Source organism: Paramisgurnus dabryanus, chromosome 2, assembly GCF_030506205.2.
Source record: "Paramisgurnus dabryanus chromosome 2, PD_genome_1.1, whole genome shotgun sequence".
NCBI classification, from domain to species: Eukaryota; Metazoa; Chordata; class Actinopteri; order Cypriniformes; family Cobitidae; genus Paramisgurnus; species Paramisgurnus dabryanus.
In genome coordinates, this window is record NC_133338.1 from 3,350,307 (window position 1) to 3,422,395 (window position 72,089).

General features: G+C 38.9%; 2 protein-coding genes across 2 annotated transcripts; both read right to left on the minus strand.

Annotated features, from left to right (window-relative positions):
* Positions 1–3,085: 3,085 nt before the first annotated feature.
* LOC135783395 (E3 ubiquitin-protein ligase TRIM39-like) lies at positions 3,086–25,336 on the minus strand. The gene is made up of 9 exons (XM_073811828.1): positions 25,197–25,336; positions 19,352–19,434; positions 18,725–19,275; positions 18,526–18,621; positions 18,209–18,430; positions 11,181–11,198; positions 9,180–9,300; positions 7,867–7,947; positions 3,086–4,986 (listed from the first exon to the last, which is right to left on the minus strand). The coding sequence occupies exons 2-9, from the start codon at positions 19,413–19,415 to the stop codon at positions 4,418–4,420; spliced, it is 1,722 nt and encodes a 573-aa protein (XP_073667929.1). The 5' UTR covers positions 19,416–19,434; positions 25,197–25,336; the 3' UTR covers positions 3,086–4,417.
* Positions 25,337–30,048: 4,712 nt separating this feature from the next.
* Positions 30,049–39,554, minus strand: LOC135783455 (E3 ubiquitin-protein ligase TRIM39-like). Its single transcript, XM_065294186.2, has 8 exons — positions 39,408–39,554; positions 38,980–39,069; positions 38,314–38,867; positions 38,115–38,210; positions 37,786–38,019; positions 31,875–32,016; positions 31,177–31,203; positions 30,049–31,043 (listed from the first exon to the last, which is right to left on the minus strand). The coding sequence occupies exons 2-8, from the start codon at positions 39,047–39,049 to the stop codon at positions 30,496–30,498; spliced, it is 1,671 nt and encodes a 556-aa protein (XP_065150258.1). The 5' UTR covers positions 39,050–39,069; positions 39,408–39,554; the 3' UTR covers positions 30,049–30,495.
* Between the last annotated feature and the right edge of the window lie 32,535 nt (positions 39,555–72,089).

Sequence of the window (72,089 nt, forward strand, 5' to 3'; positions counted from 1 at the left end):
AAAAATAAAAACGTGAAATTGTTCCTTATTTGTATGCATCTGGAAAAAATTTATCTGCATGCCAGCAACAAGTGTACCTTGTGAGAGAATTTCTTTCAAAAGCTGGAGAAATTTTATGTAAAAAATAAAATAAATTAATACAAATCTTAATATTCAGATATTTTTATTGATCCCTATTTAATTTATTAATCTCTTATAATAACCTATAATTCACAATGAGGAACCTAAACCAAGCTCACGTTGTCCAAAACAATGTACCAATGTCATATAGATGTGAAAAGAGATAAAAAACAATGTACCAATGTGTACAGGGATGCTTGACCCTGTTTTCGATCCTACGGCACCATCATGTTAATAGAGAACATTATTCACTCTGCCACCCGATCATTTGTGTCACACAACAAACAATGTGTGGGCTACATCTGAACCATTGACAAAGCTGTTTCACATCAACACATGCAAGTGGACACTAGGTGTGACTGTGGAGGCAGTTTCAGTTTGATGTTTCGAAGAAACAAAACAATACGGCACAATTGCTGTGTTTCTCAAAGCCTTGCTCTGCCTACCACTGCTGGATCTGCTAGATGGGCCATTCTACCGAATTCGTGCAAATTGCTGTCCCGGAACCAAAAAACTAATTTAAAAAGCATTAACGTAGGAAAAATTTTGATAATAAAAAAAAAGCAAATAGCAATCAAAACCCAAAGTAATATTTGAGGTAGCTGCAGGCTTTATATTTAAAATATCATCATTTATATGGTGCTTTCAATTGAGAGGTGGTTGTCCCAAACCCCAAGGTCTGAATTTCACCATAGAATAAAAAATATGAAATAATTTTTTAATAATTTTTTATAATTTTTTCAAGAAGTATCATTTTGAATACTTTTGTTAATTAAAACCAAAAAATATATTTATTGGATATTTTCAGTAAAAATCATGAATAATCATGTAAAAAAACACTGTCCCGCATTTTCACGTCACTACCGAAACATTGCATAGTTTGGTCAATAATATTATACTGCTTTAAGCCACTCCCCTCCATTTTGAACCAGAAACTTTGTCTGTGCCTCGCTCCCTCGTGGTGGCATGGTGATTAGATCAGTCCCATGGTTTTGAAGTAAATGTGATCAAAAGTTTGGAAATCAGTGTGTGACATTTATGAATGTCACTACCGATCACACATTTTCAATGATTAATTCATTTTTTTAAATTTTTTCTACTGGTCATTTAGGTTTTACTCATGTTTCAATGTCGAGAACTGTGCTGGCTGACTACGTACTAATTAGCCTCTTAGCAGTAGGATCAAAGTTAGCTTAAATTGTCACTACCGAAACAGTCACAACCGAAACATGTGTTGACTTTTCGGTTGTGACGTGATTGTTTCGGTAGTGACAAAATTGCACTTATTTCTTTATTTTAATAAATAAATAGAAACTTTCAAGTGCACATATATTCTTTTTCAGTACAAATAATTTGTCAGTCATATTTCTGTAATGTTGTACGTGATTTGACTAGGACTACAAACTAAGATAAAATGAACTAGGCCAGATTAATTTAATTCATAGTAGCTTGACTTATTATTGATATAAATGAAGGCTATATGATTCTACCTCTGGTCTCTAGGAAAACTTTCTGCGCTAATTTAGCGGGACTTTGACTGATTGCTTTATATAATTGACATAACAGATAGCACTTATCAGTATCATTGTAATTTGACATGTCATTGTTAAGTGTAGACAGGGCAGGCTCACACTAATAATGTAAATGTAAATATCTTTGGTTAATTTGTAGAGATAGCTACAGAGAGAGGAATTGCCAATATGCATAGACAGAAAGATGAAAGTAGAGCGGACAGACTGAGAAAATACAGACAAAGATTGAGGGAGGACCCAGAAAGGTACCAAGAATACTTAAAAAAGGAAAGATAACGAAATCAGAAACGCAGGGAAGAAGGGATGCTGAAAAGTATCAAAGAATTATCTGAGAGGGAGCAAAGAAATGTCAGAAAAGAATGGAGGAAAAGACAGGACAAACACAGGAAGATGGTTAAAAGACAGTTCTGTGTGTATAGTTCTTTTTAGGGATCGACCCATATGGATTTTTTTTGTGCCGATACCGATACAGGCTGCCGATTTTCTTGAGCCGATACTTGGAGCCGATACTGCTTTTGGTCACTCAGTTTACATTATAAATGTCTCAATTTAAAAAGTAACATTTATTGAACTTAAAAAAACTATATTTAACAAATAGTAAAAAAGGTGATGGTTCTATGGATCCATGAACTCCACTCTCCACAATGATGAGCAACTATCAGCAAATGATATTGATTTCTAGCACTTTACTACTACAAATATATATAAATAAAAAATTATATAGAAATAAAAACCCGCTTTGTCCAGTTATTATTAGCTGTTAGGCCGAGCTTTCAATGTTGTCACGGAAAGGTTGTTTGTTTTTAGTCACATGACCTGCAATCGCTTGTGGCTTCCAGCACTCTGTCTGTAAATAATGCCAGTGATAATGTCGGTGAACACAGCAGCCACATATTGGCCAATATACACATAAACACATAAAATATACACGATACACATAAAACTCGCAAAAATCGTCTATCTTGCATCCCTTTAAGGTCTGAACTATCCGCCATCTCTACAGCGTAATGTCCGTGCAAATTGCTTTTATGTGGTGCTGCTTTAGATATTTTTTGTGCTGTATGTTTTGACTTCATAATGCCAATAATTTTTGACTAACTTATTACTTTTTTTTACACAAAATATGGACAATCCAATATGGATGTCACTACCGAAACATTACTGTCACGACCGAAACAAATAATGTTCTAGAAAAATAAAATAGGTTTTGTTATCAGAAAAGATGACATAATTTTATTTAGTTAGATAAAATTTTAAACTAATGAATCCTTGAATTTCAAATCTGTATCAGTGCATGTATGGCAATTACAGAGAAATATTGCTTTAAAAATGCATTTCATTTGATAAACCACTCTTATAGTTTTGTTAAAATTGTATTTCCAATCAATATAACCATGAAACTGTCTTTAAAAAAAAAATAAAAAATATATTTAGAAGGTTAATGTACAGAAAATCAGAATAGGCTATTAAAAACCTATTTTTTATATCAAATGTTGTTGTGTTTCGGTAGTGACACATTTTGGAAGAGAGAAAACATTTCGAAACTGTATAAAAACATGCTTAGAAACTAAAGTGTCCAATCAGTAGATTAGTGTTCCTTAGATGTTCTACTATGTTTATGACTACAAAGCTTGCAGGAAAAACACACTTTTTTCAAGAAGTTTTGAAGTGTCAATTTGCACCAATTCGGTAGAATGGCCCAGATACATTTGTTGGGTTGGTTATTCTGTCACTTGTCGTAGGATCTAAGTGCATATAAAAATCTTTAATGAGTTCAAACAATCCAAAAAATGATTATAAAACCCATGACTATGAATAAGAACAGAAACAACACACATCAACTACAATAACCAACCAAAGACTGAGGCCACATGAGGGCATTATATAAGGACAGAGGACCAATAAGAACATGACACATAAAACACAAAAAACACTCTGCTGAAAAAAAAACAATAAAACCATTACAGAAAATTCTAATGGTTTCCATTAAAATATCAATACACTGTAAAAAAAATCAGTAGAAATTACAATGGTATTGCAGCTGGGTTGCCGGTAAATTACAGTAGATTAACATTTATGTTATTTACTGGCAAGAGTTTGTTCAAAGTTGAATAAATTTTAAATCTTTACAGAATAAAACTATACAATAACAGCCTCATGCAAAGCATTCTGGGAACCAGAAATCATCATCAAACTTTTTCTGTTTTTTGCTTCAGATTTTGTTTCCCAGAGCTTTTGCTAGATGCTGTTTTTTTAGTTTTATTCTGTAAAGACAAAGACTTGTAAATGTTAAATGTTCATTTAACTTTGAACAAAATGTTGCCAGTAATAAAATAAATTGAAATCTACGGTAAGTTACCGGCAACCAAGCTGCAAATTTCTACAGAATTTTTTTACAGTGTAGGAACCATTAGCTTTTACCATTAAAACCACAACACTGTAGTGTGTTTTGGGCCATATTCCATTAGAACCAATAGAACCAAAACATACTGTTAGAGACCAACAAAGACCAATACACTGTAGTGTGTTTCAAAATTAAAGAAATGACAGGACCAACATGACACAAAACCCTAACAAACACTGAGATACTATTTTGCAACCTTTATGTGTACAATAAATTTTGATAGGTCACTGCCCCAGTGACCGCTTTATTGAGACTGTCTCATAAGTTTACTGTAGTAGGCTACGTAGAATCATTACAAAAACAAGAAATTCATATTTATTTTCTTATTCATAGAGCTAAGTATTTCTTTTCATTTAGTATTTTATATTTCAGATGTAAATTCATTTGTTTTAAAAAGAATTGGTGAGATGATCAGAGGAGCTGAATTTTTACCTTCATCATTAAGACCTGGGCCAAAGTAAGGAAAGAGTTTCTCAGTGAAAGTTTGACCAAAGAAAGAGCAGATATGAGACCTGGACTCTACATCATAAAAACAAACCAAACCCTCCTCATAATCCACACACACACCAACCGTCTGTGGTTTCACTTTCACAGACAGAGAGACACAGGGTTCAGTACAGGCAAAATAATCTTTCTCCTTTCTCAGAGCCACAGTCCAGAATCCATCTTCAGGAGTCAGTGTGATCGATCCCTTTCTCTTAATAGATTCTCTGGCCACTCCTAAATCCCAGTTAGTTTTGTCCTTCACCTGAACCTCAAAATAAAATCTCCCTGAGGTGAATCCCTCTTTTCCCAGGACACAGATACCTCTATCAAATCTCTCTGGATTATCTGGGAGCTCATGTTGAATGTCTCCAGTTCTCACTTGTTTTCTATCTTCAGACAGGATGAGTTTTGGATAAGCTGTATCAGAATCCAGAGTTGCATCCACTGAGAGAGAGATGAGAGAAAATTAATCACATAATCATACTGCTGCATCTTCATCAACAGTGTCACGAACTAGTAAATGTATCAACAAGTGTCTCCTCTCATGCATTAATTTCAGGCAGAGGTTTTGCGCAATGTAGGGGGCAGTACACTTCAGCATCTAGAGGTCATTTGATTGGACTGGAAATTTGATGAGAAGCTGAAGTGTAGGATGACTAAAAATTCTAGACTTCAAGTTTTGAATGCTTATTTCTTCTAAATAATTTTTTTATATCAGTTTATATATAACATATTCATACTAAAAGGATAAAAGTTAATTTTGATTTCATGGGGAACTTAAAACCATTGACAGATTACAAGGAAATGTAACGTTTTGGTTACGACTGTAATCTATGTTCCCTGAGATATGGAACGAGACACTGCTTAATGAAATTACATTTTGTGGAATGCTGCCATTGTTCACGCATCTGAATAATATTTTTAACAAGTCCATCTTATAGGTGATGAGACATGACATCACAAGTGGAAGGGTATTGGAAGGCATCAAAAGGTAAGTGCAAACAGTACATGTCAGCTTCTAAACAAAAAAATTAAGCAAGTTCTACAGGCACAGGGAGTTATGGCAATTAGACGCAGCGCCTTGTTCCCTATCTAATTGAACAGAGCTTACAGTTGTAACACAGATATTCCCTTACGAGGGAACTCAACGCTGTGTCATGAAATTACTTTGAGGAATGAATGCCACTATGCCATACAAACCCCATTTCAGGGGCCAGACCCACAAGTTCCACATTTTCAGACATGGAAATTTCCTCCTCGGAGAAGTCTCCCATAGTTGACATGTTGGGAGAGTTAGGAGGCCTGAAAACCAAACTAGGGGATGGCCAAACAGGGCAATCCATAAGAAGTTGATACCCTTCTGTTTCAGTCTCTCTAGAACTCCTGGGAGCAGAGCAATTGAGGGAAAAGTGTACAGATGACCACATCTGCACCATAGCATCTAGTTCCAGTGAGGCTGGATGTATCAGAGAAAACCATAAAGGGCAATGAGTCATCTCTCCAGTGGCGGCTGGTCACTAGGGGGCACTGTGGTGCTGCCCCCCAAAGTTGGCCAGAGAAAAAAGCAAAATATATAATGCAAATTAAGACAAAATAAAATCGTTTAGTTATACTATTTCACTGTTAGTCATGTTATCATTTATTTAAAAATATTAAAAATCAAAATGTTTATTGTGTGTGTGTCATGTTTGTGTCTGGGGCACACCCCTAATGAGTGTCTACGTAGGTCAGTAAAAAGTGTAAAAACATGTGACCTGAGGCTGAGCTCTAATTGGCTGGTTTCAGATCCGTCCTGAGGCGGAGGACTGTGCACCCCAAACCCTCCCACTTATGTTGTAAGCGAATCAATATTGTTTTTTATGTCTTTGACCTCATGTGATTGTATCGTTTTTGTATCCAAGTCCCATAACTGCGTTGCAGATTGCCATGTAACTGCTAGATACAGTACTGATCAGTGAAAGTGAAATACCTTAAGTATAAAATATGATTTTTTGCTTACAAAACACCATTTACAAGGGGTTCAGTTGAAGAATAAATAAAGGATTTAGGAGCTTGGACCAGATTGAGCAGCAGGAAGTGATCATGGTTGAGTTTGCATGCTTTTTCAGGACTTATGACAAACGGAGTTGGCTAACGTTAGCTGGATGCTATGCAAGTCAAATGCCTTTTATTATTTCCCTGCTTGCTGTTTATAAGTCTGCGTGATATAACTTACTAGGGGAAATGTTGTGCTGCATTCGAACTGCCTTTGCGTGGACTGATGCTCAGATAATTTGGTATTTTCCGTGGCTTGGTCAACTTTGTTGCAACGTCTGTGATTAGGACACTTCACTGTGTGGGTGTGTGTGTGCATGTGCGTGTGTGTGTGTGTCAGATCGTATTAACCAAAAGTAAAACTGCGTCCTCTATCTGAGGTAAAACACAACATCTAATGCAAGAGTCTGCATTTATCTGCCTTCATGCGTTTATTACACAAGATGGTTTCAGGTACAGTGTTTAATTCAATTCAGATTTTTACACTGTTGCTGTTGCTATTTTAATCACAATAGTATTTTGTGATTTGATTTGTTCATATTTGCCTGTTCAGCACAAAGTGTTTTATCGCCTCACCTGTCTGTCACTGCGAGAAAAAATAATTCATTAATCTGCTTCATGTGATGTTAAACATGTAAAGTGATGCACTGTCTCTGTTCATCTGTTCTCTGACATTTTTTATGCAGATCAAGAGAAAAGAGGTAACCCTCGCCGTTAAGGCTGTACCCATTCCTTTAAAATCTTCAATCTTGTTTGCTTGTAGATTTAGATCCTAATTTCTTCATTGGCCATTCAATATAAAAAATCTCAACAGCCCGGGAGAAAACCCCCATTAATCCCTCAAATCTGTGTGTAAATGAATGTGTATCTTCATGCACATTAGAACTCCTTAGAGCTGAAGCATTGCATATGACTCAAGAAACCACAAGCTGCCCGGGAGCGAAACGACTTCAGGGAGAGAATCTTGCAATGCTTACAGGCATCTCCCTTGAAAAGTGCCCAAGCATGCTCCACCCCAAACACTGTACAAAAAGGTCATGTCTTCTCTCCCCATAATACTTCAATGGCAGGGAACAACACACCAGTTGAACTGCTCACTAGCCATTTAATTTATTTTATACTAGTTTAATATACAGAAGTTGACAGTAGTACAGCTTGACTGACAATTTTACACAGAGCACCTGCTGAATGACAGAAGCTGAATGATGTGCTGTTTGTGCTTCCCTTTTATGCCCTTCAGTTTTACATTACAATTCATGATTCATCAAATATTTCACATCTTCAACTTACTTTTCTGAGTTCTGCTGAGTGTTTGATGTCTTGAATCTTCTTGATTCTCTTCTGTATCATCTGCTGAATATCTGAGTGACACTTGGGAAAATAGCAAAACTATAAAATACAACAAATCTTTTGAAAGTAGGAAAAACAACAAAGCAAAACCAATTGAATTAACAACTGTGTTTATTGGCACATTCTCCTCCTTCTTAAAAAAACTATTATTAAGTCTAGATTAAAGCAATAAACCCCGAGAAGCAGTGGGTTACCAGTGCATTTTATAACAGCTAAGGGGCGTTGTTAGGCACGACGCGAAGCGGAGTTATAAAATGCACTGGTAACCCAACGCTTCGAGGGGTTTATTGCGTTTATAAAACGGTTACTTCATATGCATAACGTTAGTGGGATTTTATAAAATAAAACCCAAAAAGTTGTAATTATATTAGTACAAATATTACTCTTCTGCCAAACAAGGTAGTTCCTCAGAATCAAGTGTGACTGAAACAGAGCGCAGTTCCCAACCAACACAGACACAGCAAAGACACAATGAAAATATGATTTAAGACTGTGGTGTTTATTTTATAAATCACCATTCATCTAATTTATACATTAACATTTATATCGTGCAACTGTTGAAGTGATGATCAAATATGCTTGGAAGCATGCTGAACTCTTTCCCCGTCAGCGTTTTTTTTTTTTTAAGTTGCCACCCAGTTTTAGTTTAATGCCTTCCAGAAAATTATCTTCTTTATATAAACATAAAATATCAAATGAAAGAACAGACCATCCGCTTTGAAACAAAAACAAACAAAAAAAAACGTTTCATCCTACCTTCATTTGGTCTCTTATCACCTCTCAAATTTTTTTATTAAAAGCGGAGATAATTTCATATTTGTGAAGAACTTTAGTAAGAGATCAGATTCAGACGGAGCCATGAACAGTACTACACGGTGTTTTCAGTGAATGCGTCAGTGTTTAAGTTGGGTAAGATCGCCACCCAGTGGATAATAGCGGACGTATGAACTTGAGTTATAAAATCCTCAGACAACGTTTTCTCTTTATCGACGAGATGACTCAACAATATTTATTGACATTCATCTGGATATCGCCATTAATTGTGCAGTTTTAGACAAATTAAAAATATGATTTAAGACTGTGGTGTTTATTTTCATAAATCAATACGCAGTAACAGTGGCGCAGTGATACCTATGTAATGTGGTCTGAACCGTGAGGTTACCGGTGTATTTTATCACGGCTTAGAACGCGTTTCAACCAATCAGAATGAAGAACCAGAACTGCCCGTTTTATAATAAATAATAATCACCTACCATTTTCAGCAAGTTTCTCACTAAGAGTCTCTTGTAGTTGAGCCCGAGCTCTCTTTAGAGTCTTCACACCCACATGAGTCTTCGTACTGATGTCAGACTTGTTCATGATGTCTGAAGTTCTGTACAGGATTAATGGGTCAGGTTTCCGAGCTAAAAACTGAAAAATAAAAGGTAGCATGCCATGTACAATAAATGTGACAATAATTTGGAAAACAACTAATCCAATAGAATGTGCCATCTCTGACTAATATAAATGACTTTTTTACACTGCTCGCTCGGACTCGGACTTTGCGAGTGTGCATGCCTGTTTGTGAACTCTGCCTCTGGTTGGCTAACGATGGAAATTAAGCCAATTATCATCAGCTATGTGGTTCTCTCACCCCCTTTAACACACACACACACACACACACACACACACCAATCATCATCAGTTACGTTTCTCCCAACACACACACACACAGTCAAGCATACATGGTTTATGGGGACTTTCCATAGACGCAATGCATTTTATACTGTCCAAACTGTTATATTTTATTCCCCTAACCTACCCCAATCCCTAACCCCAATGTCACAAAAACCCGTTGCCATTCTTTAATCTATGAAAACTACCATTAAGTATGTTTTTTTAGCGTTTCAGTTTATGGGGACACTTCCTGTGTCCCCATAAACCATGGTAACAGCATAATAAACATGTCATTATACACTATTCATGTCCCCATAAACCACATTTGCAACCCCCCCCCCACACACACACACAAGAGAAAAAACAGTGTTTGGCTGAAAGAGCGAGCCTACATGGGTGAAAATCACTACAGTGAGATCAATTTTAGTAACGCGCAGCATTTTAATGTCAGTAACGATAACGGCGTTATAACGGGGAAAAACAGTCATTTATTTGATTACTCGTTACTGAAAAAATAACACAGTTACTAACGCCGATTCAAATCTTTTCTATTTCTTTCCAACTGCAGTTAACCTTTAAGTAAGTCTTCAGAATCACATTTCTCAGCATTATATAACATAGAATAAAAATCTACCACCAACTTCCTCATTTCAGTCGGATTTGTTGTTAAACTTCCATTTTGGCAACGAAGATGATGATTTATATTGAAAAGTTTTTTCTCCAGGTTAAAGAAATATGAAGTTGGAGCATCCATGGCTTTAATGGAATAAATCCTTGATCTCACAGGTGCCACTTTAACTTGTTCTTGTAACAAAGTTCCCAGTTCTTTCCTTTTCTTGTTTAAAAATGTACTATTGTTCTGTACTCTTTTGTTATTTGTCAAGTCCTCTTCCAAACACTCAATTTCTTTTTGCAAACTTTGTATAGTTTTTTCACATTTGTAGAATTACAAGCAGAAACATTTGACTAAGGTTTTCAAAATCACTTTTTCTTTCTTTCCATTTCTCCCCAAACAGCTTAAAACTATCACAAAAAGCATATATTTTAGCATTTTTTCATTAAAATGCCAATAATACCTAGGTTTTAAAGTTTGCTTTATATTAAAATAAAAAATGATCAATTGATGATCAGAAAAACCATTCTGCAATATTGATGCACTCATTGCCCTATTTTCCATCATCTTACTTAAATAGAACCTATCCAGTCTAGCCCCACTAATCAGATTTTCTACTACTTTCACCCATGTATATCGTCTTACTCCAATATTCCTTCTTTTCCACACATCTACTAAATCATATTTCCCTATTATGTTAGAAAGTTATTTACTAGAGTAACTATGTGGCTCTTCACCATTCCTATTAATTAAAAAATGAATAGTACAGTTCCAGTCCCCTCCTAACACTAACCAAGTATCATCATCAATTTTTGAAGCGCTTTATCTAATTGATTAAATACTCTTACTCTTTCTATCCCATTATTTGGGGCATACACATTTACCAGAACAAAAACATGTTCCCCACTGTATTTTTAGTAAAAGTACCCTTCCTTTTTCAATTTCTTCAGTATATGAAATATTAATATTCAACCCTTTTTTAAATAATATAACTACTCCATGACTTAATACCAAATTTCCATCCCACCATCTATTCCACTCAATTTTGTTATCATCATTGCTATGAGTCTCTTGCAGAAATACAACATTGAACCGATTTATATTTAAAGCTCTACTGTGTACTTTATTGAGTTAATTCTTAGCAAAAACCCATGTTTTCTTTCAAAAGTATGTGCTCATTCATGTGTAATTACTTCCACCCCACTAATGAAAGTATTCTCGTAAGTGTAGAATCTGCTATTTAAAATGCATACCGTCGAAGCGCTCTCTGGCTGAATCCATGTTGTGCCTCCATCTTTGAAATCCATTCGCCGACGAGGGACATTCCTTAAATTCAAGCTCCGCCTTTCGCGCTTTCTCTCTACACTCACGCTGGCCGCTAGCTGAAGCCTCCGGAGGTTGCATGTGTAGGCGGTATACGTCATCAAGACAGTCTTATTTCAGAATATTAACAATTATAAAGCTGACAATTATTCTAAGTTAATTGTAAATTGATGTAATATGCTTATGACTTGTGAATGTAATGCTCAGTTAATTTAAATAAACCAGGCTTGATGACCTATGCAGCCTGTGACCTGCGTAGCTGAATCCTTCGGATTTTACAACAGCCGCACACTGTGATGAACCTGCAATCTAATGCTTTGATTTGAAAGCCTGTTGAAGAACTATTCTCGAGGACATTAAAACAAGTCGCCAAGGAAGCGAAATGGGGATTTTAAACGACAACGCGACAGGAAAAACATCAAGACCAAAGTCAATATTGGAGTTAGTTTTCTAAGATGGGACTCAAGGGACACTGAAGTTGCACTTTATATCTTCTCCAAAGGTAATTCAGCATATTCGTTTACATCTATACAGTCTATGTTGTAAACTTGAAGTTTTATAGTTTCTTGGCTAACTTTAGCATGATTATGCATAACACTTGTTAGCAGAGGCGATTCTAGGGTTAGAGCTTTAGGGGTGCTGAGCACCCAATGAGCTCCGCTGCCACCACCCGCTCTTTTTTCCAACAGAAACCAATAATATGTCTATTGTTAAATAGCTATCATTTTAACATTGGTTCTACTAACTCCAAAATAAAGATTTTTTTGGAGACCTTTCAGGCATGAAAATGGGTCAGGGGTGAAAAAGATGAGTAGAACATTACCCCTCTAGGGTCCGGGAGCATGCTCCCCCTTAGAATTTTTTTTAAAATAACATATTTTAAAGCATCAATCTGATAAGTTTTCAGATGCATTTTTTTTGCCAAGCTTTTTATTTCTAAATAATGGTGAGCTAGCACATTTTTGCCATTAATGCCATATTAAAGTCTCAGGACAAAAGGTGGGCTACACCAGCAGTGTGGGTATGGTTTTATGTAAATATACAGTGTATCGTTTTAACTAACCTTTATCAAAATGTCAAATCTCCTAATTTATAACTTTTATGCCTACAACATATGGTAGGTTTATTAATAGTTTGTTAATTTGCATCTTTTCTTTTAACAGTCCTTTAATTGAACCATTACCTTTACTATATGTCTAAAACAAAACACTTGTGACTCCTGCACTAAGGGTTAAAAACGTTATCCCCTTCATATTAGTCTACATGTGACAAACTAAAAAATATTTATTGTCTAGTTGATTTCACACATAACTTACCGGTAGCCTACTGGTGGTATACAGTGATATGTAGTTTGTTTTCACTCTGTTCCAAACGCCATGTTTTCATGACGACTGACCAGAAAAGACGCACGTGATGTTTACATGACTCCCGATTGTTAAAATGAGTCTCAAATTAACGATAAATCATACAATAAACTTTAACAACGGAGACACACGTATGCAACTTTCCCACTGAGACGCACAAAACTGCATGCGTCTTGCGGAAGAACATTGTAACCGGCGCTACTTCTCTCCGTTTAAGTCTATGGACGAGTCACCCAGGTACTTTGCTACTCCGCAGCGCGCGGGTACCCGCCGGACTAAAATAATCCGAAAATAAACACTTATTATACGTGTACCATGGTGATTCATTATAAGACAAAAACACGGCTTGAAAGATTGATTCGTGATGTACTCACTCATTATAAACATAACGTAAACATTTTGTAATATTTGAACAAAAAAGTTGCATCACAACACTTTTAAGATTCTCACTCTGCGTGTGTTTCGCGCTGAATGACGGACGGGGCGATGCAGGTACAGAGAAGTAGAAGAGGATGACACCATTTGCTAAGGGGGGAGGTTTTCACTTTCTACCTTATTATACATTTTAAACCATAAACTACGGAGTATGTTTTGGACATTATTTAACCTGGTCAAAGACGAACGAACATTTTAGAATAATTAAATTTCTTGCCCCAAGTTTTAGGGGTGCTGAGCTCCTCCCCTAAAAAGGGGCTAGCCTCGCCCATGCTTGTTAGTGTAAACACGCATGTGGTTTAATGTGTTCGAACAGCCACATGCCGTCTCTTCGCCCATTTATGTAATCTGAGGTACTGAGAATTTTTTTTCGTCTTTTCTGACCTCTAGCACAAACACACGGTGACAGCCCTATTTTTAGCCTTTCATTGATAAAACGCCGCTGATCTGCGCGTCTTTCGTTTCATTTTACAAGCGTGTGAAAGTTGAGCGATCTTATTTCACCAATATCAGAGAAAGCTCTTACATATACACAGACATGTGACATGTTTACTTAAAACATAATCATTGGACTCTGACATAATATTCGCGTCCATTTAAACCCGTCATTACTCTCGCTCATGATTAAATGACAGGAGAGGGTCTCGTCCACAGACCATCTCCTCAGTATTCTGGAGAGAAGCGGTCGAAAATGGACAAAAAGAGACGGATTAAAACACCAAGTGTAAACGTAATGTGTCTCTCTTGTCCACTTGTGATCTTATCGACGAAAACACATATTTAATACCAAGTTTAACAGCCCCTGTGATATTTTTCCTCGCGTCGATGAAAAAGGAGTGTCTAAGCTACGTTTATGGTTGCTTTTTGTATGTGATTTTAAGCGGACATATCATGACAATCAGACTTTTTTCATGTTAAACATAAATCTGTGTGCTTTGATGTATCACAGGCAAAGGACATTGCAAATTGTTCATTTTTTTCATTGCTTTTGCTTTGTAGCTACTGGAAGCCATGTTAACCTTGGCATGACACGGCCGGGCCACCGTACGAGTTAAAACGCATTCCGAATGGGGGGGGGGTTGAAAGTAATATTCAGTTAGTTGTCATATAGACTTTCACCGCTAGATGGGAGTAGATCTTACACAGTGGAGCTTTAAAACCTCTGATATTACTGCCAATTTATTTATTCTCTTCCTTCATTTACATTAAAGAGCCCACTTTTCTCCATAAAAAAAGTTTAAATATAAAGTGGACAGAGACAGAAGGAAAGAAAGACAACACGTAAGAGTCACCCAGTGCGTTTTAGCCATTACTTATAAATAGGAGACGGCCCTTTATTTTTCCTATTTTTCAGTGCGACTTAAGTCAGACACACAGTGACTTCAGACTTGACTTAAAGGGAAATTTTATCGATAGAAACATTAATGTTTATTGAAAGTGGGTCATATTTGTAGTCAAAATGTAACATAAATTTAGAATTTTGTGCCTATTTGACAGAGAAAAGACAAAATATGACTTTAGGGTACATTTGTATGGAATACTACAACTCCCACAATGCACAGCTCTGCAAGCCGCTCCCATTAATCGGAACACCGCTCAGATATGCTTTTGTGTACATAAACGCCACGTTAGTATAACAAAGAAAATAGAAAAACTCACTTTATAGTCAGAAATCTGTTTATTCCTGCAGGCTTTGGCTGTCGCTTCCAGTTTAGATCATGCACACAAACGCGTCCACCGCACAATATGTATACTCCACAGATGGGCTGGCTCAGCGCTTGTGCTCGTAAGCCGAAACACGTCTGTGAAATAAACACGCGCGAAGCCCAGGCTCCAGCCTACTCCTCTGGCTTCTGTTCCTCCATCTGCTTCAGTTCTTTGCTGTATTGTGGCTCATAAAGGTGCCAGAAACAGTGAATAAGAGCATCACGCTTGCGAAATAACCCTCTTCCATATCATATTGATTAACTTCCGCTATTATTATAACATGAAGTCTGGCTCGCTCCACAACGTCTGTTAGCTTAGTTTAGCATAAAGATGGCAGCTGATTGTTTTTTCGTCTGTGTTTGTATATTTTCGTAAGTCCCACCCACTTATCTGTAATAGATCTTTAGCGTGAGTGGGTCCCACCCATAGCCCCCACCTTGGAAATATGAGGAATGAGTGTCTGTAGTCTTTCACCCTCGAGCAAGATATAGCACTTCCTTCTTTCAATGATGCAAAATGACGATTTTTACATCATTGAAAGAAGGAAGTGCAACACTGAAATCTGGTCCTGACAGGTCAGTAAACATGTTAAACATTAGCGTAGCATTGACCATCTAATGTTATGTTAGTTAAGATACGAGCTAACGTTACGGGAGGTTAACTCCGACTGTCTTCCTTATGAAATATAAATGAGCTTTTGTTTAACCCTTGTGTGGTGTTTTCAAAAAGTGGCGAAAAAAGTTTTAAAAATTTTGAAATTTTACGGCCTTTACTCTGTCCTCATCCTGTTGTTATTGTGTGTGTTCCTGAATATGGTTTATGGTGACACAAATGTGTATGACATGGGTATTACATCGAGACTTGACTTGGACTCTAGCTCAGAGACTTGTGAGCATCTCTGCCATATTAACCACTTAATTTATCTGAACATCCCCACTTTCCTTACAGTCTGAACCAAGACTTTCTCTTATTTCTATAATCTTGTCAAAAGTCTGTTTTACATGTCCTATTGCACTACCACTACTACATGATGCAATATCACTTCTATCAATTTCTTTTAATGCATTAGGAGTAATTTGCCTTCTGTTGGATTCGTTCTGGCCTCCGGGTCAACAGTAGGAATCACAGTACAAATCACACTAGGAGTCGTTTGATCTGCATTGCATTCGTTGAACTCTGAATCATGCGACAGGATTCCGTGAATTATTAACACCACTACCACCCACATTATGTGGACATTAAGATCTTTTATGTCCAGCATCTTCACATTCAAAGCATTTTAAACTACCTGTGCTAGCATAAACCATGTATGTCTTCCCTTCATATGAAACTCTGAAAGACACATCCAATTCAGGTTGTTTCAGAAACATTGCCACCTGTATCCTAAACCACATTACATGTTGTAAAGCCGTATTTTTGCACCCGAGTGGAATCGTTTTTAACGTACTAGCAAACTTTCTGTAGTATAATAGTGCACACTCAATTTCATCATCAGGGATGAACGGGGGAACATTTAAAATTATTACCTTTCGGGTCGGGTTAACTAACGGTGAAATAGCAACAAAAAGTTCACCTACCGAAATCCTGCTATACCTTTAATGATTAGTAACTCCAGATTATGAGCATGAACTACAAACAACATCATGTGTGATACAAATCAGACTTTACTGACTAACTAAACACTGAGTGCCGGAGGCAATCACAGCCGTGATGATATAGAGCTATATCACACGACTCCGAGAGCGATATTGCTTTTACAGTTCGACGGCACATGTTTGAAAAACAAAACTAGAAAACAACAACGGAGTTATTTTAAAAGCCTCTTTGTTTGAGAACTACTTCTTCCGCCATGGATTTGAGGGCGGCCAGAATGACATGTAAAACTTTCGGCTGCTTTGAATCTCATAACAACTCAATGGACGGAAAAGCCGTTACTTTATATTACCGTTTCTTGGTCACAAAGTGTAGTTTTAAGATTAGTTCAGTCGAGAATGTATATGTATTATATTTAAATCTGCAGTCGATTAGTAAAGATAGCGCCTGTTTGAACGTTTGCTTAGTGAGATTCGGTATGAATGAGAACCAAAGCATGAGCGGACATCAGTGTTCACTCGCCCCGCTGACCACCGCCCTCTCTGGGCTACATCTCTGACAGGGATTCCCTGGCTCTCATGTTGGCCTTGTTTGTTTTTGATCGTCAAAATGAGATCAAATCAGCAGTATTTGGTGTCATGATCAAACTATTACTTGTTTTTTAATTCATATTTAGGGTCTTTTGTGTTGTTATTGTTTTGGCGCGAGGTAAAAGTTAATAAAACTATACTTGTACAACATTACTATTGGTTTCCCATTTACTCTTAACGCGATACGAGCACTCGATTATTATTAGACTTTGTTCTGGTCAGTACTATATAAAACGGTTTTTATAAGTGTCAGAGAGATGTTTTTGCATGCTGCTTATAAATATATCAGTGGCGATATCTCGTAACATGTTTTAATAGTCACGTCACGATAAAGTAAATGATCAATGTCCACATTTAAAAGCTGCGGTGCTTACCTGCAGTTCCACGGTGTTTTCGCGTTCTGAGAAGAGATATATCGCTCCAGAAAAAATAGTTTACATTCCTCTTTCCAAGTGTTAATCGTCCACATGATGTGACAAGACATAACTTCCATTAAGTTTAACGTAACATCCAAGAGCGCTAATCTTTGACGGAATAATAACTTCCAATTGGGGATTCACACACTGATTTACGAGCTAGTGAACTAATGAGACACACAGAGAGTGTTTAAAAACAGCGCGTTTGTGTGTGTCCGTGTGTGGGCAGTTTTTCCATTCAGAGATGAGCCTGTTTAGAGGACCTCCATTCACTAGGTGACGGAATGATACGAAAGGTGAAGCGGTTACTGTGCCGTTATCAGTAGAATATTGCACGCCTCTTAGCCAATCAGATTCGAGAACCAGAAAGAACTGTTGTATAATAGTTAATATAATTAATTATTACTTATAGCCCCTCCTTTAAAATCGCTACACTTCCCATATTCTTACTTTTAAATGATCCCCAAAACACCTCTGCTCACAAGCACTCTCACACGCTTCTCACACTCACCCTGCACATGTGCAACAGAGAGAGAGAGAGAGAGAGAGAGAGAGAGAGAGAGAGAGAGAGAGAGAGAGATTGACCTGTATAAGATGAAGATGATCTTCACTGTGTGTCATCTCCTCCAGCTCACTGTCTCTCCGCTTCAGCACAGCGATCTCCTGCTCCAGATTATTAATGAGATCTTCATCCTGTTTCTCTTCCTCCTCCATTGTCTCCAGCAGCTCAGTCTGACATCTCTCAATGGATCTGATCATGTCCTTGAAGAGCTCAACACTCTCTGCTTTCTCCTGCTCTCTGCTTTTCTGAGAAATCAGTTTTTCATTACAATTCATCATCTTTATTTATAAGACAAATCAAAACATTATCATCCATCAAATATTTCACATCTTCAACTCACTTTTCTGAGTTCTGCTGAGTGTTTGATGTCTTGAATCCCCTTGATTCTCTTCTGGATCATCTGCTGAATGTCTGTCTGTGTCTTCATCAGTTGAGTCTATAGACAGACACATTTGATCATCTTCTGACAAAAGATCATGTTGTTTGAATATGTATAACAGATGAATAAAGCATGTATTAATGTTGTTATGAACTCGTACCTTCTTCTCTTTACTCTCCTCCTCTAGAGGAACAGTGTTGTGATTCTTGTGATCTCCATCAGTGCAAAACACACAAACACATGTCTGATCATCTCTACAGAAGAGCTCCAGAGGTTTCTTATGTTTCTTACATATATAGTCCTTTATATTCTCCACAGGATCCAGCAGTTTGTGTTTCTTTAAACTCTTTTTCTCATGAAGGTCCAGGTGAGTTTTACAGTAAGATGTCTGACACATCAGGCAGGACTTCAGGGCTTTCAGTTTTCTTTTATCACAGACGTCACAGAGGACTTTAGATCTTCTCAGACTAAACCTTTCCTTAAAGATCAGTGTGATCTGTCTAAGTGTTGTGTTGATGTTGAGCTCTGGTCTTTTACTGAATGTTTCTTTACAGTATGGACAGCTGTAGATCTGACTGTTGTCCCAACACTGTTTCAGACAGATCCTGCAGAAGTTGTGTCCACATGGAGTGGTGACTGGATCACTGAACACATCCAGACAAATACAACACTGAAGCTCTTCAGTCAGGCAAACACTGGAGGATGACAGAGCTAAAAATACAGAGAAAAATCATCAAAATTTAGCATTGACAGATTATTTTTTATTCATTTGGTCTGACTGACTTACATGTAGGTTCGTCCATACTCCTTCTTCTGGTCAGTTTTGGTGATGTTGGTAAAGATTCTGCCATTGTTCGTCTTCCCTTAAAGCTTTTCAGGAAACAATCACAACACAAGTCATATTTTACTGCATTTCAGTTTATTGCTTTGTCTTCAGTTCACATACTGTACTTGCTGGTTCACTTTAAGCTGTGTGACTCAGCTATGTTTCCATCCAAAGTTGTGCATTAAACTTGCAAAGTGCATAATTAGAGTATCACATTAAACATTTGTGAATAAAGCAGTGTTTCCATCCAGTTAGCTGAATTGAGCAAACTCATCATTTCCTGATAAACTGACGCTAAATATCATTAAATATAATAAGTGTAAAGCCACTGTATGTAACTGAAAGCGACATGAAAGAGTTAACTTAATGTCATGTGATCATGGTGGAGGGTCACGGGATTACCTGGAAATTTGAATACCAGTTACAGTACCTGTTCACTTGGTATTGGATAGAGAGGGGGTGAGTCAGGACGATGTATTCTTTGTTGACCATTCAGTACATACATGCATCCATACAAAACTTTTAAACATGAGAAATATCTGTCTGTGCAATAAAAAGTGACTATTAACACCTGGTTGCCTCATCAATATTTCATTATATGCGTCGCAAATGCATTGAGTTCGGAACAACGGAAAATAGCCGCTACATTTTGTCAACAAAGAACTTCACTTCTTGGTGCACCCATTACAAAGATTGAACATCGCGTTGCAGAGGACAAGATTTTGCTCAACGGAGATGAAAGAGAAGCTAAAATCCCAACGAGAAACATCCAACAACGTTCCGAAGAGAAGCATGCAAACAATCACCACATAGGTAAGCCTACTTGGCTTTTGCTAATAAGCTTTGCTGTTTTGGAGAGCGCGCTGTTAGTGTCCGGTACGCTGTTTATCCATTGGGGATGATCGCGTGGTTGTTTTGTTTGTTGTTTGGCTTTAGTTGGTTCTGTCCAAAGCTCTGGTGTTTGAAATAGGTTGTTTGTGAATTCGTTTGGTGTGAAAATAATGTCGCAATATATTTGGAAGTTGATGGTGTTTGTCTACGTTTCGTTGTGTTACTGTGAGAAGTTGGAAGTAAAGTTTGATTGAGGTTGATACCTTGGAAAGCACACAAACATGATTGAAGCGAGTGCTGATAAAGGCCTTAGCGAACCACATTGAAAGTCTGCAAAAGGAACGAAAAGCAAAGGTGAATAAAATTAAAGGGTTGATTCCAAAGATAAAGAATTTGATGACAAGAAAGGAAAATGCCTCTCAAGTGCAAATACTGTTTGAAACTCTTGTTGAATTTTGTGAAAATGCCAATATGCTGTATGATGTATGGTGATTTCCTTACTTCCTGAAGATGAGCAGGAAAAACCAAATTAATCGTTTTTAAGCATCATGAAATATACTGCTACATTTAAAGATGCAGTTCAAAAGTGGTTGAAGACACCGGAGGAGAATGTTATTCCTGTTAAGTCTGAAACACAGGAAAAGTTTATTATTCCTCAAGTGACAGTCCAAGCTTCATCTATTGTTACATCAGATAAATTACAAGATGACTTTAAACCTAATGATAGTGTCTTAAATGTGGGGAGCAGATCACCTAAAAATCTGAGCTCAGCTAGTGAAAGAAGATCTGGGGTGTCATATCATTCTTCTGTACATCTCAAAGTAGAGGCTGAGTTGGCTGCATTAAAGGCACAACAAAAATTGTTGAAGGATAAACATGAACTGGAGGATCAAGAGGAGCAGCTAAGAAAAAGAAAGGAACAACTTAATCTGCAAGGAGAAATTGAAGTTCAAATGGCCACACTGAATGTTTTAAAATCTCAGAGTGTGTCAAGCGATAAATCTGGACATTCAGGAGGAAAAAATCCCAACTTGGAGTCAGATCGAAGGAAAACACACAGTCTTAATGCCAGTGATAAATCATTTGTTCCTAAAATATCAGTGAATGTGAATGGATTAATGCATGACCAATTAGAATCCAAAGTAAGCCATAATAGAGGAGTTGTACAATCGAGAGTCTCTTTTAGCCTCCAACAGGGGTGCAGCATCCTTCTGGACACCAAACAGTAGAGCAAAGGACACAAGGAAATGTTTTGGGTCCACATATTGAAGACGAAGTGCAGAGCAACATTTATGGTGTAATGAGAGCGCAAAATGAAATACCAACACTCTTGTTAAAACAGCAATGGTTGTCATCCTTACCCAAAAGAGATCTCAAAGTGTTTGATGGTGACCCTTTTCATTATCATGCATTCATGAGAGATTTCGTGAACAGTGTTGAGAATAAGACTGATAACTACAGTGATTGCCTGTATTACCTTAAACAATGTTGTCAGCATATTGACCCACACAGTGGATATGAGAGCCAAAGATTTGTTGCATGAACATTTTGGAAATGAACAGAAAATTGCATTTGCTTACATGAATAAAGCTCTTTCATGGCCTAAAGCATATTAAGGCTGTGGTAATGTCATGGAGGAGGTGCAATATACTGTATGTATGAGTTGGACATTCCAGCCAATATGATGATTATTATAAAGAAACTCCCTTACAGACTTCGGGATGATTGGAGAACAGTGGCTTTTGATTTACAAGAAAAACACAACCGCCAAGTTTCCTTCATTGATATTGTTCACTTTATAGAGCATAAAGTTAATGAACCCAGTGTTTGGAAATATACAGGATGATCCTTTAGTAATGAATGATGTGAAAAGAAGTAAAAAAAATCTCGTCCTGGAATAAAATGAACCAGCTTTGCTACCACTGTGATTGCTGCAAGCAAAGTAAGTGAAATTAAAAAGACAGGAAATGTAAAGGTTGGTCCTGATAAGAAAAATGTCTGTGCTGTGATGGTGCACACACATTGGGTATGGGTCCTCAGCTGTGAGATAGGGCTGCATGGTGAACCCTTTTCTGTTTATTTCTTTTTCTAAATGAATACATAGCAATGCTAAAGAAAAATTGTTAAGGTATTCAAATTGAAATGATGACAGAAGTGCAAACTTGTTATAATGCTGATGATATGGCCACTGTAGCAGATACAATTGGAGAGTTACAGAGACAGATTGAACAGTTGGAAAATTTTTGTAATCTTTATGGTATGAGAGTACAACTTGAGAGAACTTGAGTAAAACAAAAATTATGTTTTTTAGAAGAGGGGGGCATCTGAACAAAAATGAGAAATGGTATTTTGTTGATAAGCAAATAGAGGTAGTTAAATGATACCAATACCTGGGTATGTGGTTTACACCAAAATTGTCATTGTGGAAAACCTGACAGCATCTAGCAAACCAAGGCAAGAAAGCAAAGTTTTCTTTGCTAAGGTTTGTTCGTAAGCAACAAATCAGCTACACTCAAGTGGCGTGTAGTTTTTTTGTGTAAGTGTTGTTTTTTCCATTTTTTTCAGTCTCAATGGTAATTTTTTGCTTTACTTCACATGGATCTTCCCACAGTCCATCTCATCTGTCTGGACCAGAGGGACCGTCTGCTGGACATCACACATGGGACTTTATCGACCTTGCGCGCCAGACACATTAACCAGATATCTTGCTCTGTGTCTTCTACAGAGCGAGCTTGAACAATGTGTCGGGAATGCCTGCAAGCTGACAATCCTCACAAAAACTTTGCCGCTTCTGTGGAGTGGGTGTTGGCTTCCTGCAAATCAACAGCCATCATTAAGAATGTCACAAGCCCCACTCCGAAGCCAGAGACTGGCCTGGCACCACCCTGCATTGCGGAGCCAAGCTCCACCGCAGGCAGAGAGCCCAGAGCAACAGCGACCTGCGAGTCAAACCAACACCGCAAGTCGACGTGGGAGTACTGATGGAATTCGACTGTTACGGAGAGAGCCCCACCCACACTCCCACTCTCACCTGAGGGTGAGCCATCATCGGTTCCTGGATTGAAGTTGTTATTCTGTGCTGTTGAATTTCATTGTTCCCAGTCCCCGCTGGTCCTGTCCAACTTTTCATTGTTGCCGCTGGTTCCGTCCAGCCATCCTGTTTCCTCGCTGGTCCCACCCAGCCTCCCTTTCCTTACTCCACTGATTTTAGCAGCCAGTCGGACAGCCACACAACATCTGGCATCTGATCACTCCTCTGATTACCCTTAGCGCATTGTAATCATCTGCCAGCCATCTCTGGGGAGTTCCCCTGTTCTCCTCCTCCAGCCCCTGAGACCCTGAAGTCGCATGGGTCCTCCGACCCAGTGGCATCGCCTCGGATCATCTCGTCGGTCTCGTCCATCCACCAGCTATGCCAGGCTCCCTCATCCCTCCGGCTCCACCCTGGTCCTTCACCATCCTGCTCTCCCCTCTGGACTCCACTCATCAACTCCCCTCTGGTTCCACTCCTTCGCTCCGCCGCGGACATCCAGATCCCATCTATCTTGGTCGCTTGACCCATCGGCACTGCCCCGGCCCTCTGGATCCTCTGCTCCCCCTGGGCTCTCTGGCTGCTCGACTCCGCCCAGCATCACTCCCTTCATCCTGGCTTCCTCGTCGTCTGTCCCTGGGGGTTCCCTCTGGCTGGTCTCTGGCATTCCACCAGGCACCTCCTGCTCCAGGCCCCTCCCTGGCTCCTCCCATCCTCGTCAACACCTTCTGTTTATTGACTTTTTTGTTGCTATCCCCCCTACCACCACTACGGTGTTGTTTTAGATGAGGAGGCGTACTGTTACAGTTATTGTCATTGTCCTGTTAGATGTCATCATGTTTCATTGTTTTCACCTGTTTAGTTAATTATCATCGTCATTGTTTTCACCTGTGTTCCACTGTTTATATACCCCTGCTGTTCAATCTTCGTCGGTTGTGTTGTGCCGTATGTGGTTTATTGTCTCCAGGGATCATTAAAAGCATGTTTTTTTACTTTTCTTCCTTGTTGTCTCTTGTGAACCACAGTAAATGTTACAAGTTCTGAATTAAAATGAAATTAAAACAAAGCTACGTTTTTTACTTATCTTTGTAAACATCGAAGTATTTTATGATATATAAGAATTGATTGGTGTGGTACGGTCTCTGATTCTGCCATGCATGAAAGACCACTGCTCGTGTGTCCTGTGCATTAGACGCGCGAATGTCTCCTCAATTTAATATCATATATATATATCACTGCCATTGTTTTGTCTCAGGATGCACACCAGTAATATATTTTGTCAGCCCATTCTCATGAAATAAATAGCAGGTAGTGTGAAAAGTTGCGCAATACATACACCAAATTCCAATTTTTTGTGCATATGATACGCCAGTCCTTCCCGTTCAAATATACATTGTATGTTACATGTTAAATTATATTATATATAAAATTATAAATAAAATCTTGTCTCTTCTTATTCTCGTGAACCCAGTATTGTTTCCTCTTGCAGGGTGTTGCAATCTCGTTTTTTGTAATGAAAGATAAAAGTTCTTAAAAAACACATGGATGCATGCACACTGGACTAAGTTGTCATGATATAGGTCTTAAATTTCCTTCATAATGGTCTTAAAAAGGTTTTAAAAAGTCTTAAATTTGACTTAGTGAAACCTGCAGAAACCCTGAAATTACACACTGTGGGCATTTTCCAAATGACACTTATGCACCCTTGTAGGGTCTTTTTTGAATAGGACACCACATAAACTCCAGATAAAGAGAAAACAATGTTTTTTTTCATTGCTCTGTTCTAGCCAGTAGTAACTATCTAGCCAGTAGTTTAACCAGTTTAACGTTTGCACTAACCAGGTTGTGTCTAATGTGTTCTAGTTAGATATAAACATACTGAACCAGAACACTTACATTAGAAATTTGTTCAGATAAATTTCTCATATATTTCCATCATGTTACCTGTGAATGAGTATCAGATGTGTTCATGAACGGCTTTAAAAGTCTCAAATATCTTCTTTCTTGAAGAGAAGAAGAGTTTAAAAGTTTGTACGTAGGTTGTTGATCGCCAGTTTAGTTTTACTTTCACTGAAAGCTGTCACACCTGTATTAATGTCATGCTCCTCCCATGTGTTTGTGTTGTGTTTATCTGCAGGTTCTATGTAGATTATATAAATATTTATATAATGATAAATATACTCCCCATGTAAAATAGGCATCAGATTCATATAGTTGCACACAAAAGTTATCAAATTAGATGAATAAGATGAATTAGATTAACTTTACACTGTAAACATTTCACTGCTTCTAACTGCATAACTTTCTCAGTAAGTTATTACAAATGTAATGCAAATTACTGTGAAACAGCAGTACCATACTATGATTTAACACTTAATGACATAATAGACTTTCTGTAAATCCACAGTGAAATACTTTGAATTCATAATGTCAAAGTAATGTAAAGCCTAAAGGATTTTTCCAGTCTTTTAGTTTAGTATGAACGTTTCACATCAGGGTGAGTTGTCTTTATCAGGATAATGCCATGTTTTATTACACACAAGACACATGTTTATGTTGTACACCATTCAAATTCTTGAAAAACTAGTTATGCAACGATCACATCATCAGATGAAATTATTATTAAATCTTTTATGCAGTAGAACTGAAAATAATCCAAAGGACTTCAATGATGATAAAGTCAATGTCTCACTATAAGTTATACAAATGCAACCAAAAGATGTTAAAAGATGCCAGTAAGATTCTATGCAATGCAACAACAGAAGCATCTGTTGAAAACACACACCTGTGAACATTTGTATTAAGTAGAGTTTACTAGTAGAAAATTACACTAGTCTCTCTTCTTTAGGTTTCACGCTGTAATAATGTTTGTTCAGTGGTAGAATAAAGATGAATTAACTCTGTTAACAGCACAACTGTCACTTTCCATTAAAAGCTATTTAATATCTTACAATACACATTTGTATCTTATAAATTATCCATCATATTACTCCAAAGAAACTTTTTACTACTTTAAATAAATAATTTAACAAAAAATGAAAATGATATAATTTTTATACGACAGAGTTGTTGAATGCTTCATTCTGATTGCTGAACAAAGATTAAAAGTGTGCAATTATATGATAGGAGACACACACCTATGAAGTACTTACAGATATGTTGACTGCATGGATATCACTTCTCTATGTTAACTGAAATAAAAGAAAGGTTCACAGTCCGCCACAGCACACCCATCATGCTCATATGTTTACATTAATGATAAAGTAGACTTATCAATCTGTATTTATTCAAACAAGACTCAACCATTGAATTATTAGAAAATAATGCATACCAAGGTGCAACAGGCGCTCGAGTCTACATCATATCTGCATTACCATCTTGTGTTTGCAGTATTTTCTAATAGTTCAAAGGTCCGTCATCACTTATTTCTTACATGTACTCATCCTCATATCATTTCAGATGTATATGACTTCATTTATTCACTTGAACAATTTTATAACAATGTAAAATAATCAGTTATTAATCATCTGATGCTCCTGAAACATTACAGAGATCATGAGATGAAGGAGGTGAGGATGAATCTTGAGACTGATATGTTTTTAGGAACAGTCTCGCTGTAATGCTACCAGTTTCATAATTAATCCTAGTGGTGTTTATTAAGACAACATTACTATTGCTCATACTGTTTTAAGTTTGTTCACATTTACAAAGAATTAAAAGTTATCTGCAGACATCTGTGTATCTACTTACAGGAAGAGCATAAAGCATCTGAGTTGTAATTTGATCTCTGTGTTGGCAGACTTTCGTTGTCTGTGTTTCAGTCCAAATCTGATGTTTTTAATCAACACATCACTCATCTACACAAAAGCCCATCTTGCTTGCTTTTGTTCTCTCAATCATATTTACATCTTATGACACTTTCAGATGACAGTAAACACTTTTTGTCACCCGCTCTCAATGTTGTTCTGGTCCAACTTTTTGGATTATATTGAATAGTCTCACATAGCCAGACTGAAGGTCATACTGAAGGTATGGGAACCATGGCCGCTTTGAATGTCCAAGGACCGCCCAAGAGTCCATATGGCCAAAGTCCTTTTAAGGAAGTCCCCTCACTGAGGATGACTTCGAAGCTGCTGAAGTGGTTCCAGTTAAGTGTGCCATACGCATCAGATGTTCAATTCAATTCAATTCAATTCAATTTTATTTATATAGCGCTTTTCACAAAAGTCAATTGTTTCAAAGCAGCTTTACATAAATAGAAGCAGTGAAAAGCACAGAAAAACGACAGATAGCACAACAAAATACATGATAGCATAAGCAGTTAAATTTGCTGCGGCTATGACTCAATATTATAAGTGAACATATTACTAAAGTAACGTCTAGAAGAGGAAGCTAAGTAAAGCCCAAAAAGGCTGCCTCCCCGGGTTGAAAAACCCCCTAGGAGAAAAAACCCCCCGGGCTTTTATCCGAGGAAAAGTAAGTCCTAGGAGGGAAAAACCCTTGGGAGAACGGATAAGAAGATTTAGCGGAGATTAAGCGGTTCTGCCGGTGATCGTTGGTCAGGCATCAGCTGGGCATCAGGTTGAAGGACGGCCAGTAGATCAGAGGTGTGCCGACTTTCACATCTACCGGGACTGGGTCTGTTTGTCTCGTTGTCCTCGAGGTCGAGGACGAGACAGGGAGAGAAAAACAAAATCGTATTAGCGTAGCGGCCGTTCATATGTATTGAAGTGTCACACAGTGATGTGGTTTAACTCAGCTTAGTTCCAGACAGACTAACTATTGCGGCATAATTATATTATCCACAGTTGAGGATTTAGCAAATTGGGGGCCCAATGCGAAGTTATATATGGTAAATAAGGGTCACCTTCCGATCTTTAAGAGAAAATGAAACCTGACGACCCGTTTGACTAAGGCCTAAAGCCCCACTGTCGTCGTTAATGCAGGTTCAGTGGCAAACGGGTCTATATTGTATGCAATTTACAGGACCAGGCGAAAACGCCAAAACATCGCAACCCGACCATACGTGCTAACCCGTTTGACTAAGGCTGGAGGCCCCACTGTCGTCGTTAATGCAGGTTCAGTGGCAAACGGGTATGTATGGCATACTATTCACAAGACACACGAAAGCGCGAAAAACGCAATCCGACCGTACATGTTCAGCAAACTGTCTGTGGGCACGTCTGAGACTGAGACAGTTATCATTTTTTTAATGCATACATGATTGAGAATTATGTGTGTTACTTAATAAACACATTCACACAAACATTCAGAAAAATAATTTTATTTAAGTTTAGGTTTATTTATTTATACCTTTAGTATGATGTTTGCAGTCTTTAACAGAGATCAGCTAAAATGGTTTATGTCATGTCCTCGGTCTGATCACCTGGGTTTTGTTGTCCTGTGTGCATGTCATGCTTGTGTTGTTTTGTCGAGCACATGGCTCCTTGTTTTGACAGCTCGCCATGTGCTCTGTGTCAGACCGTTAAGTTTTTTACCCTTCGCTGATCGCTCTCATAGTCTTGGCTCGATTACCAATTTATTAATCTTAGTGCTCACCTTCTCTTGTCTTGTCCTGTTCAGGCTCCAGTTTTGGTGGGATGCACTCTCTTTTATTGCCTCATATCTTTCTTCCAGTTTGCCCTACAGGATCTCTTGCTCTTGTTGTTTTTTTTTCTTGGGTTCTTAAACCTCATTGGTTCTGGTTTCAAACTGGATATTCTGGTGGGACTTCAATGCCTCATTATCTCAAAACCATATGTAAAAGTTCATTATGTAGACAATCATAATCACAAGATCAGACCCTATCTAAAGATTATTATAGACAATGATCCTTTCTTCACAGGCGTAGACTACACAGCTAATATATGCACAGGAAACCTCAGATACATAATGGTAAATTATTTGTACAGACAAATGGTTATATTCACATAGATTATACTTGATTCATTTATATTTTGATTAATTAAATCTTCACCCTGGCTCCACCTGGGTTGCTCTATGCCATTGAGTCTTGCTCTTGAGACTGTGTTTTCCTTTGCTAGTTACCATTGAGTGTTTTAATAAAATGTTTTACTGCAACCCGCTTTTGAGTCCAGTCATTCATGACAGATTTATATTCACTTGTCTGATAAATTAAAGGTGCAGTGGGTCATTTTTAGAAGGATCTTTTGACAGAAATGCAATAGTCTACATAACTATATTATCAGTGGTGTATCGTTTTTATTACATTATAATGAGACATTTTTCCACATACACCAGCGGGTTCCCTTACATGGATGTCGCCATTTCACACTGTCATGTTTCTACAGTAGCCCTAGCAATTCACAATCTCACCACTAGATATCGTTAAAAGTCTACAGTTGACCTTTAGTACAGAATATTAAACAATGATCAAATGAATGCACTGATAAATATGCCAATAAAAAGAGGTTTTGATATTATTTATTGTTTTTTTTTTAGTAAATCCATCTGTTATCCCTATTTTTTGCTAATTATAGATGTGTAATTATGTGCATTTTATGAATGAATGAAACTCATTACACCAAAAATAAAAACTTCTGATTAATTTTTTGCACTGTATATCTGAGGTAGAGAAAACTTATTTAAAGGATATTTCAGGACATTTTTAAGTAACGTCTGAGGTAAGTAGTTCACCTAACATTTACGTAGTAATGTCCAATGACTTTCAACCACAATACGAAAACAAACTATAAGTCCCCCCAACTCATATTTTAAAAAATTAAGCTCAGGTTTATATTTAACTTTGCTATGTCATTTTATTATACAGTATACATACTCTGCTTAAGACAATTGGTGAAGTTGCTGTTCAAAGTGTTGTGATGAATGTATTACTCTGAGCAACAAGACATCATGGACTTAAACCCCAACACTGAACACACAAACCTCATTCGTGACGATCAACAAACATCATTCATTATCAGATAACTACACATTTATCATTTATAAAGGTCATAATGTGTACCATTTAGGTACAAATACTGTATGTACTGTACCAGTAATGTTTAGTACCAGTATTTACCACAGAGATACTAATATGCACTCAAATTATTGAGAGGGTAAAGCCACAATGACAGAATTTGTACTAAGTGTTCAAGTTTTCTGTTCATAAGTTTACATATTATCATTAGAAAAAGAGGATATGCGTATTTATTGTTTTCTTATTCTTAGTTTTCAGCTTTTAGAAACCTTTTATTTAGTATTTTATATTCTAGATGTTGATTTATTTGTTGTAATGAACAGGTGAGATGATCAGAGGAGCTGAATTTTTACCGCCATCATTAGGACATGGACTGAAGAAAGGAAAGAGTTTCTCAGTGAAAGTTTGAGCAGTGAAAGAGTAGATATGAGACCTGGACTCTACATCATAAAAACAAACCAAACCCTCCTCATAATCCACAAACACCCCGACCTTCTGTGGTTTCACTTTCAGACACAGAGAGACATCAGGATCATCAAGAGCTTCATATTCATTCCCATTCCTCAGCCACACAGTCCAGAATCCATCCTCAGGAGTCGGTGTGATCGATCCCTTTCTGTTAATAGATTCACTGGCCACTCCTAAATCCCAGTTAGTTTTGTCCTTCACCTGAACCTCAAAATAAAATCTCCCTGAGGTGAATCCCTCTTTTCCCAGAACACAGACACTCGGATTAAATCTCTCTGGATTATCTGGGAGTTTTTGTTTAATGTCTCCATCTCTCACTTGTTTTCTGTCTTCAGACAGGATGAGATATGGATTTGCTGTATCAGGATCCAAAGTCACATCCACTGAGAGAGAGATGAGAGAATATGAATGACAATATAAAGATGTTGATGTGTTTATAATAGTAGAGATGAGTTTGTGTATGTAAAGTATTATTGTTAGTGAATGTGAGAGAAGAGTGTAGATCAAACATTGTACCTGCATACTGCTGCATCTTCATCATTACTGTCAACACAAATCACAATAAAACATCAGCAAGAGTTTACAGAAGAAACTTAAAAACACTGACAGATAACAAGAATCAGTAACATTGATCTCTATAGTGGATGATTTCTTTATATTTGCAGTTATTGGCAGTTACATTTGACTTTTTGAGGTCCTAAGTACAATTTCGAACAGTGGACGTGCATGCAAATTAATTTTTTCTAAAACTTCATAAACAGAGGGGTAAAATATCTGAGGAAAAAATGAAAAGCAAAAAAAAATGAAAAGCAAACAGACTCATATTTACTAAATCTAACTCATATTTACATCACTACTCTTTCTTTTAAAATAATAAAGTTTGTTTACATTTCAAACATTTTTATGGATTTTCATATTTTAACATTAACACTTTGGGTTTGATAAAAGAGCAAAACTATAAATAATCCAACAACAACAATCTTTTAAAAAGTAAAAAATAAATAATGATCCAAACGAAAAGTTCCAAGGCAATGACCATATAACAAAAGTAAAAAAATATATGAAAATTCAACCCCTATACAGTAAAAATCAAACTGAATACAATTAAAGTAACACACATTTACTTAGTTTGATGGCACATTTTTCTAAAAAAAAAACAAAAAAAACACAACAACACAATTATCTTCCAGTTTTGATGACTTATATTCACTTACCAGTCTGTGTGAGTTTCTCATTGAGAGTCTCCTGTAGTTGAGTCAGAGCTCTCCTCAGAGTCTCCACACTCACATGAGTCTTCATACTGATCTCAGACCAGTTCTTCATGTCTGGAGCTCTGTACAGGGATGATGGGTAAATCTACAGCAGGAGAGAGAGTTAGAAAACAAGGCTATGTTCTGATTTATATTTTGTTATATATTCTTTTTCCTACTTGTATAAATGGCCAGTTTCGCTTGGCCTAGAACAAAATTCAGAAGTTGACAAGCAAGTCTTTGTTTCATATTTAAACCCCAAAATAAATTCCTCCAGAGAAAAATTCTCTTTACAACTCCTAAAAACATTACTTACAACCATGGGCGAGGCTAGCCCCTTTTTAGGGGTGCTTCAGCACCCCTAAAAAGGAGCTCAGCACCCCTAAAACTTGGGGCAAGAAATTTAATTATTCTAAAATGTTCGTTCGTCTTTGACAAGGTTAAATAATGTCCAAAACATACTCCGTAGTTTGTGGTTTAAAATGTATAATAAGGTAGAAAATGAAAACCTCCCCGCTTAGCAAATGGTGTCATCCTCTTCTTTTACTTCTCTGTACCATCGCTTAGCCCGAGCGCGAAACACACGCAGAGTGAGAATCAGTTAAAAGTGTTGTGATGCAACTTTTTTGTTCAAATCTTACAAAATGTTTACGTTATGTTTATAATGAGCGAGTACATCACGAATCAATCTTTCAAGCCGTGTTTTTGTCTTATAATGAATCACCATGGTACACGTATAATAAGTGTTTATTTTCGGATTATTTTAGTCCGGCGGGTACCCGCGCGCTGCGGAGTAGTACAGTACCTGGGTGACTCGTCCATAGACTTAAACGGAGAGAAGTAGCGCCGGTTACAATGTTCTTCCGCAAGACGCATGCAGTTTTGTGCGTCTCAGTGGGAAAGTTGCATACGTGTGTCTCCGTTGTTAAAGTTTATTGTATGATTTATCGTTAATTTGAGACTCATTTTAACAATCGGGAGTCATGTAAACATCACGTGCGTCTTTTCTGGTCAGTCGTCATGAAAACATGGCGTTTGGAACAGAGTGAAAACAAACTACATATCACTGTATACCACCAGTACCGGTAAGTTATGTGTCAAATCACTAACTGTCTGACTATGAAACTAGACAATAAATATTTTTTAGTTTGTCACATGTAGACTAATATGAAGGGGATAACGTTTTAACCCTTAGTGCAGGAGTCACAAGTGTTTTGTTTTAGACATATAGTAAAGGTAATGGTTCAAGTAAAGGACTGTTAAAAGAAAAGCTGCAAATTAACAAACTATTAATAAACCTACCATATGTTGTAGGCATAAAAGTTATAAATTAGGAGATTTGACATTTTGATAAAGGTTAGTTAAAACGATACACTGTATATTCACATAAAACCATACCCACACTGCTGGTGTAGCCCACCTTTTGTCCTGAGACTTTAATATGGCATTAATGGCAAAAATGTGCTAGCTCACCATTAATTAGAAATAAAAAGGTTGGCAAAAAAAATGCATCTGAAAACTCATCAGATTGATGCTTTAAAATGTTATTTAAAAAAAAATAATAAGGGGGAGCATGCTCCCGGACCCTAGAGGGGTAATATTCTACTCCTCTTTTTCACCCCTGACCCATTTTCATGCCTGAAAGGTCTCCAAAAAAATCTTTATTTTGGAGTTAGTAGAACCAATTTTAAAATGATAGCTATTTAACAATAGACATATTATTGGTTTCTGTTGGAAAAAAGAGCGGGTGGTGGCAGCGGAGCTCATTGGGTGCCCAGCACCCCTAAAGCTCTAACCCTAGAATCGCCTCTGCACAACTAGAAAAAAGGTTGCAATCTAAAACAATTCATAAAAGCATGAAAGAGTTTCTCTATCAGAGCAGAAAGGATATGTAGAAGCAACCTCATGAAATAAAAGCATTAAAGGGACACTTCACCCATTTGCATTAAGCTTTGTATAGTTAGTATCCCAGTCATGTTTTTGAATGGTCATGCATCATTTCCTCAGTTGCCGCTGAGACAGGAGAAATACAGATTTCAGTGTTGCACTTCCTTCTTTCAATGATGTAAAAATCATCATTTTGCATTATTGAAAGAAGGAAGTGCAATGTCTTTGTTGAGGGAGTGAGACTACAAACACCCCTTTTCTCGGTCAAATAGGAACCAAATTCTAAATATATGTTACATTTCGACTTCAAATATGACACACTTTCAATAAAGATTAATGTTTCTACGGGTGAAATGCTCCTTTAACTGCGATAGCACCATGAAGTATTCTCCACTGAAAATCACTTGTTCCCTTGATCAACGTTGGTTTATACAAGGACCTCCACTCAGGTTTTATGCAAAACACAAGACCTGTACAAAGATTTATCGGTACTTAAAAAAAGTTTTTACACATAGATGCAACATTTTCAATGAAAGGAGAGGTAATTCCTTCAACATTTATGGACAAAAGCAAACCAGGAAAAGAGTCTTTGGGATTAGGAACTCAGGAACTAACGCAATAGTCTGTTTACAAGTCCATTTTTGATTTAAGCGCAGTTTGCCATTTCATGAGCAACTGGGTGACCAGACGAATATACCTGATTCCCAAATGTTGAGCTAATGCTGCTTCATTCTTAAAATCTGGCCCTATGTCCAGTAGCTAACTCAGATTAACAATGTTTTGTTCAATCAGCAATTTACTAAATCCAGGAAAAAATAATTGCCTCTTAAGTCTAACCGGGAGCCATAGATTAAAGGCTCCTCCAGTAGCCAATGAAGGGAATGTGAGTTTTTATGGTCATTGAACAACATAGACTCCAAACATTAAAAATGTTCTTGGTAACATGGAGGTATCCAGTTTTAGGGGATCCATCAAAAAAGTGCTTAAGAAAGAAGACCCTGCAAACTGTGTAAAATCAGGCAAGAAAATCTAGTCAGAATTAGAGTCTGATACCACTCCATTGGGCTGTGATTATGGGACGTGTTTCAACTGAACCAGGACATAAAATGCCTCTGCACTCAATTGGATAGACCTACAACCAATCAGAGCAACGAAGTGTGTGATGTGTGTTGAAATGGCATCTGTCCTTTTGCAGCCTGAACTTGTAGTTAATACAATGAGACTAACATTATGATCTGTCTGAGTTAGCGAAAGTACATCGACACCTACTATGTTTACAACATTTCATTCATATCACAACATTGTGAGTTATTTACTAAGTCATACAGTCAGACTCTCTCTAACCATTTGTAAGTTAGATGAACTTCATCCACGGGCTTCCGAAAAGGAGCTGGCAACGACCGTTAGTTATATCCACATTGTCGTGCACGCTGAGTTGCTTTGCATCAGCTGATAAATTTAACTTTAGCCGAATCCAGTAGGAGGGACGGGAAAAACATCTTTAAGATCAACAAATGCCTTGAACGCATTTTTCTGTTCCTCTTTTAAATAGGGATGCACCGATACCACTTTTTCCATTCGATTCCGATACCCGAATTCTGAGTATCGGCCGATTCCGATACCTGCCGATCCGATACTACTGTATATTTCTTGAACAATTAAAATTACACACAGACACACGCACGCACGCACGCACGCACGCACGCACACACACACACACACACTATATAAATGTGTATAGTGCTTTCTGCTAAATCTAGCATAATATAATTATATTATATATAATTTTAATTTTAAATGTAAAAACCAATCATTTAAAATGATTTACAAGTTACAAGAACATTAGTAATTCTTAACCATTGCAGTGTTTAGGAGAAAATAAAATAGGCACGTTTGATCAAATAAGTATGCTAAATATATTTTCCTTAATTGCGCAAAAAGTCACAGTAAAAAAGCTTTAGTGTGCAGATGGTTATTTTGGGAATTATACACTTAACCGGACCTTTTATGCACATTTCGGGTGCAGAATTGATGCGCCTAAATCATAGTGAGTGCGTCTAAATCATACTGCGCTTCCTGGGTGCAGCATTGATGCTCTAGAAGCATCTTCACATGGGAATCCTCGCGCCGCAATGGAAAGTTACGTTCATAACTATTAAAACCCAAAGAGATTAGATGCATCGTGTGCTCAGCACATACTGAATTGCATCCATCCAACAGTTTGCGGAGACTTTATAAAATCAGATCTTTAAAACAGCCTACAGTTATTGAGTGTGTTTGTGTGTTGAATGACGCGTTTCATCCGTCCGCTTCACCTGTGCATTAACTCAGCACATAGTGAATTGCATCCATCCAACAGCTTCCTGAGACGTTATAAAATCAGATCGTTAATAAAGCCTAACGTTACAGTTATCTTGTGTGTCTGCGTGTGTTGAATGACGCGTTTTCATCCGTCCGCTTCACTAGTGGATTAACTCAGTTTGCAAGTAAGTTACAGTGTTTCTGTAAACATTAATATCTTAAATGTGCGTTTGTTCCTTCACATGAAGCTATTGAGTGTAAGATGACTTTGATTATAGTGCATAAAAATTTTTATAGTGCTTTTATAATACTTTGTTGTTTTAATCGCTTGTCAGTTACAACCATGGGTAACGTGCAGTATCGGAATTGGATCGGTCCTGTTAGTCCGATATCCGATCGAGCAAAAAAAAGCCGGATCGGCCCCGATACCGATCCAGAATATCGGATCGGTGCATCCCTACTTTTAAAATCAATGCACTGTCCATATCTTCTAGAACAGCCTCGATGGCAAAATCTACACATCTCAATTCAACAGCGGCAGGCCGGTGGCCATATTTGTTGTAAACGGATTCAACACAAGCGCTCTTTGGTGACATGGTTAATAACCATCTGTCCATCATCTTGCGCCACAATTGAGCGACACCAGAACGAACTTCCCAACCTGAACTGTTGTGGACAGGGCTAAGTTCGGCTGGCACCCAGGCTAGCAAAAAACAGCACGCCAGCTAAAATTTGATAGTCCATCCAACTCTGCAATTCTGATTTGAAGGTGTATTGATCCTTGACCACCTTCCTCCTTGGGCAAAAACAATACATTTTGTGAGACTAAATGGAGTCTATCCCCCCAAAAAATCCACCAGAATACTCTGGATTTTTGAAAGCTGCTAGAAAGAAGGATCTACACAAGCAAACTTATGCCATAAGGAAGATGCCACTAAATTATTAACAATTAAAATACATCCTCTGTATGACAATTTTGGAGACAAAAATGTAAATTTTTCTAGGCGTCTTTTTACTTTTTCAATTAGACCTTCCCAGTTTTTATGAATATTGGTCTCATCGCCTTAAAAGACCCCCAAAGGAGGAACTCCTGTACAAACTCCAAAAGAGCACATAGACCACCGTAGACCTTAAGAATGCTCGGAAAACTATAGAGAAGTTTTTCTATAATTCTGATCTAAGACCTAAAGCTTCCGAAACCCTCCATAAATAAACATGCTCAACATGACCAAAATCCTTCTCTTGATACAATAATATCAGACCACAATCTAAATTTAGCATTTTAGAGACATCAAGAATATCCATAATCAGGGATATGTTTTCAAAGATTGACCTACCAGGGACACAGTATGTCTATTTAAGATGTATAACCTGATCCATAACCTCTGCCAATCGGCAGCATTTCTCTACACTAAACGCAGACGCATCTTTCACTCCATGACTCAATGAACTCAAAAATTGTGAGCGCATGGCCGTCATGCTCCAGATAAAAACAGGTAGGATGCGGCCCAAAACAACTACCAACGTAAACCAAAAAAACAACAGATAAACAACCAACAAAGAAAAAGCAAGAAAAAAATATTAACTTACAGAGATCCAAACACACTCGCACCACTCAGTCCACACCTCACCCCAACAATCACACCGGCAGAGAGAGAGAGAGAGAGAGAGAGAGAGAGAGAGAGACCTGAACGAGATGAAGATGATCTTCACTGTGTGTAATCTTCTCCAGTTCACTGTCTCTCCACTTCAGCTCAGTGATCTCCTGCTCCAGATCTTTAATGAGATCTTCATCCTGTTTCTCTGCTGCTTTCTGTTCCTCCTCCATCATCTCCAGCAGCTCAGTCTGACATCTCTCAATGGATCTGATCAGATCACTGAAGAGCTCAACACTCGCTGCTTTCTCCTGCTCTCTGCTTCTCTGAGAAATCAGTTTTTCATTACAATTCATCACCTTTATTTATAAGACAAATTAAAACATTATCATCCATCAAATATTTCACATCTTCAACTCACTTTTCTGAGTTCTGCTGAGTGTTTGATGTCTTGAATCTTCTTGATTCTCTTCTGGATCATCTGCTGAATGTCTGTCTGTGTCTTCATCAGTTGAGTCTATAGACAGACACATTTGATCATCTTCTGACAAAAGATCATGTTGTTTGAATATGTATAACAGATGAATAAAGCACGTATTACTGTTGTTATGAACTCGTACCTTCTTCTCTTTACTCTCCTCCTCTAGAGGAACAGTGTTGTGATTCTTGTGATCTCCATCAGTACAAAACACACAAACACATGTCTGATCATTTCTACAGAAGAGCTCCAGAGGTCTCTCATGTTTCTCACATACATAGTCATTTATATTCTCCACAGGATCCAGCAGTTTGTGTTTCTTTAAGTTCAAGACTCTCTGGTGAGGCTCCAGATGAGTTTCACAGTAAGATGCCTGACATGTTAGGCAGGACTTCAGGGCTTTCAGTTTTCTTTCATCACAGATGTCACAGAGGACTTCAGATCTTCTCTGACTGAACTTTTCTTTAAAGATCAGCATGAGCTCTCTAAGTGCTGTGTTGATGTTGAGCTCTGGTCTTTTACTGAATGTTTCTTTACAGTATGGACAGCTGTAGATCTGACTGTTGTCCCAGCACTGTTTCAGACAGATCCTGCAGAAGTTGTGTCCACATGGAGTGCTGACTGGATCACTGAACACATCCAGACACACACAACACTGAAGCTCTTCAGACAGAGAAACACTGGAGGATAACAGAACTGGAAAACACACAGACACACAAACATTTATCACTAACAGTTTATGTTTTTGATCTTAAGATAATGATAAGATTTTATATAATAAATAATGTGCTTTGGGTTTTTTGCTTACATGGTGGTTCATCAATACTCTTTCTTCTGGTCCGTCTTGGTTTTGATGATGTTGGTGAAGATTCTGCCATTGTTCGACTTCTCTTTAAAACTTTTCAGGAAACAATCCCAACACAAATTACATTTTACAGCGTTTCAGTTTTTCATTCTGTCTTCAGTTCACATACTGTACTTCCTGGTTCTCTTTAAGCCGTGTGACTCAATGACAACAAACATTAAACGTTGATTTACAACTAAACAAATATTACAGTCGTCATTTAATAAATAATATTATACCGTTACTGTAGATTAAAATGATAAACTAGTTTAACTCATGCATTAACCAGACTTTGTCTAATGTTTTCTAGTTAGACATAAACTCTACTGAACCAGAACACTAACATTAGAAACTTGTTCAGAGAAATTTCTCATATATTTCCATCATGTTACCTGTGAATGAGTATCAGATGTGTTCAGGTACAGCTTTAAAAGTCTTAAATATCTTCTTTCTTGAAGAGTGAAAGAGTTTAAAGGTTTATAGGTTGTTCATCGTCAGTTTAGTTTCATTTTCACTGAAAGCTGTCACACCTGTGGTGATGTCATAGCTCCTCCCATGTTTTTGTGGTGTGTGTAAAGTTTGTACTGCATGCAGCTATAATGTGGATTATATATTTATAAATTTGCTCCCCCTGTATAAGAGGCACCAGATTCACATGGTCACACACAAAAGTTATCCAGTTAAAGATTAGATCAAGCGAAATAATTGACTCCGCTTCACTTCGTGTTGCAATACCACCTGGGTGTGCATTATTTTCGAATTTTCATCAATTATTCATTACTTATATTATTAAATTAACATATACAGGATTTTATACAGTCTTGCAGTTCATTACCAGTGTTACACATCATGGTCAGTTGTCTAATTCTCTTTTAAATGAATTATAAGGATAGTGCCATGTTTTATTACACACAAGACACATGTTTACGTTGTACGCTGTTCAAATTAATAAAACCATTTTGCTGAGAGCTGAAAATAACCCAAAAGGACTTCTGTGATGATGTCAAGTCAATATCTCACTATAAGTTACTACAATGCAAACCAAAAGATGTTAAAAGATGCCAATAAGATTCTTTGCATTTCAAAAATGAACGCATCCATTGAAAACACATACCTGAATTAAGTCCTGTTTTGAAGTTTGTCTCTTTCTTGTGTGTTATATTGTGAAGATTTCTCTGCTAGATAAAATTCTTCATATTATGGTAATTTCTTCTTTCTTAGGAGAGTAAATTCAGGTGTTGTTTTAAGAAGCATGACAGTTTGCTAGTAATGTGATATATGATGCATAAAACACATTTTAAAATCTAATGTTCATCGTCATAAATAAATATTTATCTTTATCACACAGTACTGTAAATACTATTTTCTCCACTGATGCCTCCCATTTGCAAAAGGCTTTTTAATGCAGGCACAGTGAGGGGAGAAAAGCACAATGTAATTACTGAACTACTACTACTGCAAATGTTCCCAGTTGTCTGTGTTAAAGGAACAGTATGTAGGATTGTGGCCAAAACTGGTATTGAAATCACAAAACTTGCGGCTTAAACTGGCACTGCAATCACACAACTGGTGGCCAATACACAAAATGACAACATAAACATCAGTTGAGGGCTGCAACTCCACTTTTTAAATGACAATATCCTGGCCATACCTGTTGTCAGTGATAATAAGTATTTGAAATGAAAATGATTTCTTAGGATGTATTCATACCTGGAAAGTCCGCAAGTTCACTTGCTTTGGTCCGGACCAAACGTTTTTTATTTTTGTATTTTTTAGTGCGGTTCGCATTCACACTGCCCTTTTTGCAAGTGAACCAAAATTTTTAAACAGAACCACATGTGTATTAAGGTCATTCATTCATTGGACAGAAATTATCAGGTGGGGGAAAGCAGGAAGAGCAAAATAATGGAGATAATTTAATGCTTAATATTTGTTCTGTTACTGATTTGGTATTATCAGCAGGTAAACCAAAATGTTGACACTATATTGAGAAGCACACAATTTAATGTCATCTAAACGATATTATATTATTATATATTATATATATTGCAAAGACAGCATAGACAGCATGTTCTGACAGTTGCGCTGTGCAGAAGATGTATCAGGTAAAAAGTTAACAGGCTTTTGCGACGAACATATAGAGAGATGCGCTGTATACGCGGCTTTCATTATTCATAGAAATATAGCTATTCAGATTGTTCAAACACAATTATTTCAGTCCCTCCAGGATTTCGCAATTTATTTTTATGATTTTTGCGATCAAAATGAAGGTAATTTTGTGGCCGTAATTTCCAGAAATTTGCTCAACATTTTTTTTCTCTCTAATTAGGATACCAATGCTTGTATAATATTAAATTAGAAGTTCTCACGTAATTAAATAATTACGTAAACAGTCAGTGACAGAGAAACAAAATGAAAATATGAAAAATAAATACAACCTCAAGATACAGATACACTGTTTGTTTTTTGATTAACCTAGACAGCTGTCATACAGTGGTTTGCCAAGATGATTTAAGGAAAATGATATTCAAATAATTAACCACTTCAGCCGCATAAATATTTGATAAATGCTTGATATATCAATGAGAACATATAAATCAATCCTTATCGCCAACACTGAAAGAGGTGCGTTGCGTAATCTTGGTTTTTTACTGTTGCTTTTTAAAAAGTTTGAAAATTACTTAACTACAGTACAATAATGCACAATAGCCACAAGTCCAAAGTTTTCCCTATAATGTGTGTTTACTTTGTGTGTTATTATTATGCGTGTATGTTCAAGTTCAAAGCCTAAAAGGAAAAAGATCGGTCCTCACGTGCTGACAGCATGCACAAGTTTGCTAACGCTGAGATGAGATGGTAGTGGACAGATGCCTTTCTTTTGTGTCCCAAGTTTCCAACAACTTAATATAAGGACTAAAAAACAGTAAATTGAAATGCATTATTGCTTCACCCAGTTTTTGTCATTTATGTGAGACAGCAGGTGCGACACACAGCTCACACAGACCTTTCACGTATCCTCATGAAAATAATTTATTATACTAGATAACAATTAAAAACTTTAAAATAAAATAAAAATGTAGTAATATGTGCACAGGAGATTTTGATTGACTGTTGTTTTTGGGGAGCGGTGTTGCTGGTGATGGGGTGCAGGGTGCTGGAAAACAGGGACGTGCACAGGAATTTTTAGGGGCAGTTGCTCTGACCTAAATTAAGGGCACCCCCACAAATATTTTTTTTAAAACTCACGGCCTATATGAAGGACTGAGAATAACAGGGTCTTTATTAAAATCAGCAAACATGTTTGCCTAATGCCTACCAAAACAATTGTAGCCTAGGCTGCTTGTCTGCAAGCTGTAGCTAGCTGCTATCTGTCTGATTACTTACGCTTAAACGAGGCAAACTCAGCCTAGATTCATGAAGATTTTAACAGAGGTGGAAAGAGTAGCCAAAAACTTTACTCAAGTAAAAATACAAGTAACTAAATGAATAATTACTCAAGTAGAAGTAAAAAGTATGCAATGAAAATAATACTCAAGTAGCGAGTTACTAGTTACTCATGAAAAATAAATCTAGATATACATGCGCAAACACACACACACACACACACACACACAATACAGTGCCCTCCATAAGTATCAGAACTGTAAAGACAAGATTTTTCTGTTTGCTGTGGAGACCAGAAATTGATAAGATAAATATCAGTATGTCAGAAGTTTAGAATGTCACATTTTATTAACCTTTGTTTAATAATTTCGTAATTAATTAAAATACAGTAACGAAGGAACGCTGCATAGTGTAAACGAAGTAAAAGTACAATTAATTTTTTTCCACCTCGGAAGGGCAACTTGAGTAGAGAAGGGCATATGGGCAGTTGCCCGGGCAACCTGAGCAACCCCCCTGTGCACGTCCCTGCTGGAGAAAGATTGAAGTAAAATAAAGCCAGAAATGTTTACCAAGTTGTCTAACTCTGTATCAAAGAATATTATATAATTTTATAAAAAATATAATAAGACTGTCAGGAACAGGAGACGAACCCAGGCGCAGACAGTATAACAGAAACCTTTATTATAACAGAAATGAGAAAACAAAACCCACGAGGGGGCAAAACACACTAGGGAAACAAAACACCAAACAAACTAGACTAAACAATAAACTTCACAAGGAACTACACTTACTTGACAGAATACTAGACTAGATTTAATAAGAATCAACACACAGGATAAGTACAAAACGAACGAGCACAGGACAGCAAACACAAGGGCCTTAAATGGGGGAGCAAATCAAGAGGGAACAGGTGACATGAATCAAACAATCATTAGGTGATTAACAAGGAGACAAGGGGGCGGGGTTAGACAAGACAGGCAAGGCACATGGCCAGATAAACAAAGCCAAGTGCCTTAACATAAAACATGGTACTGCCAGAACCCTGTCACAAGGAGCTAGAAACTATGACAAGACAGGATCCTGACAGTACCCCTCCCCCAAGGGACGCCACCTGGCGTCCCTCAAGGGAACACCCTAGACATAAGACAAGATTGAGACAGAGACAAGAACCAACAAAACATGACAACTAACAACAATGGTAAACAATACAACAGAACAAATGGGTTGGGGTTACATAATAAAAACAACAAACAGGGGAGGGGGGGAGGGGGAACAGAGTTCATGGGGGGAGGTCCAGACAGGGTGGGAATGGGCGGGACAGTCTTAGGTCCAGGGGGTGTTGAGGGCTTGGGGCGAGGAGTCCGGGCAGGCTTGGTGGAGGGTTCAGGAGATGCAGCAATAGACAATGGAGGCGAGACAGGGGGCGCCGCAGCGGGCTGGACAGCCGAGACAGGGGGCGCCGCAGCGGGCTGGACAGCCGAGACAGGGTGCGCCGCAGCGGGCTGGACAGCCGAGACAGGGGGCGCCGCAGCGGGCTGGACAGCCGAGACAGGGGGCGCCGCAGCGGGCTGGACAGCCGAGACAGGGGGCGCCGCAGCGGGCTGGACAGCCGAGACAGGGGGCGCCGCAGCGGGCTGGACAGCCGAGACAGGGGGCGCCGCAGCGGGCTGGACAGCCGAGACAGCGGGCGCCGCAGCGGGCTGGACAGCCGAGACAGCGGGCGCCGCAGCGGGCTGGACAGCCGAGACAGGGGGCGCCGCAGTGGGCTGGGGGTGTGGTGTGAGCGCTGGTGGAGACTGAGGCTGGGATGCCACAACCCCTTTCCTCCTCTTCTTCTTGCGGGGGCATGGTGCGGTGAGCGGGCCAGGTGGGGTGAGCGCTGTGGTGGGAGTGGCAAGCTCAGTAGAGGACCCCTCGGATGCCGACTCCCAGGATGTTCTCCGCTCGCGCTTCCCTCGGATGTCGGCGGACTGCGCGGGGCTCTCCATCGCCGGAGTGGCGACCACCGGGTCCTCAAACATCAGAACCCCTACCGCAAGACCCTCCGGAATAGGAGGCAGGGGTGGAGGCGGTGCAGCCTTGGCCGAGACCCTGGACTTCGGCCGGTTTCCGACGAAGCGGATCATGTCCTCCAGTTCCAGGGGTTTCAGCATCCTCATCTCACTCGGCTTAAGAGACTCGTCGAGACATCGATTGAGGATGACCTTTAGCTCATCCTGGGTGAAGAGAGTGTCTTTCGCTGCCCGCCTGAAATCCTCCGCAAAACTCAAGACATCGGCCTCCCTCTTGCGGAGACCGAATAAGCGGTGAGCGTGGCGGGCTCGCTCAGCTGGGTCCATACTGTCTGCTGGGTTCTTAGTGGCTCGTTCGTTCTGTCAGGAACAGGAGACGAACCCAGGCGCAGACAGTATAACAGAAACCTTTATTATAACAGAAATGAGAAAACAAAACCCACGAGGGGGCAAAACACACTAGGGAAACAAAACACCAAACAAACTAGACTAAACAATAAACTTCACAAGGAACTACACTTACTTGACAGAATACTAGACTAGATTTAATAAGAATCAACACACAGGATAAGTACAAAACGAACGAGCACAGGACAGCAAACACAAGGGCCTTAAATGGGGGAGCAAATCAAGAGGGAACAGGTGACATGAATCAAACAATCATTAGGTGATTAACAAGGAGACAAGGGGGCGGGGTTAGACAAGACAGGCAAGGCACATGGCCAGATAAACAAAGCCAAGTGCCTTAACATAAAACATGGTATTGCCAGAACCCTGTCACAAGGAGCTAGAAACTATGACAAGACAGGATCCTGACAAAGACATTTTAAATTACTGCTATTATTTTGCCATGAAATAAATAATGCAGGTTGGCAAGACATTTCTTTTGATTTTGCGTTTTGTTCCGTGATCGCGTAAAAGTTTGTATGCATAATATTCTGCTATTACAACAAAGGTATTTAAAATCATTGCCGTACAGTATGCACGACATAAACTGCTTGATAGCGCGTCTTATAATTTTCCATTACTATTAATGCTTTATATGTGTTTATTCTTATTTTTATTAAAACAGAACAACAATAAATTAGTAAAATTACTCGCATATATTTAACAAAACGAATAGACGGAAAACATTGTACTCGCCTTATAACATAAATAAATCTTAAGATCCTTAGATTTTTTTAAACAAATTATTTGCTTGCATTTCTTAATGAATACAAAACTACAACAATATAAACATGGACAAACTTACCTAAGTTAAGCAAAGAAATAAAAAGTTTATTATTACAATAAAGGTATTCAAAATCATTGCCGTACAGTATATGCGACATAAACTGCTTGATAGCGCGTCTCACACTAGCAGAATAACAATAATATAATACATTTGGTGCGCATCGAGGTTGGTACATGTTCACACCTTAAACGAACCGTACCAGAGTTCTTTGGAACCGGACCGAGACCACCTCTTCAGCTGGGTCTTGGTGCGGTTGTTTGGTCCGCACCAGAGTTCGATTGCTGTATTCACATCTGCCCAAAAGGTCCGCACCAAGAGGGGAAACGAACTTGAGTTTGATTCAATCGAACCAAACAAGGCAGGTGTGAATACACCCTTAATGTCTAGTGACATATCAGGGCCATTTTATGATTAATTGATATAAATTTCTTACATACTGTTCCTTTAAGCATGGCACACTTCTAACAATCACTGTGCTTCGTTAGCAGCAACGCAATTGGCTGTACATGAACGCGCTTGTGTTCGGGGTTTGGTTGTATGCTTTGTGATCCGCCGGTATGTTTTAATCGAAAGCGAACAGAACTGACTCGTATTCACATGATGTGATTTGCTGTACATTGATAATGTTTGTAACGCGTCGCTAAGGGCAACTGCGGCGATTTTATCGGGATAAGTTGGTTTTGGTTTAAAACTTGGATTGAATCTGGTAAACATGGACGTGTCATTGCATTTGTGCGTTTTATCTCTTTGCGCGTTTGGAAAGCCCACTGTTAGGAAAGAGCCCGAACTAGGTTTATCACAAGCCCGAACTAGGGATGGGCGATTTTTCCCCGCCCCCCATTTAAAACAAATTGGCAGTTGTAGCCTAGTGGTTAGAGTGTTGGGCTTGTAACCCAAGTGTTGCCGGTTCGAGGCTCACGACCGGCGGGTTGCGACTGTGGTGCCCTTGAGCAAGGCACCTTAACCCTAATTGCTCCCCGGGCGCTGCAGGGATAGCTGCCCACTGCTCCGGGTGTTTGTGTGTTCACGACTTGCAGTGCGTGTGTTCACTATTCACTGGATGGGTTAAATGCAGAGGTCACATTCCAAGTATGGGTTACCATACATTGGCAAATACTCACTTCACTTTCACTTTCACAAAACAAAATAATTGCAAACTGTACATATATTTTAAATATATATATTTATTATATTTAATTAAAATACATCAATATGAAAAGTCACTGTGCAGTGTGCAACAAAGATTGTTAAACATCCAAATTATTTATACTGTATTTGGATTGAGCTAATAAACAACAAAAAATCCTGAGGTAACTCTTAGTTGAATTGAACATGTAAACAGTAACACCAGGGACGTGCACAGGGGGGTTGCTCAGGTTGCCCGGGCAACTGCCCATATGCCCTTCTCGACTCAAGTTGCCCTTCCGAGGTGGAAAATCTTTTTTTACTTTTACTTCGTTTACACTATGCAGCGTTCCTTCGTTACTGTATTTGAATTAATTACGAAATTTGTATTTTATTTTTAAATTGCTATCTTGTGTTTCTGGCGCATTCGCGAATTAATGACTCGTTTGAGTCGATTCCTTACAAAGTTTTGCAAATAAACGAGTCTTTTGAGTCGATTCTTTACAAAGCGAATGGGCCAAACGTTTAAATTGGTTCGCGAATCAGTTTGAATGAATTGTTCAGATCGCTGCAAAAACGGAATCGTCCGAAGCTGTTTTACTCGTAACCTATGTAGAAACACGCAGAATATAACCATTTTTGGGTGACGTGGAAATGAATTTACCAATCTTTTAACTAAAAGCAAAACTTCACACATGTACCCACGCGACCTGTTCGTCGTCAGACACAGTTAAACGCGTGCAACCTCCAGCAGCATTCTAGCACAGATTGAAGAAAATTAATCGATGATTGACATCTGATTCGCTGTATACTGTACTGTATATGATGTAAGTGATTCTCACAAAACACACGTGACATGACAACGTAAGAAAACATGAGTTTTGTCTAAAATCATTTTTATGTAAGTGTAAACTGTCAATGTCCTCAGACCATCTTAGGAGATTTCTAACTTTATGCGTAGTGAATGCAAAACTGTTGTCAGCTTACTTGTCTGATATTTCAGCTATAAGCTACATCATCATTGAGACTAGAGTTAATTTGTTAATTTGAAATGCTTGTCTATTCTGTGTTTGTATTCTTTTTTCTGTACTGTTTGTTTATGTTGCAGTTTTACACATACTGTAGAAGTGCCCTTCATAAGTATTCTTCTGTTTGTTGTGGAGTCAAGAAATGTCTAAACATTAAAAGATGAACATGAGACAAAAGTACAGAATCTGTCACATCATTATTTTTTAATGGTCACTTAGCTGTGTCCTGATTGTTTACACATGAAAAGCATAAAATGTGTAGGATCAGTTTGATTCACGTATGTGCATTTGTGTACAACATACATAAGTCAGCATTTAATGCTGTTGTTCTTTGTTGTTAAAGCATGTATGTGTTAAAACATAAACAAAGGTTAATAAAATGTGACATTCTAAACTTCTGACATACTGATTCTTATCTTACCAATTTCTGGTCTCCACAGCAAACAGAAAAATCTTGTCTTTACAGTTCTGATACTTATGGAGGGCACTGTATTGTGTGTGTGTGTGTGTGTGTGTGTGTGTGTGTGTGTGTGTGTGTGTGTGTGTGTGTGTGTGTGTGTGTGTGTGTTTGCGCGTGTATATCTAGATTTATTTTTTCATCAGTAACTAGTAACTCGCTACTTGAGTATTATTTTCATTGCATACTTTTTACTTCTACTTGAGTAATTATTTATTTAGTTACTTGTACTTTTACTTGAGTAAAGTTTTTGGCTACTCTTTCCACCTCTGTTAAAATCTTCATGAATCTAGGCTGAGTTTGCCACGTTTAAGCCTAAATAATCAGACAGATAGCAGCTAGCTACAGCTTGCAGACAAGCAGCCTAGGCTACAATTTTTTTGGTAGGCATTAGGCAAACATGTTTGCTGATTTTAATAAAGACCCTGTTATTCTCAGTCCTTCATATAGGCCGTGTTTAAAAAAATATTTAGGGGGGGGTGCCCTTTATTTAGGTCAGAGCAACTGCCCCTAAAAATTCCTGTGCACGTCCCTGAGTAACACCATTTGCCATAAAAAATGTAATTGCATTTTAAACATTCTTTTCAAGGAAAATGAGCCTATCAACAACAGCAGGCTTGAGACAAGCTCGGTTACAGGTGACAATACCACCACCCACACTAAAGACCCTCTCCGATGGGGCACTAGTTGCTGGAACGGCCAGGTATTTTCTTTCCAGACGACTGATTCACGAGTTCACACTTACAAAAAAGTTGGATGGATTAAATTAGTAAACAAATTTGGCGTGCTGTCTGGGAAGAGGGCTCTGAGCTCGGAAATGGGCCTGAACACATGTTCAAGGTTGCACATAATATTTCTTTTTATTGTAGCAGTGAGATCTACATCTTTCTCCTCTCGCTGAATGAGACTTGTATTGAACAGATGCAGCACAGGTTTAATGTAGGAAACACTTACATAAGATTCTCCGGACAGCGCGTCAACAAAGTCCTGAAGTGGTTTGACAGCTTTTAGACAGCATATAAAACCTCCAGATCTTGGCACGTAGGAACAAGATGGCGGGTTTTCTTGTCAACACCCAGAACAAGATGATGGCTCTCTCTTGTTCAAGAAATCGCTCAATCATTTTTTGATGCGAACCCCATTTTGTGTGTGACTCTGTTACCAGTTGATGAGGAGGAAGACCCAGCTCTGCCTGAACCTCTGCCATGTCCCGTCTTTTTTTCCAACTATGTGAAAAGGCAGAAACTGCCTTTTTACACACTCCGATGGCACAGTCAATCCTTTCATCTTTCACACCATTCACTGTAATAAAGAAAACAACAACAATATTTAGTTTCAGTAAGTGTACATTTTTTGAGCACACGCCCTACACACAGCTTAGGTACAAAGAATTGTTATCTTTACTTTAGAAATGTATTTTCCCATATTTATTGTAACACCATATTCATACCATATAGTCTTAAATGGTAATAGTTAAATCAGTGTAGTACTAGTAGAGGTTTTGACAAAAAAAAAAAAACGTTTTAAAATAGTCAGGGGAAATACATATAAAAATGTTGAGTTTAAAAAATATATAAACTAACAAAGAAAAAACAAAAACAAATTTACTTCAAAGTGTAATTTAGGTTAAAAAACTCGTAATAACTTTTATAGTAAAGGTGAGTAGTACTAAACTTTCGTCATACAGGTAAGGCACTTTTCTGAAAGGCCCCAGGAGTTCAGAGCATCCTTTAACTCTAGTGCAATAGTTTGGCCCGTATGGTCCTGGGGGAAATAAGACGTTTGGAGACGGCGCTTCGCATGTCCCAGCTCTCGCTGACATAATGAACTGTAAGACACATGTAAGGCTGCATTGTTCGGCTCGACCACAGGTCAGTAGTGGCAGCGTGAAAGTCAGTTCCCTTCAACTCGCTTATTATCTTTTGCCGAGTGTTGTTATACAGCTGAGGAAGAGCACCGTCAGAGAAATACTTGCGGCTAGGTACTGTATATCGAGCGTCCAAAACTTTCAGCATGCTGTTAAACCCTCTCTTCTTAACAGAGTAAACTGGCAGCATATCTATAGCTATGTAGAGGGTAATTGCCTCAGTTATGGCTTTCCACCTTGCCCCGCTCTTCTCATACGGTACACTGTTTGAAAAGCTTTGTTGAAGAGTTGTTTGCTTTGCAAACGGGGTGCTAGCGCTCATGCCACTAGAGTGGTTTTGTTTTTCGAAGAAGGCAACACTTCTCCCACTCAGCCGCATGTCTTCACTTTAAATGCTGAAACAGATTTTTCGTACTGCTGCCAGCAACAACAACAGCTTTAAGACATAGTTTGCATCGAGGTGTTGTCTGTTCCTCATCAGATGCCGTAAATCCAAACCAACTCCACAGGACTAAGTCGAAGAGCTTTTTTTTTGGAAGGACCTGCTCTCTTTCGCCGGCTGTTCCTGCCATGTTGTTTGTGTATGCATGCGCTGCCTTCGGGAGAGGGGATGAGCAGAGGGCTGCGCCGCAGGGAGCGTACCAACTCGACTTTTAAATCAAATCGATTTTTTTCCCAGCCCTAGCCCGGACTGAGCAGACAATCGCACAAGGACAACCAGAGCCACCAGTACGATCACGAGGCCTTTCTGGGCAAAGAGGAGGCGACCACTTTTGACCAACTTACCCCAGAGGAAAGCAAAGCCAGATTGGGGTAAGATCTGGGGTTTGTGTATTATTAATGCTTAACTTTATGTATAACGTTAAGTGTGTTTATCTGTAATGATCCAGAGATGTTTCAAACTGTCAGACTATAGAAATGTCTCTTCTTTAAACATTTGCATGTCAACATTTGCATAATGTAGATAAGCACTGCATTAGACACTGAATTGACTAATTTATATAAGAATGAGTGTCATGGGTAAATATTTTTGTTTGTTTGTTTGTTTGTTTTAATTATAAGTTATTTGTCATTATGGTAAGTTTGTCCAGTTAGATCAGATTGGCAAATCAGGCTTGGTGCTTTAGGGGAGGGGTCAACATCCCAACGTGGCATTGGGATAAAAATACATTTGCTGCTCTTTAAACACAGTCTTCCAGTTGCCCCAGCCAGATTTGACTCTGCTTGATTAGTGGGTGGATCTTACGCATGTCAAGATCATGTCTGGGTCACAATACAACGCGAAATAACAAGAAATTACAAAATTATTTGTTAAAAAGCTTTTTAACATTAAAATACATTTTGTCAGGGTGTGGTGGTGGATAGAACCCAATCGCAGACAGCTCGTAACTTAAAGACGTTTATTAAAACATAAATACCCTCGAGGGGGCAAACAATGACAATAACTGTACTAGTCAACATTTGAAGTGGATCAAAAACTTTCATCCACGTTGTCCTAAGACAAGAACGGATATTGGTTTTAAGGCAACTTTTAGGAAAGGTTTTGATCCACTTCAAATGTTGACTAGTATAGAAAAATAAACACGACAAGACAAAGCGCACACACACGACATGGTATCATTGGATACACAATGAACAGGCACAAGACATAAGACACAATGGCTTTAAATAGGGAAAACTAAACTAGGGAACAATGACAAACAGGTGAAGGGAATAAACCAATCATGAATAATTAACAAGGAAACGAGGGGGCAGGGTCAAAACTTAAAGGACAAGTTCGGTATTTTAGACTTAAAGCCCTGTTTTCAGATTGTTTATGGTCAAATAGAATGGTTTTGACTGAAATTTCGACATTTTCGGCTGCCCTGAGAATTTTCGCGTGTTTGTGTTTCAGCTCAGACCTCTACAATGGGATTAATGGTGCACTGGAACAATCCTTCCTAAAATGCATTAAACTTTCGTTTACAAAGACGTGAAACTCACCGAGTGGTTAGGGGTGTTCACTGATATGCTCACACAAAAATCGCTGCAAAAGATGCTTTCCAACAGCTGTTTTAGCATTCGTTGTTAACTTGTGGACCTATTTCCCCAAACGCCTCACACCCGTACATTCTTCCGCTTAGAGCTTGAATAATAAACACTCCAGCCCAGGTGGTGGCGCTAATCCACCTTTGCCAATTACAAGAATAGAAACAAAGTTCCCGGCGCGGAGTAATACCGTACCTCACAGCACATCTAATACAGTCAATGGAGTTGGTAAAAACTATGATAAAACCTGTTGGAATGCGTCTTTTGGAGCGATTTTTGTGTGAGCATACCAGTGAACACCCCTGACCACTCGGTGAGTTTCACGTCTTTGTAAACAAAAGTTTAATGCATTTTAGGAAGGATTGTTCCAGTGCACCATTAATCCCATTGTAGAGGTCTGAGCTGAAACACAAACACGCGAAAATTCTCAGGGCAGCCGAAAATGTCGAAATTTCAGTCAAAACCATTCTATTTGACCATAAACAATATGAAAACAGGGCTTTAAGTCTAAAATACCGAACTTGTCCTTTAAGACAGGAGAGCATGCGGTACACAAAACATAAACACAGACCACATGACTCTCCACACAAACACAGAACACGTATACGGGGGTGTCAGGATCCCGGCACCAGAAACAAGACTAAATACACTTAATAACATTCGGGATCCTGACACATTTACATATTTGTCAGATGCTTTTGTCGTAAGAAAACAAACCTGTGAATACTTGACCGATATTAATGACCAATACTGCGCCAATACTATTAATGAATGTTTACAATCATCCTACCTTCAGATGATGGTGAAAAGGGGGTTTGAAAGGATGATAAGCAGATGATGTTGGCCAATCAAAACGTCCTCTTCTTCTCTGCTTTGGCACGAAGGTCAGACAAATAGAGGGGGTCATGAACATTTCAAGGCGTTCTAAGCGAATCGGTGTGTTGATTTTTGAAATGTGTTTTCAAACAAACTGAGTGTAGTTAACTCCTCCCCCTCCCTTCCGTGCTTTCATGAACGTGCCCAAACCCCAAATCCTTCTTGGCGTTTATTGGCTGGAACAGTTTGTTTTGTTTTGTGGTGCAGGTTTGGCCACTGTGTGTTTATTGCAGTTTGTAGCGCCTGGGCTGTCTACAGAGATCACGTTTTTTTACAGTTTGATCAGCGGACAGGCAGCAAGCAGATAGTGAGAAGATGTTTGCTGTATGTAACAAAAAATGTTTTATGGTCTAAAACGCGTGAATTCGCTTAGAGCGCCTTTCAGGGTTATCCCACAACCTGTATCCCCCTATTCACCTTATTCCGCCCCGCCCATTAATTTTTTTTCTTTACAGTCATTGTCCAGGTCTTTTAGTTTTAGTTTATAGATTAGTTTGATGTGTTTTTGCTTTTACAACATTATTCTGATGTCAGTATTGATTTATTTGTTCTTTATATTTGTCTAAACAAAATCATGAAAAAATAGGATGCTATTTATTATAAGTCTGTGTAAAGTCTGATAATAAATTTGTTCTCAGTTTGTCACACCACAGAAAAATGTGATATTAACCACCCTGCCAAATTATTGAAATAAAATAAAAACGCTGAGTAATTTAAATAAGTTATCAAAATCTTGGAAAAACTGCTCTCAAGGGTTAGGGGCGTGTCCGGTGTCGCTGCTAAAACCACACCCAATAATGGGAAAGCTGCCATCTCTCGTAACTTTTAAATGCCACTACAACCTGAATGGATGCTCATGTTAGGGGCGGGGCCATGCTCTGTGGCTCCAGTGCGTCATGGAGACACCGTTTGAGCCCCGCCCAAATAATCCTTAACACAGAAATGTGAAAAAAACTGTTTAATGGTGTAACTCAACAATTCAGTACAATATAGTTCACAGTCTTTGTAACGTTTTTCAGTAATAGCCTAGATTTCTAACATTAATAATGTGTTTAGAAACAATTCTCTGGAATGACTTTACACAAACTTTAATAACATTTGATGTGTTTATATGACTTTCTTGTGAAATATAATAAAAAAGAAAGAGCAAAACATGATTGAAGAACTGATGGAGGGTCAGTTGAAATGGTTTTGTATGAATGATGTTGTTTGGTGATGAATCGGTTGACTAAAGCACAATGTGGGTGTTGGATAGCGTTGCCCTGAGGCAACATAAGAGCTGACTGTGGCTCTTTTAAAACAGTATTTATATCTTTTATACATTAAGCTTACTTAAACATCTTCTTTGGCTCTATATGATTTTAACTGTGATTTTATATCATAAATTGTATATAAGTTTTTTAAACAAGGATTCACTAAGAAGCGGGATTTTATCTGAAGCTCTCCTGAGGAATCTGTGCCTTAAGTTTTATTGAAGTTGTGTTTGTGCGCCATCTGCTGCTTTCTGAGAATAATTCATTTATTTTTATTTACCTTCTGTTTATCTGACAGACTGCGATAAATGATCAGCAGATTTTTCGGTAATTGGATTTCTTTCTTGTATATTTTGGTAGTAACATGTTACAAACATTTTAAAAAATGAGCCATAAAACATAAAAAAAACACTTTAACCAAAACATCCTCTAATATCATAATGTAAATGGGCCATTCCACAGAGTCAGTGCCATTCTGTCCACAGGACATTATATGTATAAAATGGCAAGAAAACAAACTCTAAAATAAATTTTATTTTAAGCAAAGTGTCACACATGTTAATCGAATGCCAAATTGAAACTATATAATTCAAAACATTAATAAAAACTACATGGGACAGCATTTTTTATCCGTCCCTGCTCTCTATCTCTATACTTTACCTTTAGCTATTAGCACATATTTAAAGATCAGCGTGACCTCTCTAAGTGCTGTGTTGATCTTGAGCTCAGGTCTTTTACTGAATGTTTCTTTACAGTATGGACAGCTGTAGATCTGACTGTTGTCCCAGCACTGTTTCAGACAGATCCTGCAGAAGTTGTGTCCACATGGAGTGCTGACTGGATCACTGAACACATCCAGACAAACAGGGGCGGACTGGCCATCTGGCAAACCGGGCAGTTTCCCGGTGGGCCGACGTACTTTTTGGGCCGTTACATCTCATAATTTGTCTGAGCAGCCCAGTTAACGTCTTTTTTTCTAGACAGACCGGCCCACTGACATTTAAGCAGCAGCCCATTGGTTGTTTGTTTTTTTAAACGACATTAAGCTGGCCCAATGACTGACCAGCACAGTCATCATCCTTTCTTTTCCTAGATAGACCGGCCCACTCACATTTAAGCAGCAGCCCATTGGTTTTTTTTTTTGAATGACATTAAGCTGGCCCAATCACCGCTTTGGTCTCTGTGCAAGCGAGCGTGCATCGTCGGTCAGTTCACGTGTCAAAATAGAGAGAGAGAAAAAACGCAATGGAGGCGCACAAAAACTGCGCGACAAAAAGAAGCAGGCTCTTCAGGCAGACGCTGCAAAATGTGTTAAAAAACACAAATATTTTCTGCGGCAGCAGGACCTTCAACTCGCGTCGCTGGTGATGATGATGACGATGATGGTGGCGGTGGTGGCACTGGCAGCACCAGCACGCAAAGTCTCAGTGAGGAGAGGGAGAGAGACGAGGGAGAAGTGAGTGTAGTGACTGCGGTAAGCAGAACTGCTTTCAAAACACAAGTTTAGATGGGTACCCCTTGATAAAACTGAATCAAAAACACAAAATATGGTGATAAAGCTGCAATAAAATAATTGCACTCTTTGCTCTGTGACTACGAGAGTGTATCTGATTCGTAGATTTTTCGTTGATTGTCTGTTTCAAAACGTATCATTTCTCTTCAAGCAAAATCAAACAATCGAGGAGATCTGCTTACAGGAAAAGATATGTTTATTGTATAACAACACACTTGACAGATAATGTTAAAAATCTCTATTACTGTAATAATCACACAAGTTTTCTTCAGTGAATGTAGTGCATACTTTCCTGTAAGTACTGCAAGTAATAATCAGTTTTCAATATTAATGTATAACGTAAGCAGCACTTGTATTTTGTAATAAGTCAGCAATCCAATGGCACATTTTGCCAATTGCATGAAGCTTGTTTTAGGATTCATAAGGGTGGATTATACAGTTTTATTGCATTAATAAATAACACGTTCTAGAAGTGTTTGTTGTGTCAACTCTCACTCTTTTCTTCCTGCTATTAATTGGGTTTAGTGCTTTTATGGAATTGGAGTTGCTATTGCTATACATATTTAAAGGCGTGCAAAGATGGGTGGTATTTGTAATTATACACTGCAAAAAAATTATTTTCAAGAAAAAAAATTCTTAGTATTCTTGTTTTCAGTAAAAATATCTAAACATTCTTAAAATAAATCGGTTTTTCTTGACTAGCAAAATGACCCAAGAAAATAAGTCTAGTTTTTAGACCAAACATTTTAAATTTAAGTGATTTTGTGCATAAAACAAGCAAAAACAAATCTGCCAATGGGGTAAGCACATTTTTCTTGCATTTAGTGTTTAATGCACAAAATCAATTAAATTTGATATTTTTGGTCTAAAAACTAGACTTATTTTCTTGGGTCGTTTTGTTCATCAAGAAAAAGCATCTTAATTTTAGAATTTTTAGATATTTTTACTGAAAACAAGACAAAAATACTAAGAAACATTTTTCTTGAAAATCAATTTTTGCAGTGTATGTAGTGTGGGCCAGTTTGGGCCAAAATGCCAGGGCCGAATTTTTGTCCCAGTCCAGCCCTGCAGACAAATACAACACTGAAGCTCTTCAGACAGAGAAACACTGGAGGATAACAGAGCTGAGACACACAGAGATAAATCATCAACATTATCTACCCCTGTCAATAGTTGTGCTACCCTATCTGAGGAATTAAACATCTTTTATGCCCGCTTTGACAGAGATAATAAAGACGCTGTGTTACCCCCTCTCCCACCCAACGATACGGCACTAGTTTTGTACACCCATGAAGTCAGACGTTGCCTACGCAATATCAACCCGAGGAAAGCAGCGGGACCAGATGGAGTACAGGGTCGGGTGCGTAGAGATTGTGCAGCTGAGCTAACACCAGTCTTCACTACCATTTTTAACCTGTCTCTGGCGACCTCATGATTCCCTGCATGTCTGAATTCGGCCACAATAGTCCCAGTCCCTAAGCAGTCGAACATTACAAGCCTTAACGGCCAGTGGCACTTACTCCTATCGTTGCAAAATGTTTCGAAAGATTGGTCATTACGCACATAAAAACTGCAATACCGTCTTCGTTGGATCAATACCAGTTTGCTTACAGGAGGAACAGGTCAACAGAGGATGCCATAGCTATGGTGCTACATACCGTGCTGGAACATCTAGAGCATAAGAACACATATGCACGGCTTCTGTTTGTTGATTTTAGTTCAGCGTTTAATACAATTCTGCCAAACAAACTACGAAATAAATTACATGAACTTGGACTAGGTACCACATTATGCAATTGGACACTGGACTTTTTGACAAACCGTACACAACGACAGCAAACACTAAACTTTGATTTACAATAAGAAACAAATGTTACAGTCTACATTTAATAAATAATATTAAACTTTTACAGTAGATTTAAATAGTTCAACTAGTTTAACTCATGCATTAACCAGATTTTGTCTAATGTGTTCTACTTAATTATAAACCCTACTGAACCAGAACACTAACATTAGAAACATGTTCAGAGAAATGTCTCATATATTTCTATCATGTTACCTGTGAATGAGTATCAGATGTGTTCATGTACGGCTTTAAGTCTCAAATATCTTCTTTCGTGAGGTTTGCAAAGTTTGCAGATTGTTGTTTGTCACTTAAGTTTCATTTACACTGATGATGTCATCTCTCCCACAATTAGTGGTGATGTCACATAAGCTCCTCCCACATTAAATAAGTAAACTGGTAGCATTACAGCGAGACTGTTCCTAAAAACATATCAGTCTCAAGATTCATCCTCACTTCCTTCATCTCATGTCCTCTGTAATGTTTCAGGAGCATCAGATGATTATTAACTGATTATTGTACATTGTTATACAATTGTTTGTGTTCAAGTGAATAAATGAAGTCATATACATCTGGGATGATATGAGGCTGAGTACATGTAAGGAATAATTGATGACGGACCTTTAAATCATATCTGCATTACCATCTTGTGTTTGCATTATTTTCTAATAGTTTAAAGGTCCGTCATCAATTATTCCTTACATGTACTCATCCTCATATCATCCCAGATGTATATGACTTCATTTATTCACAAAAAAATTTATTACAGTGTAAAATAATCAGTTATTAATCATCTGATTCTACTGAAACATTACAGATATCATGAGATGGAGGAGGTGAGGATGAATCTTGAGACTGATATGTTTTTAGGAAAAGTCTGGCTGTAATGCTACCAGTTTACTTAATTAATCCTAGTGGTGTTTATTAAGACAACATCATTGTTTACTATTGCTCATACTGTTTTAAGTTTATTCACATTTACAAATTAAAAATTTTCTGCAGACATCTGTTTATCTACTTACAGGAAGAGTTTAAAGCATTTCAGTTGTGATTTGATCTCTGTGTTTGCAGACTATAGAAAGATTGTCTGTGTTTCAGTCCAAATCTTATGATGTTTATAATCAACACATTACTCAATCTACAAAAAAGCCCATCTTGATTGCTTTTGTTCTATCAAACATGTTTACATATTATGACACTTTCAGATGACAGTAAACATTTTTTGTCACCCGCTTTTATGTTGTTCTCGTCAAACTTTTTTGATTATATTTAAAAATCTCACATAGCCAGACTGAAGGTCATACTGAAGGTATGGGAGCATGGCCGCTTTGAATGTCCAAGGACCATCTTAGAGTCCATATGACCAAAGTCCTTTTAAGGAAGTCCCCTCACTGTGCTGCCATATTTGCAACACCTCATGCACAAAAAGTCCCTCCCCCAGAGATTTTCATTCTTTAATGGTTGGCGATTGGCTCTTTTTACTGTAAGACGGGATTAGGGCGAATGTACTGACCATTGTGATCTCCCCCATTCATATCAATGCCAGTGACACATCTTGTGTCTTTAATATGACTCACACATAGAGCAACCAATCACATTTCCCATTGTGCCACAGCATCTTCAGGGGTCAAGAGATGTCTTGTGCAACCATCAATCAGAGGATGACTTCGAAGCTGCTGAAGTGGTTCCAGTAAAGTGTGCCATACGTATCAGATGTTCAGCAAACTGTCCGTGGGCACGTCTGCGCCTGAGACTAGATATTGGATAACAGTTATCATTTTTTAAATGCGGATGTCACCGGGTGACTATATAGGGTGGAACTAAATGATGGCGAAGATTGGTTCCACCCGAAGATGGTTTCCGCCCGGACTAAAATTTTCGAACATGACCACTTCCTGGTTTCGGATGGCAACACAATTCAGGGCTTACGAGCAACAGGTGTGAGGATTAAATGCAGCAGCTTGTGATTGGAGGGTGTGTTGAAGCGGAGACACATAAATAGATCTGCAGAAACACAAGTGAGGGGGAGTTGATTTCGGGGCGAGCTCCGCTCCGCCAAGGGCAGATCAAACACCCACTCCTCTGAAGGCGCCGTTGATCCGGGGATTGCTAAAGCGAGCGGAAAGAGTGCGGGCCGAAGGAAGTGAAAGGAAGGAGTGGAGGTTGTTTGCTAAAGGAGCACCACGGAAGAGTTGTGTTTTGTGGTACAGTCGATTCGTTGGCCTCGATCGGTAGGGTGCTCACCAAGCTGTGGTGGTGTGAAAGCGGAGATCTGGGCGAAACTACGTCTGGTAACAACAGGAGAGGGTATTTACTGGGCGAAGAAAGAAAGAGGATATTTATATCACTGGGCTGAGTATACTGAAACTTCCTTGCTGTTTTGGACGAAATAACATGCATGCTTCATAGATGTGTTTATATGACAGTTGGATGAATACTTACTGGATCACGTGAAGAGTGAAGAGAACCCAACCAGCTTGAAGGCGAAGGAAACGAAGGAGAGAGTGTTATCATTCACCATTACAACGCCCAATAGGTTCCCAGGCAAGTTCCCAGAAGACCGTGGCCTGACCTTATCTTTTTCACTTAAAGTGTGTGGAGTGCTGTGTGTGAGTCCTTGACTTTGCTGAATGTGTGTGCACTTGACATATTGCAGTGGAATGCTGTGCTTATGTTGTCAGAAGCCATTATAGACGGAGTTAGCCGTGGGAGAACCAATAACCGTGAGGCTGGTGAAGTGTTCTTTAATTATATGCTGTCCAGCGACACTGTGTGAAGACAGGTGTAACGTCCCTCTCCAGCCCTGGAAATTGTCTTGGCTCTGTGGAGACGGTGGTGAATCATACAGGGAGCTCAGACTGTACGTGAGTAGAGTTTTCAAGGTGGTTTCACATGTATGAAGGAAGTTGTATTGCTGTCCAAGCACGGTGTGGATTAACTTTGCCTGTTGCGGAGCCTCTTCAAAGGTGCGCCCCTGTCTAGGTCTCTGGAACCATACGTGGAAGAGAGGCAGCGTTCGGCTCGACTGTGACAGTGTGGAATTCCCCCGTTGTATCGGAGGCCTCTGGGGAAGGCCTGTGTGAAGACATCCGACTACGAAAGGTCTGTGAGTAAATCCAACCATGGTGTATCCGTAGTTCATTGTAAGCTCACCGCCCACGAGTAGTATTTGAGGTAAAAACTTCTGAGGATAGAGAACCTGAAGAGTCAGAGGCAACCTGTGTCATACTTACCACTGTGTTACAGCCACGAATCCTCCAAGGGAGAAGAGTACAAGCCCAGTTACCTGAGAAGTACCTACCGTATCCGCTGCTACCAGCTACCTGTAAGAGAGAACAGTCTCAGTTATCTGTAAAGTGTCAATCTGTGTTACAGCCACGAATCCTCCAAGGGAGAAAAGTACGAGCCCAGTTACCTGAGAAGTACCTACCGTATCCGCTGCTACCAGCCACCTGTAAGAGAGAAAAACCTCAGTTATCTGTGAAGTTTCATTCTGTGTTACAGCCACGAATCCTCCAAGGGAGAAGAGTACGAGCCCAGTTACCTGAGAAGTACCTACCGTATCCGCTGCTACCAGCCACCTGTAAGAGAGAAAAATCTCAGTTATCTGCGAAGTGTCATTCTGTGTTACAGCCACGAATCCTCCAAGGGAGAAGAGTACGAGCCCAGTTACCTGATAAGTACCTACCGTATCCGCTGCTACCAGTTACCTGTAAGAGAGAACAGTCTCAGTTATCTGTAAAGTGTCATTCTGTGTTACAGCCACGAAACCTCCAAGGGAGAAAACTACGAGCCCAGTTACCTGAGAAGTACCTACCGTATCCGTTGCTATCAGCTACCTGTAAGAGAGAACAGTCTCAGTTATCTGTAAAGTGTCATTCTGTGTTACAGCCACGAATCCTCCAAGGGAGAAAACTACAAGCCCAGTTACCTGAGAAGTACCTACCGTGCCAGTTGCTATCAGCTACCTGTAAGAGAGAAAAACCCAGCCACCTGTTAAGTGTATTCCGTGTCCACAGCTACGAGTCGGCAGAAAGAGCGGAGGAAGGCCTAGCTACCCACGTACTATTTACCTTTGTGTTTTGTGCTGAGTTACAGGACCAAAGTGTGGATCGCCAGGAGAGTCCATAGCAAGATCTCAGCAGATTGAGTTCGCTATAAGATAGCGCAGTGACCTACAGCGACAGGTAGCCACGTTTATTGAGTCTGACATTAATCTAAATACCTTCTTCTTAAACTCTGCCTCCAGGAGAAGAGGAGGGCGCCACGGGTTCAAGGAAAACCAAGCTGAAGGAGCCTCGGCCCCCCTTGTCCCCCCCTTCTGGACAACCTAGTGAAGAGCAGAAGAGAGAATATTTTAACTCCCCTTTTTCCACTTCCCAATAACCTATTTTAAATAATTTAAATAAAGTTTATTTTAAGTATACTTGCGCTCTGGTTGTGTGGTCATTGGGGTGGCTTTGGGAACTCCTCGAGGTGGAAACTAGGAAGGGGCGTGGCTTGTTACATCTGTGGTCCGCCCCGACCTGTGACACATACATGATTGAGAATTATGTGTGTTACTTAATAAACACATTCACACAAACATTCAGAAAATTTTTTTTATTTAAGTTTAGGTTTATTTATTTATACCTTTAGTATGATGTTTGCAGTCTTTAACAGACAGATCAGCTAAAATGGTTTATGTCATGTTCCTCGGTCTGATCACCTGGGTTTTGTTGTCCTGTGTGCATGTCATGCTTGTGTTGTTTTGTCGAGCACATGGCTCCTTGTTTTGACAGCTCACCATGTGCTCTGTGTCAGATCGTTGAGTTTATTACCCTTCGCTGATCGCTCTCATAGTCTTGGCTCGATTACCAATTTATTCATCTTAGTGCTCACCTTGTCTTGCCTTGTCCTGTTCAGGCTCCAGTTTTTGTGGCATGTGTCACGAGTGACTTTAAGGGCGAAACTAAAGAAAAGTTCCGCCCGGACCGATTTACGCAAACACCTGTCACTTCCGGGTAAACCCGGGCAACGAAATCAGAGGTAATACGCAACAGGTGTGTGTGATGAGGTGGCGAATGCTGACTGGGCAGTTCACACGCTGTGAGGAGTATAAAGGAAGCGTGTGAGACACAGGAAGTGTGCTTGCGGATGGTTGGAAAGAGGCGCTGCGGGCGAAGCTCTGTGTATGTTACAGAGACAAGGCAAACGGGACAGGAGAGGATTCGCTGAATTGGACGAAGTATTTGGGGATGAGCCATCGAAACAGGTTTGAAGGAATAAACACTTACCTGTGTGTGCATGTCATATTGAAGGCTGCATAGAAAGACGATCTCTGGGTGGAAATACTGTAGTGTTGTGGGCTTTCTGGAGAGCTGTTGGAAGAGAAAGAACGACACGAAGGAAGGGAGACAAACGTTACGAAGACTGTGAGTACAAGTGGTTTTTTACTTTCATTAAGACATCAGAAAACGGAGATTAAATCCTTGTGTGGAGTGTTGTTATTGTTTAGTGGCCCCACCGTGAAGGACGAAGCCGGTGGGCGAGCCAGAGGATTGCAGGGCACGCATACCATTGCGTGGGGACTCGCGACACCTATACCACTGCCCGTGGCAGCGATCTTAACGTTTCCCCCAACGTGGAACTTGACTTAGTGTGGAAGTATTGGCCTTACTAATCACTAAAGAGTGTGGATTGCAGTGGGTGAGTGTGCTTTATTGATGTGTGTGCACCTGAAGTATTGCAGTGCTGTGCCGTGACTCCTGTTGCCTATACCCGCCTCTAGGTCAAGTAAATCACTGTGGGTGTTCCGTGAACTGCTGTGGTGCACTACCATCGTGTATTTATCTAGCTACAACCCTCCGCCTGTGTGCCCAGGTTCGAAGGAAGTGAGTGAGTACAGCGTGTGGAAAAGACCATACTGTGATAAGGGGAGTGGTGAAACTGTTACAAGCCAGTCTAACCATTGTGTGCATGTCCTGTACTGGGGAGAAAGTCTAGCCGTCTGCCCCACTGATTTAGGTGACTACCTGGCCCTGGAAAGGACCATACTGTGATAAGGGGAGTGGTGAAACTGTTACAAGCCAGTCTAACAGTTGTGTGCATGTCCTGTACTGGGGAGAAAGTCCAGCCATCTGCCCCACTGATTTGGGTGCATACCTGGCCCTGGAAAGGAACGGGAAGCGGACGTGTCCAGCTGACCGCACGGACGCAGCATTGCGATCCATCTACGCCCTTGAGTGTGATTAGAATCGAGCTAAAAACTACACTTACCTTAAAAGCCTTGTAAGTCCAGAACAGCACGCCCAGTGAACCACAGAGTATTACCAGAATCGAGCTAAAAGCTATACTTACCTTAAAAGCCTTGTAAGTCCAGAACAGCACGCCCAGTGAACCACAGAGCATTACCAGAATCAAGCTAAGAGCTATACTTACCTTAAAGGTGCCCTTCCTCTGGCGTTTTTATTGTTTTAGACTGTTGTCTGAGGTCTACTCATGACGTTTGCATGGTTTTTACATCCAAAAACATCAAAAGCAATAAGTAATATGCTATTTTGTACCCTGATTTTGAGGGCTGGTTAGAGAAATGATCCGTTTTAATGGGCGGGCTGCATTGACGACTTGGAAGTAAAAGCTCACTGCTATGATTGGATAACAGTTTTTCGTTCAAACTAACTTTCAATTTAATCTCATGTGTAATCAGTTTAATGTTAAGTGAGTGTCTTAAGACACAGTGTCTTTCTTACACACGCATATTTTATCATAAACCCTTTTGACACACACACACGCGTGTCTTTTATCGTAAACCCACGCACAAAAACACACACACAAACAAAAACGTACACGTGTCTTTTATCGTAAACCCTTTCGATGCACGTGTAGCAGCACACACACACACACGCACGCACGCACGCACGCACGCACACACACACACACACACACACGTTCTGGTTTCCATGTTTTTTGGGGACATTCCATAGACGCAGGCCCGGATTAAGAGGACTTTGGGCCCTGGGGCTATAGCAAACACCAAAGGCCCCCCTTCATCTGATTGCCAAGCCAGTCTTCTACCGCAATAGCCTACATATTTTTTATTGTTATTAATCAATGTATTTAATTAGTGTTTTTCTTTAACATTATTTATTATTATTTTTGCACACTAAAGAGTTCAGGCTATTTAACACAGTAACCCTCAACTGCACAGATTTTGGGAACATTTTATTGATAAAACATTTGTACCCTATGTAGTGCATTTACTCCAGATATGAACTCAAAAACATAAAGGTTGCCAAAAATCAGCAAAAACATTACTCCTACTTCAGTCATACTTCCTCAATAAGTACTTAACCATGAATAATTTAGGGATAGTTCAAAAAACATCACCCTCATGTTAATAGCATGAGGGTTATTAATAGCCTACATTTACACTGCATTTACAATTACATAAATGCTATGATTGTTATTTTAGAAGAGTTTTTTGAAGAGCTGATACAGTATACAAAGTGATTTTGGCTACACTACCTCTCAAGCATTGCAGAGCTTTAGGCTACTGATGCTCTTCTCATCTTGTTGTGTTTATGAGCGCTTTTAATTTTAAATGCAAGTGATAGTTGGATTGTAGATCGCGTATGGCAAAGACAATTCAGCGCAAATTCAAAAATATGAGAGAATACACTGTTACACAGAACTACAGAACACGCGCGCATAACGCACCGCACCATAGGGAAGGAGAGAGCTCGCACACAGAGAACCGATGTGTGTGTGGGAAAACACTACTAACCTTTCGTTAAGTTATGATAAAGTCTGTCAGCCGTCTTCTCTGTCAGTAACATCTGTTGACGTTTACGTGAAAATACAAGTACATTGAAAAATGACATGAAAACACCGCCAACTTTTAATTCTTTCACTCAGTGTCATGTGAGAGATGCACTGTCGAGGTGCGGCACACAGCATGAGACAGAGAGAGCGCGTGCGCACGAGAGAGGTGCCGCTGAGCCCTAGCAATAGTGAATGAAGCCGTTTTAAATATTAAAATAAAAATGTAAATGGTAATCATGAAAAATCTATTCGTGGCGCCCAGTGTTGATTCTGTGGCGGCGCGCCACAAATAATGTATTGGAAACACTGCGATTATCATCCAAATAGTGCTTAACTCATTAACTTCAGCTGCTTGCTTACCCTTTTCAACATTTAAAACACGCGGATCGGGGACGAGGCAGGGGGGTGAAGCTTGTTTTTCCTTTTTTTGTGAACCACTATCACTTTTTTCATCATTTTTGAACTCCAGCGGAGATGGGTCTGTCTGCAAGAGAGGGGCGTAACTATTGCTCCAGCGAGCGTTTCATAGCGCTACAATGTTCATGAAAGCATAACGAAAAGAGGCGTTTCCCAATGTCATGGCGCAAATTGTGGAGTTAATTTGATTGGGCGGTGAATTATATCATTCAAGTCACATTTTCCAATAACGTCTTGTTATTTTATTATACACAAATCAACCACCTATGATTTGACAATCTCATTTCCTCCAGCCAATCACGGGCCCCCAAATCCCGCGGGCCCTGGGGCTTCAGCCCCACCTAGCCCTTATGTTAATCCGGCCCTGCATAGACGTAATGCATTTTATTCTGTACAAACTGTATATTCTATTCCCCTTACCTGCCCCATTCCCTAACCCCAACCATCACAGGAAACTGTCTGATACCTTAGATTTTCAAGAAACATCATTCTGTTTGATTTATTAGCTTGTTTCCTCATGGGGACATCAAAATGTCCCCACAAGGTCACAAAAATACTGGTATTCCTATCTTTGTGGGGACAATTGGTCCCCCCAACGTGATAATTACCCGGCCACACACACACACACACACACACACACACACACACACACACGCACACAGACATCTTTTAAATAAACCCTTCGACGCGTGTGTAACGAATGCACAAACACATTCAATGGCCGCAACTGATAGTAACACATAGTACTAAAGTGTTTTACTCACACAAACACGCATGTCTTTTATCATAAACCCTTTCAAAGCGTGTGCAGCATGAATTCGCGTCCCTAGGAAGAGAAAACACCGGCCACCACAGTGACACATAGTACTAAAGTGTTTTACTCCCACAAACACGCGTGTCTTTTATCATAAACCCTTTCAAAAAGTGTGCAGCATGAATTCGCGTCCCTCGGAAGAGAAAACACTGGCCACCACAGTGACACATAGCACTAAAGCGTTTTACTCACATAAGCTGCGCCACCATTACGTCCGGATCCAATATTGATATAGGAGCATTGCTTTTTAATCGCAGTCTCTCTTCAAATCCAGCGTTCTTCTGAACATTCAAACATGTAGCAACTGTATTCAATAGGAATGATGTCTCTCGACGAAAAACAATGGCCCGAATACGGTACGGTTAACGTTTAGCCATCCTTGCTGTAACTTGTTATGAAAACTAACTCAACTACACGTAATATGTGGGCGCTGTCTCAAGTTGAAGAGCTCATGAATATTAATGACCTCGATCAGTTCCACGTCACACTGATCAGCTTTTCAAACTGACCTGATTTCTCCGCTTCTTTCTTTTCAGTGGCTAGAGCTGACAGAGGAGGTGGAGAGATGGAAGGAGGAAGGAGATAGGGACTCAGTGTCCTGTAGGAAGCAGAGGAATCACGGAGCATACCCCTTGACGGGGTGCAGGTAGTTGCTCTCAGCCTTCCATCCGCTCATTGTGTGTTTCATTTCTGCCTCCAGGTGAAGAGGAGGGCGCCACGTGTCAACGAAAAACAAGGCAGAGGACCAAGGGATCCCCAGGAGGAAATACATACCGACCAGCGGATGAAGGAGCTCCGTCCCCCCTTTTCCCCTTCCCTTGGGTGTCCTTACCCCTGGCACTTGGCCCTCTCCTCCCCTGCAAAGAAATAGAAACCAGAAGAAGACAATTTTAAATTCCCCTTTCCCCTTCCCAACAATATTTTAATTAATTTAAATAAAGATTGTCTTAATTTTACTCATCTGTTCTCGTGTGCTTGGTCATTTGGGGTACTTTTGGGGACCTCCTAGAGGTGGAACTTAGGTCCACTCCGACCAGTGACACATGCACTCTCTTTTGTTGCCTCATATCTTTCTTCCAGTTTGCCCTTCGGGATCTCTCGTTGTGTTTTTTTTCTTGGTTTCTTAAACCTCATTGGTTCTGGTTTCAAATAGGATTTTCTGGTGGGGCTTCAATGCCTCATCATCTCAACCATATGTAAAAGTTAATTATGTAGACAATCATCATCACAAAACAATCATTATCACAAGACCAGACCCTATCTAAAGATCATTATGTAGACAATGATCCTTTCTTTACAGGCTTAGGCTACACAGCTAATATATGCAAAGGAAACCTCAAATACATAATGGTAAAATATTTGTACATATAAATGGTTATATTCACATAGATTTTACTTGATTCCTTTATATTTTGATGAATTAAATCTTCTTCACTCTGCCCTACAGCTCGTTGACTGGCTCCACGTGGGTTGCTCTATGCCATTGAGCCTTTCTCTTGATACTGCGTTTTCTCTTGCTAGTTACCATTTAGTGTTTTAATAAACTGTTTCACTGCACCCTGCTTTTGAGTCGAGTCATTCATGACAGATTTATATTCACTTGTCTGTTAAATTAAAGGTGCAGTATGTCATTTTTAGAAGGATCTCTTGAAAGAAATGCAATATAGTCTGCATAAATATATTATCAGTGATGTATAAAGACCTTACATAATTAACTGTTTTTATCTACATACACCGGTGGGTTCCCTTACATGGATGTCGCCATTTCACACTGTCATGTTTCTACAGTAGCAGTGGCGTGTTTACCCACCACGCAAACCACGCAATTGCGTAGGGCCTCGCGGGCTTGGGGGCCCCCTACTGGCCACAAGGTGTGCGAAAGTATGTTACGTTTATTCAGACCCAAATAGGCTAGGATAAAGCACGCGCAAGCAAGAGATGTGCAAGTATGCACGCAGAATAATATATGCGCGCATCCTCGCGAGGGCACATATAGTATGGGAAGCCGAACTCATCAAAAGAAGGACGAAACTGCGCCAATCGAGTGATCTGCGCGAACCAATTATATGCGCGGCTATGGCGTTTAATCAGACCAAAAAGTCGCGCGCACAAAAACCACGCGCGAGCGAGAGATACGAGCGCGCAGAACAATATTCGCGCTGGACAAGCGCCCTCGCGAGCGCGCAGATGAGCGAACTCTATGGGACAGCGCACCTCTGCTCTGCACAGCGCGCACAAAAAGCAGCCACACAAGTGCTGGAATGAGCGCTCGCTCGACTCTCTCTGTGCTCTCGTAACTGCACAACATTCACTCGATGGTCAAGTTTACTTTAAAGACTTTGGGCTTCACACTTGTGATTGGTGGTTTGGTTTGATCGGTGACACGCATCTTTTGTTCCACACTCATACAGGTATAAACATGATAAATACACCACGCAGGGGTTTAAATCATGTCTAAAATACATAAATCATATTCTGTATCTCATCATTGTCATTAAAATCTCATCTTTAGTGTATTTCTAGTCTCTATGCTTGTTGTATCTCACAGTAAGTTTGTTTTTACAATATGAACATGAGAGTTATGTGATTCCCATCCATAAATTCAAGCAATAACCAACTTACAATATTGTTTGCTGGTGTTTGTTTGTTAGATCAGTCTGAATCATAATCTAATGCTTCCTCTTTTTCCTCATTTAGTTTTTTTAGTAAGATGTCAGACACTGAAGTTGCAGTATTAATTACATTGTTTTAAATACATCCTATAAGACATTTGCAAGCAAAAGATATATCTGAGAGGGGAGCGAAACATTTTTTTTAAACCAAGAATTTTTATCATACCAAACTGTAACAATTTAGTGTTATTTTAAGCAGTGTAAAATAAAATAAACCTGGTTTATATATATCTCACTTAATTCTATATACTGAATATTATTGTGCAATTCAATTGAAAAACCTTGGGCAATGCTGGGCCATGGGGGGCCTTGGTTCTTGGACTTTGCATAGGGCCCCCAAAATGGTAAACACGCCACTGTACAGTTGCCCTAGAAATTCACAATCTCACCACTAGATGCCATTAAAAGTGTAATACTGGATTATAATTAATCAACTTTAAGTTTATTCATGAAGAGACACTGTAAAACAATTAAACCTTGGGGGGGTTGTTAACCCAAATTTGACCCATAGATGAAAGAGGTCTTCAGATATGTGATGGCCATTGATGCAGCCACACATTAGAGCGTTACCTGTATGAGGAGTGGGGACTTGTCGCTGCTTAGTGCTGTGTGGAATGCCTGTGGAAGTCCGTGTCTATAGAGGACCGGCTGGCAACAACAACCGTCTTTTAAGTTCCTGGAGTATTCCATGTTTGAAATTAGCTGGGGGGGAATGTATGATGGTTTGTTTTGTTTGATATAATTTGTATATTGGCTAATGGTCTAATTTGATAACATACTTTGAATTGTGTTATTTAACATATTTGATTGGTTTACATTTTTTGTAAAAATTGATTTATTTAAATCTATTTAAATTGTGTTTTGTGTTATCCCCTGTGTGTGTGTAATGGACTAGTCCGGTGTGTATATAAGTTCCCTCATGTGTCATTTGAGTGGGTTTTTTTGTTCAGGTTAGAACTCTTGTGTTAAGTTTGTTTGCTTAGTTTATGTTAGCACAGATTTGAATTTCGTTATTCAAATTTAATTTGCTATTTTTTATGGGTTTGACCTTAAAATAAACCTTCTTTGTTTGGAAAACCTGTGTTCTTTTTGCCTCTGGCTGCTTGGTCCCTTACAAGATATACAACTCTTTGTTGTCTTAATCTATTCATCACAAAGGTTTTTGAACTGTTAGCCTTTAGGCTCACATCACTGAGTATCTGCTAAAATGTATAATGTAATGTATACATATTATGTGGTTCTAAGATTGTGTTTTACATACATATTCATGTGTAATATTATTTTAAAGGTAATGGTGCGAAGAGTAAAAAGGTCTCATTTCTATAAATTTAAGATAAGATGGATCAAGATTTTAGAACTTAGGATAGAAGATGCATTTCTTTTAGGTGGGGTTTTGCCAGAGTACTTCTGGCTAGTTTGACCAGGTGTTCTTAAGTATCACTTGCCACGTGGTCAAACTGGACTTATACACGCTGTGTATAAAAGGTGGCCTGGCTAGATGTTCTGGGAGCCATTCTGTACCCAGAAGCTCCCACACTCTGTGTGTATTCAAACCTTATGGAAGCATTCTGTAGTCAGATCTTCCCGCACTGCTGTGTGTCTTGAATTGCCAGGTATGATTTTATTTTATATGTAATGTTTATTTTTCTATGCTGATCTTTTAGTAAATGTTGTGATATATTTGTAATTGATTTATTTATGCTGATCTTTTAGTAAATGTTTTGATATTTGAATAACCAAATGATTGATTTAAGTGTAGCCTACCTGGCAAAATAAATTGTTAATCTTTATTCATTCCAAAACTTGTCAAATCTTTACTATATTTTCAGGGTTTAAGTTAAATGTATTGAAGGGGGCATAGATTAGGAGAATTGCCTCTATTGAAAATATTACTGGAGTAATTGCCTCCCCGTTTTAAGGTTAGATGGAGAAACCTCAACCTAAAACATAGATGGATCCTCTTATTTTCAATGTGTTTGGAGAAACCTCTAACTTTAACTTAAGTTAGAAGGAGAATGCCTCTATGCCCAGCTGTATGGAACTGCCTTAGCACCTTCAGAATTACACCTTATTCCCTATTTGAATATAATTCATTCTAAATAAATATAATAATAATTTTATAAATTATGATCAGCATCAGAATAGTATTGGTAACTAAGAAATTGGAGTCAGATTATAATTTAACCGCAGAAGTCAAAGAAACAAATTAAATAAATGGAATTATTCTTCTAGAAGCGCTACGGAGGGAAAGAACACGTGATACCTTCACCACGCCATTGGACTTCGACGTTGGGCCAATTGGGTGGCGTCTTACAAAAGTCTACACAGTTGACCTTCAATACAGAATATTAAACAATGATCAAATGAATGCACTGATAAATATGACAATAAAAAGATGTTTTGATAAGATTTATTGTTGTTTTAGTAAATCCATCTGTTAACCCTATTTTTTGCAAATTATAGATGTGTAATAATGTGCATTATGAATGAATAAATGAAACTCATTAGAACCCCAACACTGAACACACAAACCTCATTCATGACGATCAACAAACATCATTCATTATCGTATAACTAACAGAGACAACAAAAACAGCATAAAGAATCCCACAAAAACTAAAACAGTCATACTTTTTAAAATAATATTAATAGAAAAAATGCTGAAAATGTATCATTTATAAACATCATATTTTTGTACCAGTAATGTTTAGTACCAGTATATACCACAGAGATATTAATATGCACTCA

Excerpts from the sequence above, each read along its gene's own strand:
- LOC135783395 (XM_073811828.1), bottom strand. The coding sequence starts at position 19,415 with ATGGCAGAATCTTTACCAACATCACCAAAACTGACCAGAAGAAGGAGT. Across the intron at positions 18,431-18,525 it reads ACTCAGCAGAACTCAGAAAA|AAAAGCAGAGAGCAGGAGAA; the intron begins GTGAGTTGAAGA and ends CTGATTTCTCAG. Across the intron at positions 7,948-9,179 it reads TGAGAAACTTGCTGAAAATG|TGTCACTCAGATATTCAGCA; the intron begins GTAGGTGATTAT and ends TATTTTCCCAAG.
- LOC135783455 (XM_065294186.2), bottom strand. The coding sequence starts at position 39,049 with ATGGCAGAATCTTCACCAACATCATCAAAACCAAGACGGACCAGAAGA. Across the intron at positions 38,868-38,979 it reads GAGTATTGATGAACCACCAT|TTCTGTTATCCTCCAGTGTT; the intron begins GTAAGCAAAAAA and ends TGTGTTTTCCAG. Across the intron at positions 31,044-31,176 it reads GAAGATGCAGCAGTATGCAG|TGGATGTGACTTTGGATCCT; the intron begins GTACAATGTTTG and ends TCTCTCTCTCAG.